Raw genomic sequence first — 72,089 nt, forward strand, 5'->3', positions numbered from 1 at the left:
CTTCTCCAGTCCTTGTCGGTTATGATATTTTTGTATAAAGGCTATCCTCAAGCCGCTTTATATGGCTTCAGCTGACACAGTATTCCTTTTAGACACGATCGAGAGGCCGCGTTGGTACACAAACTAATAGGGCAGCTGTATTCATGGTGTGGTGACAGGCATGTTCAGAGATGATAGTCCCTTTCTACTTTTCCGTTACATTTCCATTTTGACATATGCTATTGCACTGACTCTGTGTAATCAACTGGAACATACACAATATGTCAGTGCTGTGGCTTACGTTAGCGATGGAAGGTCACATTACCGGTTGGTACCAGTTCGTACCATTTACACCACTCCGAAGTGAAGAGATTGCTCTTTTCATTGGACTACAAATATTTTGTCCGATGAGGTTATTCGTTAGTATTCTCAAAGAGGCTGGGTCAATGCCGTCTTTCTCAGAGATGTTAGTACAGATTTTGTTGAAACTTTTCAAAACTGTCAAACTCTACATATCGCAGGAAAAGTAGTAAATCGTCGTTTAGAACTTACAAATTGTCAATTCTGCCATATACAACTGGTGACACGCATAGGAGGAGAAATGAAAGCTCCTCTAAATCGAAATTTGGCCAAAATTTTGTAAAACGGAAGCTCAAAGAATTGCGAGCGTCACATAGTGTTGTAGTTGGGGCATCGTGCTATCTGCTGTATGCAGAGGCATTAGGGTACGTCGTCAGGAGGAAACGGCGGGCTGGGAGCAGTGGCTTAGTTTGTGCAGTTTAACTGCGCAACTCGCCAGGAGACGGCGTCGCTCGCTGCTCGCCGCCTGCCAGACCTAACAGCCCGGCCGCTAATGCTGTAACAACTTGAGCCAACTTGAGCGGGCGGCAAACACAAGCTGTCCCGGCACGGCCGCTGTTTGCCCGTGTCTCTTCCCACTGAGTAACATGTTTGCCTGCACAGATAATCAGACCATTTGATATGAGGCTCTGCACGGGACTGTCGCTGTGTTGGTAAATACTGCGTTAGATGGGGTGGGGGAGATGACATATTGTTGCTGCTTAGTCAAGGAATACTCTAATTATGACACTCAAGAGGCAGTGAATGTGGCAGCCACCTGTGATGGCGTTACAAGGCCAAAGGAAGTATTAGAAATTCATAGCCATCAAGACATTATCATCGTCGTCATCAGTTCCTCATGCCCCCAAAGCAGTGTAGGGCGTGGGGCACCCACCACCAACCTCCAGATGGGTCTCAGTCTAGTCCCTTTCCTGACTAATTTCTTTTCAATGATTAACTTGTAGCTTTTTATATTTTTCTTGTTTCTTCCAATCACTTTTTAGGTAATTTTGTAATTTATAGCTGCTTTTTTCCTCCACTGGGGGTGGTTTCACAGTGGCCACAGTGCCGCTCTTCAGCCATGTAGTAATCGTTACGGAGATGGTAGACTAAGGCGCTGCACTCATGGACTGTGCGGCTGGTCCCGGCGGTCGTTCCAGGTCCTCCCTCGGGCATGGGTGTGTGAGTTTGGCCTTAGGATAATTTAGGTTAAGTAGTGTGTAAGCTTAGGGACTGACGACCTTAGCAGTTAAGTCCCATAAGAGGAGGAGGAGGATATTGGTGTTTAACGTCCCGTCGACAGCGAGGTCAGGAGAGACGGAGCACAAGCTCGGATTAGGGAAGGATGGGGAAGGAAGTCGGCCGTGCCCTTTCAAAGGAACCATCCCGGCACTTGGCTGGAGTGCTTTAGGGAAATCACGGAAAACCTAAATCAGGATGGCCGGACGCGGGATTGATCCCATAAGACTTCACACACATTTGAACAGATGATAGACAAACTCCAGTGGAAGACTCTGCAAGAGAGACGCTCAGTAGCTCGGTACGGGCATTTGTTGAAGTTTCGAGAACATACCTTCACCGAGGAGTCAAGCAGTATGTTGCTCCCTCCTACGTATATCTCGCAAAGAGACCATGAGGAGAAAATCAGAGAGATTAGAGCCCACACAGAGGCGTACCGACAATTTTGCTTTCCACGAATAAATACGAAACTGGAATAGAAGGGAGAACCGATATAGGTACTCAAGGTACCCTCCGCCACACTACGTCGGGTGGCTTACGGAGTATGGATGTAGTGGTAGAAGTTTTAAATTTCAGTATAAAAATTAACAACATAGATTATATGATAATGTATACAACGAAATGATTGTGATGTGATGTGTATTATATTTGTTATGAACGTGAGATGATGAGGCCTCCTGGTAATCGTAGATACAGAGTGGGGTGTTGGTAGTTTTGTGGGTGGTATTATATGAAAATGGATATGGCATGTCCATGTAGTTGGACTGTGGGTGTTAGGAAATGGTAGGAGGTTATATGGGTAATAAATGTGTGTGGACTGCAGCCTTCATCTGGAGTGGGAGGAGACGGGTGGAACAGGTTATGGTTGGGAGGAAGGGTAGATATCAGAGTCTTGGAGGGAAAGACTATGGATATTAACCTTTGCGTTTGAAGGTGAAGATCGGATCACTTACTGTACGCAACGTGGGGAAGAGTAAGGCAAATAACATGTATGGAGTATAAAATAAAACGCAGTGACGGTAATAAGTTTTACGTTGGACAAAATGAGAGAAGCTTTTGATGTTAGTGAAGTCACTCCCTCAGATTTTGGTACTCATTTAAGACAGTGTAAGCATTCTGTTGATAATAGTACTAAAACCATCAACATTCTTCGCAAGACAGCAAAGGTGGCTTATGAACATCCTGGAGGAAGTGGTAAAATACACTCACATGACTAAACACGTTTATAACGTTCAAATGAACAGACAAATTACGAAATAACATGTACATACACAGCTTTAAAAGCGTTTTAACCGATTTTGTACGGATTGGAGTTCCCTCCGTTTTGTTACATGTAATATTGGCTAGTTTGACAAGATTGTTGGTTTACCCTTAAATGCAAGTCTGAGTTGACAACCTCGTTATGTGGTAGACGCAGATTTTTCTGCATTATGTTCGTCTTGCTCAGCATGTTGCCTGTGACAGTTAACATTAGTTTTATCCCTTTATATGTATTCGGCCGTTATATATTCTAATTTGTTATACGATGTATACTGTCAAACACCGACATACCATACATAAGAGAGGGAATGTCACGGGTGTATCGAGATACAATCACAGAGATAAAAGTGACCTGTAATATAGATTCTTTCCCCTTCCCACCAGGGCCATGTTTTCGTTCCGTGACAAATGTGTCCGATGTCACTGGGTGGTGAGACTGTTCGGTGTTTGACAGTTGTAGCTTACACTCACAACGACCTGAGTACACTGAAGTGGAACAGTTTGGAAATTTGTGGCAAGGTGTTATGGGACAAAACTGCTGCGATCATCGGTCCCTAAGCTTACACACTACTTAATCTAACTTAACCAACTTACGCTAAGGTCAAGACACACACCCATGTTCTGTAGAACATGTTGAGTTACAACAGTGGTACGTGGGCGAGCACTACCCTGATGGAAAACACCCAAAGGAAGGCTGTTCATGAACAGAAGCACAGCAGGTTGAATCACCAGTCTGACATGTGGTAGTAGTAGTAGAAGTAGTAGTAGTTTTACAAGGATATAGGACATGTCGATGTATTTACAAGTTTAGACCAATTTAAAATAAGCTAATTCGTATATACATATATTTGTAGACATCTAGTTAGAGACAATCATTAGATTTACTCCTGGTATACAGTACTTCTTTTACAAGTAACTTATGAAATAATGTAATGCCACACTGTTCACTCATATCTAGCAGTCACTGCACACACTATTCACACCTTGTTTCGTATCACTTCACTCACTACACACACAAACACAAACACAAACACACACACATACACACACACACACACACACACACACGGGCCATTTTCTATCCATTTGCTATCCTGAAAAACTGAGTCAGCATCTCTCCATAATGAGTGAGATGTTGAGCTCAGAAAGAGGAAGAGGTGTAAGTACTGTGCTATGCATAGCTTGGGGGTAAGTATTTCCAGAAAGGAAAAAAGAAGGAAAGAAACATAAATTGAAGGTGTTACGTGGAATGTTGGATATTTTATCGTCATTATTATTATTATCATTATTTATTTGTGTAACATTTTTTTGTCAAACCCATACTCTGTTTTATCTAAGTAATACTTCAATGTATAAACATAAATAACTTGTAATTTTTAGCTGCCTTTTTAAATAAGTGTATTTTTGCAAGTTTTTAATTTCTTTTGGTAATTTGTTGTACAGTTTTATTCCTTGGTAGAAACTGTTGTTTTGAGTTTTATGTATATTTTTTCTTGGTAAATGTAAGTTGAGTCTATCTCTTGTTGCATGGCCATGGACAGAGCTATTTGTGTAGTAATTACCGATGTTGTTTTTGATATGTACAACTGACTGGTAAATTTATTCACATGGAGCAGTTAATATTCCCAGTATTTTGAACAGATCGCTACAAAGAACTCGACTAGTATTTTTGGTTATTATTCTTATGGCTCTTTTCTGGAGTTTGAAAAATGTTTTCGTATTTTGTGCGTTTGTTCTCCAAAGCAGAACACCATAGCTAAGAACTGAGTGTACATATGTATAATATGAACTAAAAGACACTGCATGTTACACACTGATGATAGGATTCCAAGGGCATAACATGCTGATGCCATTCTGTTTGCAAGTACATTTGCGTGTTCACACCACTTCAACTGAGAATCAATATTCATTCCTAGAAATTTTGCACTTGTTACATAGTTCACACTGTCATTTTTCCTCTTCAAACTAAAATTCCTGGCATTAGTTTTATGTTCAATGTCAATTTATTGCTTATCAACCAATTATAAATTTCCTTTCGAGTTTCATTTGCTTTCTCGGCAAGGAGTTCTCTTGTTTTCTCAGTGACTATAATATTGCTGTCATCAGCGAAGAGAATTTTTTCACCATGAGTAACACTACTGCGAAAGCCATTGATGTATATCAGGAGTAGTATTGGTCCTAATATTCTACCTTACAGAACTCCTATATTAATGTATTTTGGTTCTGATAAGTGTTTTACTAAATGTTTAGATCTATTTGAAGTATGTATTATCTCTACTATTTGTACTCTAACTGCTAGGTATTATCGAAACAAGTCATTTGCTACCCCTCTTATTCTTAATGCTTCTAATTTATTTAATAGAATCTTTGGGTCGACTGTATCAAACGCATTAGAAAGATCCAAAAATATGCCTGTGATACACTCTTCTTTATCAAGAGCATCAAGTACAACTTTTGTGAATTCTACTATGGCTGACTCCTTATTTTTGCTACTTTGGAAACCACACTATGATTCGCTTAAAAGATTGTATTTATTCAGGTAATTCATTAATCCGTCTTTCACAATTGGTTCTATTATTTTTAAGAATGCTGACAGCTGGGAAATGGGCTGGTAATTTTCTATGTCTTCTGCATTATCATTCTCAAGCAAAGATACAGTTCCTGCCTGTTTTAACTGCTCTGGAAATGTTCCTGATGTGTAGGAGTCATTTGTTAAGGTGCCATGTATAATCCCTACGCATTGTTTCTGTACACACATTGGTACTTCATCTAAGCCTACTGACTTTTTATTTTTTAGTTTTTGAACAGTTTTATTGACTTCATTCTCTGTGGTTGGGAGTAAAATCATTGTACTTAGTGCAACAGTATTTACATGTGTTACATTTGTTCTGGGAATTTTTGCTGTAACCTCTCTGCAATACTTGAAAAATGCTCATTTACATAGTTTTCTGAGTGTTGTGGATCACTTACTTATTACCTCATCCCCCTCCCTTAGCACTATGTTATTCTGCATTTGTTTGCCTCTACCCATTTCCTTATTTATAACATCCCAGACTGCTTTGCTTTTATTCTCTGCATTATACATTATTTTGTCATTAAATGACTTTTTTGCAGCAATCAGCACCTTTCTATAGATATTTTTGTATCTGTGATAGAAATTTATAAATTCTGGATCATTGCAAATCTTTTTAATGTAACTGAGGTGTTTAAGTGTTTGGGAGGACTTCTTAATACCTGCTGTTATACATCAGCTTTTGTGAGATGCTGCTACAGACATGCATACTTTTGGAAATGAATTTCCAAATTTCAATTTAAACAATGTGGACAATTTAGAGAATTTCATATTCACATTGGTTTCCTAATACACTTCATCCCAGCTTTGTTTTTCTAGTTGTTTTGAAAAATCTTTTATTTTGATTTCTGATAGATGTCGTTTGTAGGCTTGTAGTTTAGGGAATGATTCGATGACATTTTACTGTTGTTATTTGACAGAGATGGTCTGATAGTCCGATATCTTTTACAGCTACATCACATTTTTCACTGTCCATATTTGTGGCCACATGGTGAATTACTGATGCAGTCATTGTAGTAACCCTTGTTGTACTATTTACCGATAGGGGCATGCTAAAACTTTGAAGGATGTTTATGAAGGTGCTGCTGGATTCATTTATGATATAAGTGTTGATGTTAATGTCCCCACACCGAATTATATTGACCTTTGTACTTGAGGCTTTATCTAGAACTTCTGTTAATTTATTGAAAAACGTGTCCACTGGGAGATCTATACAAACATAAAATGATTAATTTCTTGGTGATATCAAGCCCTGTTAATTCGACAGCTGATATTTCGAAGTGTTTGTCTTCACTTTATGTACAGAGGTCATGATTTGAACTGTGTTCCTTTTCTTACATAAATGCATGATACTCCACCCCTTGAAGTAGTTCTGCAGTAAGAGTTTCCCTTTCGTACAATGATAATACTAAATGTTAGATTTCTTCGTCTCTACACCAGAGATCAGCAATACAAACTCCTGTGCAGTTCAAAGATTGGAGCTCAACTTCTAATAGTTGTATTTTATTTTTTATTGATTGCATGTTTTGATGGAGAGTTGTTAAGCCTGTGAAATGCCCCATGTTATTCTTTCCAGTGGTATGCTTTTCTTTGTGACATCTGGTATGTCTGATATTAGAAGCGTTAAAATCTGTCTTGTGAGTGATTGTTTCAGTATTTTTTAAACTTCTGGAGATACTCTTTAGGCAGGGGGAACTGTTGTCTGGATTTATACTAAAAAAGACCTACTTTTCCTACCTATGACAACAGGTATTTGGCAATGTGTGGCCCGAGATCCATCCCTATAGTTTCATGAATCAGCTGTACCAGTCCTGTTTAGCTGTAGGCCATGCCTAGTGAAACCCCATCTGTTGATAGTGCCGACGGGCACCAGGGAAACACGAGAAAAGTTGGCTGTCCTCAGAGCCATCCCTAACCCCACATTGATTAACCTCACAGTTCCATCAAGGTGTGGTAAATCAAGACGTCAGAACAGCTTAACAAAGTGTACGTTGGTGCCATGAGTCAGGGAAGCTATCTTGTCCAGGTCACCACCTATGTCATATGCCCCATCCCTATCCAAACTGTTTCCCACCCCACCCACTCTCACTATCTGGTCCTCTTTGGTAAAGTCCTTACATAAAGACCCTAGGTCCTCTATTCCATGACTTAGCCCGGCATTTGGCGTGAAGATGCTGGTGGCCTGGTACGCTGCTCCTAAACTTTCCTGTAACTGAGGGCCTACACATGGCTACTACCTAGCAGCAACACTTTCTTCTTCCTGAGAATTTGTACATTCCTAGACTTCTTGGCCTGGGTTGAGGTGTGCTGCATATTTCCTGCTCCTCGTTGTACCTGAGGCTTTTCTCCACTTAACTCTGGCAGTGGTAGATACCTGTTTTTGGTGTTGATGATAAAACTATCAGATCGCGTTCTCTTTCTTCCATGTCCTCCTACCAGCTGCCAGTTCCCAGCCACCCTCCTACCTCTTACCTCCCTGGATCCTTCCTTGCTTCCTCCAACTGTGCCTGAAGAGCACAGATTTTCTTTTCCTGTTCCCCATTCAGAATGTTACTACTGCATACTCTGCAGTTCCAGGAGAGAGACTCTTCTGTTCTCCCAACATTCTCCCCACTGCATCCCCGACAGTGAAAATAGTTCCTACAAGATTAGCAACAGATCCCTCTACCCACTACCCTATAACAGCTCCCACATTTCTCACTCATGGTCAGTTTCGGAATAATAATGAAGTTTAAAGAATGTTTTAAATTTGCCAAGGACGCGAGATTGGCTGTGTGTAAACAAAAAACGACACAAAGGTCTTATGCGCGGTGGTTGTTGTTTTTGTACTGATTTAGAGAGACAATGACAGAAGAATGAATTTTTGATTACTTTCCTACTTGATTACATTATCAGGCGTGTTTAGTCAGGTTTTTAAACATTTATAACTAGAAAATTTAGGCCTAGATCGCATCTATCTAACTAGTAAACAATACGAAATGTGTTAGTTAAATACGATTTATAAACGTTTAATTACACTTTTATTGCGGTAGTAGACGCTGTTGAAACTACTAGCTGTCTATTTTAAACGAATTTTGCGCTATAAACAAAACTTGAATAGAATTTTTTGCCACGCAAAATTTCGGGCTATGTCGCTATTATCGGGACTTCAGCTAAAGAAGCAACTTTTTCAAGAACAAGCTCTGCTGGGACGCTGATATTGAGTTGTGTGACAAGAACAGACACTACAGCAAGTATACAAAACAAAGAAAATTTGAATTTGACACTATTTCCTCTTAAATAAGTTGTTTTAGCGAACGAAGGAAATATCTGTGATCTCACTCGCGGGCATCTTGGAAACTGGCAGTCAGGGCGCTCCCCCTCTCATACGAAACCGAAACTCAGACCATAAGTCCAGGGCTGGCCGGGGTGGCCGAGCGGTTCTAGGCGCTACAGTCTGGAACCGCGCCACCGCTACGGTCGCAGGTTCGAATCCTGCCTCGGGCATGGATGTGTGTGATGTCCTTGGGTTAGTTAGGTTTAAGTAGTTCTAAGTTCTAGGGGACTGATGACCTCAGAAGTTAAGTGACATAGTGCTCAGAGCCATAGAACCATAAGACCAGGTGTAGGTCCAATGTGCAAAGGACGCAGACGGGTTATTTAAGGCGCTCTCCTAGCCTTCTACTAACCAATACACACAACCGGCGGTGGCACAGACACAGAACGGGGTTTATCAGAAAGCGCAGCAGACTTCCACCCTGTTCTCCAATTAGCCCTCACCACTGCAGTTGCAAATGGAGGTGATGTGGGGTTAGTGGAATGCACACAATGTTCGTTGCGTCACTGTGGTGCCAACGGCAGCCCGAACAGCTACTGCAGACACAGAACGAAGCGCCAGCGCAGCACGCCGATCACAGTGATCTTCCCTCTCGGGTGTGTCACGTGGCCGTCTGGAGCCAGGTCATCCTGGGACCGTATCTTCCTCTGACCACCTCTACCAGCAATCATGTATAGTGGTTACGTTCCTACCAAGTCTTTAGGCATTATCGTGTAACCCTGGTACATAACCGCATTCAAACTGAGTGAGCTGTTAATAATGGGGTATTCGTCGTCTTAAGGGCAGTCTTGACTATCGTCAGCTCACTACTTCCAATCCCATTGGTAACTAATGCTCACGACCGCTGTAACGGTTGTTTAATGGGAATGAGATTTGCATCCTCATAGATGTGCTACTACTGCTACTCTTATTCTACAGGCGCGAAATTTGAACAGAAGTCAAGTTTGAATGCAGGAAGGCACCTAACACTTCCGTTTATCTTGCACAACTCCTGCTTGGTGTTGGGATTTTTTCCGTCAGTATATTTATGAATAACTGTAATATTTGTGAGGATAATTTTAATCAAGCTGTTATGTAAAAGAATCTTGATCTACTTCTTTAATTTAAATTTAGGACAGGAAAAATAAAGGTAAAACGAGAACTTTAAGAGTAAATTTCATGTACGAGCTGCGATCTTAAAAATGAAGCATTACACTGTCACTAAAAGTTGAAAGACATGCCCTGCAGAACTTCCTGTGTTCTTTTTGTTTCTTTTTTTGTGGTGGTGGTGGTGGGGATGTTACGTGTTTAGCAAGGTAGGAAAAATGGTTGAAATGGCTCTGAGCACTACGGGACTTAACATCTATGATCATCAGTCCCCTAGAACTTAGAAGTACTTAAACCTAACTAACCTAAGGACATCACACAACACCCAGTCATCACGAGGCAGAGAAAATCCCTGACCACGCCGGGAATCGAACTCGGGCGCCGGAAGCGAGAACGCTCCCGCACGACCACGAGCTGCGGACTACGTCCCATCTAACACAACTCATTTCAGTATGGCCGGGAAAGTTGTGATTTGAAAGGAGAAGAAGGCGCTCATATTACGGCCCTGAAAGAGACTACAATCAATACTAGGGTCACGATTTTGACAGTGATCGACGCCTCACACAAGTTGTACATATTATCCACGGCAACTACCAGTGTTCACTCTCATTTAAAGTAGTACTAGCACAAGTCTAGACTGTGTGCACTCTGGATACCGCGATTGCTAATTCTGCCACAAAAGCAGAATCGTGTTGATGTGTACTGCTGTTGCGAATATTGTGCTGAAGATGAGGGTAATGTATGGTGGCAAAACGTCATCGGCGTGGATGAAACGTTGTTGTATTGTTAGGACCCGGAAACGGAAAGGAATACCACAAAATTGGTGCAACAAAGCCAACCCTCCCCCCCCCCCCTCTCCCTGAAAATAGTTTTACATTGCAGATGTCTGTGAACGGTTGCCGGCCACGGTGGCCGAGCGGTTTTAGGCGCTTCAGCCCGGAACCGCGTGACTGCTACGGTCGCAGGTTCGAATTCTGCCTCGAGCGTGGATGTTTAAGTAGTTCTAGGGGACTGACGAGCTCAGATGTTAAGTCCCATAGCACCCATAGCCATCTGTGAACGGTTATCTCATTTTTCGATTACCTAGGAATAAGCTATGCTTATATTGTTGCAAGGGCACTACAGTGGCAGGCCCTGAGCCGATAATAGAAGCATAAAATTCAAAACGAGAGGATATAATTCCTACGGCATTTCTGTGGTACCCGGTCCACTTTGCATTCTAGACAAGACGTCGTGAGACTTTTGACTTTGTACACTGCCAAAATGGACTTCAAGGGACATCATTTTGGTCACGAAACCGTGATAAAGAAAATCATGATTTTTAAGTGCATGACAAAGAATGGCCTTAGTCACGTATTCCAGGATCTGTGGGGAATATATGGACGGTAAAGATAGTTTGAATTTGTAAACTTCTAAAACAAAGTTTTTAGAAAATGAGTGCCAGGCCTTATTGAACTTCTCTCATATTAATGGTTTAAAGAGTATCCGTATGCATTTGAAGCTGGCGGGTGCCATGTTCATGTCATTGGAGATTTCGCGCTCACAGATGAGAACAAATTTCACATTTCTGATGAGTATGACGATATTGGTGTGGTGGTTGCAACTATCACCAGTCTACATTTGTCTGGCGAAGACGCCATCGACTTCGGAAGCGTGGAGTGACTGAGTTTTTCTCATATATTTGTCAGGCAATGTACAAAACAGTGTATTATTATTCTCAAGTATGCTACATTAAGGTATTCACGTGTGCACTATTTTTTTATCTAGTGCTTTACACACGCCGTCTATACTAAGCGAGGAAGTTGGTGGCGCATGACGGAAAACAAAAGATTTCCAGCTGGACAGTCTTGCATTGCTTAGCGAACGGCAGGTGTCAGAAGTTGTTTGAAATTCATTACAGATAATATTTATCTAAACCTGTTATAAAATATATAGGAAAGTAGAAAACTGTGGTGCACGGAGTGATGACATGTGTTATCTTGCAGATTACTGGAAGTCAGTTTCTCAAGTGAATTTACTTCCTGCTTTTACAGGCAGATTAAGTATTGCTTACGCGGCGTGCAAGCGTACGCCGCCGTTGTTTAGTAAATTGCGACTGTGATTCTAACGTAAATGTAGAATGACCTTTAAATTTAATTTTGTTGTTTTTACTGTGGATAAAGAGAGCACATTTGTAATTAATGCTGGTAGTAAATTTTACATAATCTAAAGTTAAATTAAATACTGGGAATTATGAAAAAAATAAAACCTGGATTAATTTCACGGAGTTAACAAGATATCAAGGAACGTTTCCTTTATGAATGCCGCGCTGGGTAGCCTCGCGCTCTGAGGCGCCTTGTCGCGGTTCGTGCGACTGCCCCCGTCGGAGGTTCGAGTCCTCCCTGGGTGTGTGTGTGTGTGTGTGTGTGTGTGTGTGTGTTGTCCATACCGTAAGTTAGTTTCAGTTAGATTACGTAGTGTGTAGGCTTAGGGACCGATGGCCTCAGCAGTTTGGTCCCACAAATTTCCAAAATTTCCTTAATGAATATTTTTGAATCAATCACGATACTAAGAATCTGGATATTTAAATTACAGGTGAGGAACATCATCTTATTCTAGAGCTGCAGTAAGACGTTAGACAGAAAATTTGATAATCCATTTGCGTGCCTATCAAAGAGAATATCAAGATAGAAAAATAACTTAAAGTGTTGACTGAAATTTGTTGGAAAACGCTTTATATGTAAAAAGTTCATGTCCATTGTATTATGCGTTTGAAGACTGTAATTTGATAAGATTATATAAATAGATAAAAGAGGTTTGCTGAATTTTACCCTATTGTTGAAACGTCATACTGATAACTTGGTTCATACTGCCAAGATATTATAATCACATCCACCTCCGTAGCTGATCCAGTCTGGCTTTAGAAGTCGAACAGTGCGGACGCGCACTATGTTTCCGCATACTGCACTCAGCCTGCCTTGTTTACTTTGCAGACCTAGGCTCCGCTTGCTTGTGAGCAGGAACATTGCCGTTCGCTTCACCTTTAATAATGAATATTCACGAGCAAAAGCACTGGAAACAGAAGGCCTCCTTCTTAATGAGGCAATGACAGCATCATTGGACATATTGGGACATATAGTTTTACATTCTTAGTAGCGCCGTAAATGACGATGCTGCGTGTAACAGGATCTTGAAACCTGGTCAACATGGCCTCCGGTGTTGTCACGTTGACAGTAACATCCGTGCGCTCACGGTGGCGCATGCGCGCTCGCTTGGGCGTTTGTTCCATACGCGTGTTTGAACTGCCCTTCTAGTTGCCGGCGGAAGAGGTCATAGCGGCCGTCCAGCCTTACGGCGTGATTCAAGGTCACACCACAGAACGCTGGGTGCAGATCAGTACGTACTGGTTTTAAATGTGGTGCGTGAGATCACGACTGATATTCGTTGTCACTGTTTAAACACCTACCCAAGACCTGTTCTGGATATGGCAAGGTGGGTGATCTCCGTTTGGAAAGTCTGCAGCGACGCATTACTTAACCGTCACCCGCTGAGATGACGAGAGAGACTCCACCAACGGTACTGCCTGTCACTTACACGGCGGCCTCACTTCGCTACCCACCGGCTGGCGACCAACAGCCACACTGTCACAAGTCACACGACAGTCTGCGGGTACCGAAGGAACGGAGGCGCCTGCATCCCTCCCTCCTCCTACCTCATCGACGCCTGTCGACACTGTGCCGGATACCTCGATGGAATTCTCATAAAAAATGTTCAAATGTGTGTGAAATCTTATGGGACTTAACTGCTAAGGTCATCATTCCCTAAGCTTACACACTACTTAACCTAAATTATCCTAACGACAAACACACACACCCATGCCCGAGTGAGGACTCGAACCTCCGTCGGGACAAGCCACACAGTCGATGATTGCAGCGCCTTAGACCGCTCGGCTAATCACGCGCGGCGAATTCTCATCACTACTCGTTTCTACGACGTCTTTTGTGCCAGAAAGTCGCGAAACTTTCCCATCTTCCGACAGAGTAAGTCGGGTGTGCAAGCAGCAGTCACTACAGAAGACAAGCGGCGGCGCTGCACAACCGGGATGCCTCGACCCATCCAGGACTAAGTGATCGATCGCCTTGGTGACAACTGGGCAGCCGGCCGGGGTGGTCTCGTGGTTAAGGCACTCACTCCGGAACCGCGCGACTGCTACGGTCGCAGGTTCAAATCCTGCCTCGGGCATGGATGTGTGTGATGTCCTTAGGTTAGTTAGGTTTAAGTAGTTCTAAGTTCTAGGGGACTGATGACCACAGAAGTTAAGTCCCATAGTGCTCAGAGCCATTTGAACCATTTGAACAACTGAGCATCTGAAGATGAAGACGACTACGATGTTACTTTGGCCCATGGATCAGCAGGGACAAGGCCATACCTGGCCAAATCGATGGTCTGTAACAACTCTGCCCCGCTGGCGGCTCCAATGTTCTGCTGCCGCCATTGACAATGTTTGCGGTGGATCACAAAGATACATCCAGGGCGTCGAATACAGCGTCTTGGAGCGAGGACGTCGTGGATTTGCCAGATCCAGCGATGGTGCAATAAATGTTTGGCAGCAGTGGTGGTTTCCAGCGATACCCGGCGAGTGGGGCTGTCGGCTGTCCCCCTTCTCTTGCCTAAGGGCAGGACGTGCTGCGTGGCTACGATCAACATTGACAACATTAGTATCTCAATGAAACTCCTACTTTTGTAGGAAATGATTTGGGTTTCCAACATCGACCTCGCGCTGCTTCAGGAGGTGCACTTGGCTGTCCTGCTGGATGTGGCTATTTATGTCTTGTACGTCTCTCCTGGTGATGACCTTGGATGTGGTTTGTCCGAGTTTGTGAGGGCATATCAGTTGAAGACGTCATGTATCTGCCATTCGCGAGGAGTATGACGCTTATGGCACCTGTACTGTAAATGTGTACGCCCCATCTGGCTCTGGGCATAGAAGGTGGTGAGCTATATTTGACTCTGAGGAGATCATGTCCCCCTTTCTTGACCACTACGAACATTCTCCGCTTGATGGTGAATTGACTTGTTTTTTTTTTTTTACATCGGAAGGACCAAAAACCACTCTTCAACCCCTACCAAGAACTGTGCTTTGTCGTCTGTGACCTTCTCCTCTGTGATTGATTCAAATGGCTCTGAGTACTATGGGACTTAACACCTGAGGTCATCAGTCCCCTAGAACTTAGATATACTTAAATCTAACTAACCTAAGGACAGCACACACATCCATGCCCGAGGCAAGATTCGAACCTGCGACCGTAGCGCTCGCGCTGTTCCAGACTGAAGCGCCTAGAACCGCTCCCGCCACACCGGACGGTCCCCCCCTGTGACACTTGAGAGATTCGATATGGCGATGTCTAAGTCTGAATATATCAGACGGGCCACTCTGTGAGTTGCTTGGATAGGATTAGTGTTTCCCATGGGCTTTTCGGTGCTATCCAAGATGCAGATGGCCCTTGGTATTCTTGAACCACCTCCTCCTACAGTAGGCTATGTCGCGTAATAGTGTACCGTGAAAGTTAAAAACCACACACCTTACCAATTATGATTGTCGGCAAGCTGTAGAGAAGGTTTGGAAAGAATGTGAACACCGGTGTCCGACATATATGACGATGATGGATTGGTGTCTGCAGTGCCTGAAGCCAGCGATGCACCCAGTCTTGATGCAGTTTGGCAGATAGGTGTCAGCGTGGAATTGCCATACAACAAACTTCTACTTCACTGTGCTCCGTGACCTTGATATGTATCCACCCTAACTGGCCGTTCAGATGGACTGCAACAGAATTAGGGCTCACATAGAGGCACCTCCCTGTCGCAGACTGCAGGGAGTGGTCATGAGGACTCACTGGCAAGATACGGCTTGACAGGGAGATCTCTCAGTGCACCACATTGTGACTGCCAGGAACCATCGCCGGCAACAACTGGCCTTGGAGTTCCTCACTCGAGGGTGCATCTGGCGACCAAGTAGGTAAATATCGCGGCTGGCACTGAGGAGCACTTTCGTCTCACCTACCAGGACGAGCAGGCTTTGGAGGCGGTTTTACCACACATCACTCGCTCGATCTCGCGCGTCGATGTGGAAACCTGGATGGAAGACATCACTTGTGATGACTTCAAGGATGCAACAGTGAAGGGTGCTCCAAACATGTCACTTCCGTGGATGGTCTCCCTGTGGAATTTTCCCTGTCTTTCCAGGATTTTGTGGTACCATGGCTGACTGCGATTTTCCTAGGACTGTTGACGACAGCTGCCATGGTTCAAATGCCATTCATCAAAGGCATTATTATCCCAATTCACAAGCTATTGCAGAGGAAAATCAGTTGCCCATTAACACCCCCTAACCGTACTCAGTGCCGATTATGAGGTAATTACTTGTATTTTTGCGACACGATGCTATCAGATCCCTCTCAGCATAATATGCACAGAACAAACGACACCGAATGGACCCATTTATCGAGATGGGCACTGGTAAATGTCGAGATGTGATTGCTGCAGCTGCTACTTTCAATCTTCGTGCAGCACTGGCGGACATCGACTTTGACAGCACTTCTGATTGTGTACAACATGGTTAGCTCTTCGCTGTCATAGAGCGGATGGGCTTTCCGTCCCTCTTCACTGGTACTATACAACACCTCTACGTCAGCGCCTGCTCCCTTGTCCAAGCTAATGGTCGTGTTGCTTGACTGGTACCAATCCACCGTTCCTTACACCAGGGGTACCCTGTATTCATGCTCCTCTACACTATTGCTCTGGAGCTACTTACTGGGAGTATCGCAACGCACTTGTCAGGATTCTTCCTGCGGCAATACACGTTCCTCTGTCCTGCCTATGCAGATGATGTGCTCCTGCTGGCTGGGCCAAGGGAAGAGACCACATGTGTAATTCATATGATCTCCGTGTACGAGGACGTGGCAGGTAGTACTGTCAAGTCTACAGTGATGCTAACTGGCTATGGACTCATACCAGAAGAACTGGCGCTTCTATCCTGCTTCTGTATCTTCTGATACCTTGGCATCTCTTTATAACCACTACCTGTCGCACCACAGTGGTCAACGTCTGGCGTGCCCTCCAAGTCGCCTGCACGACCATTCTCAACATCGCCTCCATTCTTTTGATGCATTACAAAGTGTGGAATATCTTAATGTCAATCTAGCTTCCAAACTGGTGCACAGGTCCTTCCGATGTCGTCGGTAGTTGGCTACAGTCTGCAGGCCGCACTGGGCTACCCCCTGACTGCTGGTAACGTTTTTAAGGTCATACGTGATAGTCACACTCCCCTGGAAAGGCAGGTATCGTGCCTCGGCCTTTTATCTGAACACCTTGAAAATAAAGTGCCGCGTGACCGCTACGGTCACAGGTTCGAATCCTGCCTCGGGCATGGATGTGTTTGATGTCCTTAGGTTAGTTAGGTTTAAGTAGTTCTAAGTTCTAGGGGACTGATGCCCTCAGATGTTAAGTCCCATAGTGCTCAGAGCCATTTGAACCGTTTTTTTTTTTAACATACAGTGGTCGAGCACAGGGAACACCCTAACCCAACATCTCCTGGACATCTACAAGTTGGCCTCAATCTCCCCACTGGCGTCAATAGAACACGTTGCGCCTCTATTCACGCATCTGTCTGTCACTGGTCACTTCTGTGGACCTTAGTTATGTACTAGCTGGAGCTGGCCTGGCATGTCAAATTCCCCCCCCCTTCCCCCCCCCCCCCCCATGCTCCAGCACCCGTGAAGGATTTCTACATTCAATTGCTGCATGGTGTAGGTTGCCATAACGGTGAACTCAGTATCCATTAACGAGACGGAGTGCAGTGTGGTGCAATCTGAATCGGCCCTACCTTCCAACATTAGTCCGAGAGACGTGGTATCGCGTCGTCTGTGGAAAATTCGTCACTAATCAGTGTTAGATGCAAATGGTTTGTTGGACACTCCTTCATGCTCAACCTGTCACTCTGTGGACGACGACACCTATCTTCTGATCTGCTCCGGTGTTCGTGAAGTCTGGACGACGGGGCTTCAAATGGTCGCCTGCTTCACCCCCACTCCTCCGTTCGTGGTCGATCCCTACGCTCTGATTCGCCCAGAAGACATGTGTTTCCCTGCAGCCAACACTCATGCGATAGTCTGGGTCAAAGGACGAAAGGTCACTTGTCTCTATGGAGACAGAGACAAATCGCAGCTCGGTCTTTGGACCCTCCTACAGAACGAGCACGCGGTGACTGAACGATGTCCACCATACCGCGCGTATTTTGCTAATTATCTACATGGGGTTTTGGGCGGCTCCTGGCTCAAATGCAATGTGTTCGGCGCGGTTGGCTCGACTGCTGCTAAAGTAGCCGCGTGGGGTAGCCGAGCGGTCTGAGGCGCCTTGTCACGGTCCGCGCGGATGCCCCCGTCGGAGGTTCGAGTCCTCTCTCGGGCATGGGAGTGTGTGTGTTGTCCTTAGCGTAAGTTAAATTTAGATTATGTAGTGTGTACGCTTAGGGACCGATGACCTCAGCAGTTTGGCCCCATAAGACCTTACCAAAAATTTCCTAATTTTTGCTGCTGAAGTGCATTATTAACACCTCCTCGTGGTACTTCAACAGGCTCAACAGGCTCAGCGCTTGACACTGCATTGTCCTTGTTTTCCACTTCCCTCTCCGATCCCTACCACTGCTGTGTTACACGGTGAAATTTCATGGCTGTAATTTTCTCCTTTTTTGAATGTTTGTGGAAACAGGACATTGATTCCAGAGATCAATGCTTACCCATACAAAATAGATACCTATAGTTACAATCTGATAGCTATCACACGACTGTTTGTTTCTATGTACAAGGACGGAAATGTAAAAAACGGTAACAAATTAAAATCTCATTGTAGCTATCCATAATTTTTAATGTCAGAATTCGGTTTAAATGAATTTAGATTGCAGAATAATAGGGTCGACAACTCCAAAACGAGAAAAAATTAAAATTTAGTAAATGACTGTAATGACCTTGAAATTATGCAAATCTCATAAAGCAAAGACAAAGCAGCAACTGAACAAAATGAACGCACGCCACCTTACATGTAAAAGACATATGTGAAACGAACACAAAATATGTTAGTTTGAAATGTAATTATGTTACTTACCTTAATAAACGCCGGTGACAGCTAATGAGAAGCAACATTTTATGGAAACCGTTATGTAACTCACGATGATGATGTCTGTTTGAACATATGCTCAATCGTACAAATACTGTAAATAAAGTAATAAGTAAAGAATGATAATTATTTACTTATAACTCTGCAACGGAATGTTTTTTCAGTATATGCAGTAAAAACTTCTATTCACTGCAAGAAAAATTTAATACTAATCTTACGTAGCCGTATGCACATAATGTTATTTACAAAATTAACATAAGATTTGACTGCAAGAAAGCCAGTACGCTGTTGTCATAAAATACGAATTTCATATTGAACCACTTTTAATTTGAACTTATTGCACTAGTAGTGCAGTACTGTGTTAGCAACTGTAGTTACTACGGGAGTTCATTACTATAATCACTCGATTGAAAACTAACTGTAAATTTAATTAGATTTCCCTTCTTTTGGTTATTTCTATCTCATGTAACTTTCTCGGAATTTATGTTGAAAGAATAGTTCTCTGTTGATGGTTAGCGACTCAGGTCAATAACGTTTCAATTGACAAGTTTTTTCTTTGACTAGTAATATTTCAAAAAGTTAATAAGACGCTAGCATGCCTGTTACACATCTACAAAGTAATGGCTAGTGGTGTGTTGCTAGTGGTGGGAAGTAGTGCATATTACGACTTTCATTATTGGCAACAGAATTTTATTGATTAGCGAGTCTCACTGCTTACGTCCGGAACTATGCCTAGGTAAGCATACTGTCATACTGCAGACAGTAACACAATTAAAGTTACTGGCTCTCGGCATGGAGGCACAGATTAATACACTGCAATCGAGCAAACTGATTATGTCATATGCAAGAAACTGTCTTACCTGTACTGTTTCTGCTCGAAGTGCAATACTTCAGAAGTAGCAAATAAATCCCAGTTTGGTGTACTGGCACGAGAAATCACGAACGCAAAAGGCTTCCTCCGCGTTGCTAACTTTCTGTCTGACCTACGTTTGGCATCGAAAGGACATAATAACTAGTTTTGCATTTTTCTTGCATACCTTGTAGAAAGATGCTCGAAATTTTACATAAAAGAAACATCGACAAAATTCTCAGGCTAAGTAGGTAACAAATATCCGAGACTGTTGGTGCTACGTATCTCATTATCTGAAGCTTCATCTAATTCACCTTTCGCTGCTGTGGGCCCGTATACACTTCCTGCTACACCATTCCACAGATATTGTGGACATGCGTAAGCACGGTTTTTGAGTTTTCTTACGGTATTGTAGATGTCTATATGCGTCCTGAGCCACCGACGTCTCACTGCTGCGGATTAGTTACTCCTATATCTCGGTGAATAAAAAAGTTTCAAACTTTTATCATAGAATATATGTGCCTCACTGACTGATTTCATTTGCAGAAAACCTCATTTCGATCAATTGAATCGTTTATAAGATATGACGATTGTCTTGACAACATGGTTCGCAAGGGCGTAAATGGGTGCGTCGAGCATGACCGCTCATCGGATATAAAAACCCAAGAACTCGACAGCAAAATGAGATATCCCTCTGCTCTCAGTTTTAAATAAAATTTAGACATCTTATCTACATTTAATTTACTGCCATGTATGAGCTAAAATCAACTGTACACAAAGTTTAGGCAACGCGTTATTAACTCAGCGATTTCTTTGAAATTTCGTGCAACGTTTTACTTAATTAGACGCAGCGCAGTAAGTATGATGAGAAACGGAAAAAATTCAGAACTTCATCGAGTGAAAATATTAGACCGTAAGACGTGCAAAAAAACAAATTTTTTCACTTAGTAGTTTTCGAAAAATCGGAAGATATGTATCTGATATTGTCCAGAACACCGTCTCTCAACATAGACACCAGTATTTGACGGGCAGTTCAGCGACAGCAAAAGAAACCTCAGCACGGAATGCAAAAAGTTCGTGTCTATCAGCGAAAGGGCTAACTGCTCATTTTTCAAGTGGTTCGTTAGAAGCAATTTTAGAAGCTACTCGAATGTACCGTGGATTCACCGGTTTCAGACTGCAAGGTGAAGCACAAAGACATCGCACTCACCTTCATATTCCCGGCCGTCGAATGTTTTCGTGTAACGCCAGCATTTCATTGCAGATGCTACACTCTTTAAGTTCCTGTCCAGTGTGAATCTCACCCGTTGCTCGCCATTGTGTGGTGCTTGCACAGCTAATGAACCCGTTCCGCTTTTGACTTCCTTGTGGATTCCCAGCCTGCTGAAACAGTCGAAAGTGGCCTCCGTTTCATGGCAACAACCGTATCTCATTCTAGTACAGCTGCCTTGAGCAAGATAGTCATCTGTTTTTTGGTGTCGTTTATTCTACAGATCAGTGCATTATTATCAGCGAAGAGTATGCATATGTAATGTCGCATGGCGTCCATTCGGAGTATTCAAATTTTTATTTATGCGTAACAGAATCATATTTGTAGTTAAAAAGCATGCATTACGTTATTAAGTGAAAATAACAAAAAAGAAAATTATCTCGGCTCAACTTAGAGTTCTTCCACATGCATCAGTTTGAGTTTGCGGCGGTATAATATAGGTTTGTGTCAGGGATCTACCCTTCTCTTTTCCTACGAAGGTAAATAATCGTGTGTCTGCCGTGGTGTTGATAGGGTACTTTCTTTCTCAAGACTAGTGTCTTCATGTGGTCGTTCATCACACTATATGCTTTCAGGGACATTAGGAGGTAACCCTAAATGGGAAGACTTACTAGATGAAGGTGATCTCTAAACTGATTGGCTTACGATTTACAAATCGAGATACACTACCTGACAAAAAACAATGAAGCATCCAAAAAGAGAGGAGGAAACGAAATGGAACTTTGCGAGTTGAGAGTGTACAGGATGTTATGTCAGTCATTACCAAACTGAGTCACGTTTACATTTCACTTATCCAAGCTCTCGGCCTAACCGAAAATTCGTGGCAAGGCCTCCGATTTGCTTTTGCAAGACAAAATCACTGTACTGCCCGTAATAATCACACCCATCAGAGAGTATTCAGCAGCCAAACGGATGTCATAGCTTATTAGAAACTCGATACTTCGGAAACACAGTGGAATGAAAAGCTGCACACTTGTGCTCTTATGAGAAACGTCGACGCGAATAGATGACATGTTTCAGCATCCACCTGTCTTTTCTGGACAACCTCGCCTATCCATTCATTTCATTTAAGTGCATTTATTTCATTTCACACGTATTTCTATAGGCAAGATAGACCACGGTCGTCCACCGACTCTGCTACCCTAGTGGTTCCGTTCCCACATATCCCATGAGAGAATCTGTGATAGTGATATTTGCCGTGTTGGCCTTGAGTGTATTACGCAATATATTGCATAATATACAGATTCATTTGCTCATTAGAATTTATTGGTGTTTGGTTGCGGATGGAAAGCATCCATTATTTCTATAAAGAAAAAGGTTGATTTGAGAAACTTAAGGACGACAGTAACAAACGTAATGCTGACGTAACTTCATATGGCGAGGGGCAGGAGCACGTAATGGACCCAGGAACACTGTCCACCATGATCGTTTTGGTTGTCCAGGTATTATGGTGTGGCAATGTATAACGATGCATGGACGTGCTAACGCCAAATCTTTGTACATGGCACACTCACCAGTCAATGTTATTGCGACACTGTACTGCTTCCCCATGTGGGTCTTTTCAGGGATGCATTAGGCCCTGACTTCCTTTGTATGGACGACAGTGCGCAACCGCTTCGAACAGCACAGATTAAGGAAACACTGGAAAGAGAGGATATTTGGCGAGTGGACTGGCCTGCCCGTTCAACCGACTAAAATCCTATCGATCACGTGTGATCGACATTGGAGGGACGTACTGCAGCACGCCTGCATGCACTAACGACCAGCCAGCACTTTTCAACCGTGCTGGTGAAGGAATGGAACACACTACTACAAGAACTTTCTACGGAGCTTGTGGCCAGATGAGAGCACATTATAGAGCATACACTGGCTTCCGTGGTAATCACACATCCTATTAAGGACCATGTGCGGTCTTCGTAATGTCCACAGGATCATCATTAATCGCAGTGACTTCCGTGTAATTATTGTCTTTGAATAAGTGTGTCATTTCTGTTCGTCTCCTTGCGTATTTCTTTATGGTACTATCTCTACATTACTAGTACACTTCTATCTACGTATGGCTAGAGTTTTGTCGACCTATGTGACCTGGTAGTGATACCTCATGTGAGGGTGAGTCAAAAGAAAACCTTAAATATTTTTTTAAATATTATTTATTGTGCAGAAGTGGTACAAAGCTGTATCACTTTCCAACATAATCTCCCCCACGTTCAATGCAAGTCCTTCAGCGCTTACAAAGTGCATAAATTCCTTTACAAAAAAAATTCTTTTGCTAGTCCGCGCAACCACTCAAGCACCGCGTGGCGTACCTTTTCATCAGAACGGAAGTTCTTTCTTCCCATTGCGTCTTTGAGTGGTCCAAACATATGGAAATCACTTGGGCCAAGGTCTGGTGAGTATGGTGGATGAGGAAGACACTCAAAATGCAGGTCTGTGATTGTTGCAACTGTTGTACGGGCAGTGTGGGGCTTTGCATTGTCATGTTGCAAAAGGACACCTGCTGACAGCAATCCATGTCGCTTTGATTTGATTGCAGGCCGCAGATAATTTTTTAGGAGATCTGTGTATGATGCACTAGTGACAGTGGTCCCTCTAGGCATGTAATGCTCCAAAATGACGCCTTTTTCGTCCCAAAAGACAGTCGGCATAACCTTCGCTGCTGATGGTTCCGTTCTAAACGTCTTTGGTTTTGGTGATGAGGAATGGCGCCATTTCTTGCTCGCTCGTTTCCGGTTGGTGGAAGTGAACCCAGGTTTCGTCCTCAGTAACGATTCTTGCAAGGAAGCCATTAACTTCTCGCTTAAAGCGCCGAAGAAGTTCTTCACAAGCATCAACACGTCGTTCTCTCATTTCAGGAGTCAGTTGCCGTGGCACCGATCTTGCAGACACTTTGAGAAACTGGAGCACATCATGCATAATGTGGCGTGCTGACCAATGACTAATCTTTAAACATGCTGCAGTGTCACTATGGCTTCAGCTGCTGCAATGCTCTGTGGAGTTACAACTCGTTGTGCCTGAACTAGACGAGGAGCATCTTCCACTGAAGTCACATCATTTGCGAACTTCATACTCCATTCGTAGTCTTACTGCTGTGACAAACATGCATCACCGTACTGAATCTTCATTCTTCGATGAATTTCAGTTGGTTTCACACCTTCACTACGCAAAAACTGAATAACAGAACGCTGTTCTTTCCTGGTGCAGGTCGCAAGTGGGGCGGGGGGTCTTTATGCTGATACTGGGACGGTTTGTGTGCATCTGCACTATGCTGCCACCTACAGGCCATTCTGCACGCTGTTTGTAGCACGCTTACCAATTTACAGGATAACGGCGCGAAATTTCGATTTGTTATTACAAATTTAAGGTTTTCATTTGACTCCCCCTCGTACATTCATCCGTAAGTTTAGCACCTCAGTGTATTTTCCTGCATTAGACCATTATGGGTAAGCTTAGATTTTGTGACAAACCTGATAACGGATGTTTTTAAACCTCTGTCAACAAATTATAATGTACAAGTGAGTTTGTAAACTAGTACTCCACTCTGGTAGTAGGGTTTGGAAATCATACTGAAATCTTCGGTGATAATGAACGATTTTGTCCAGCCTGGAAGCGTCATTAGGCAGCCTTAATTATTGAGGAAACTATTTGCAATGAGAAAGATATCAGGCTTCATGGTTGGAGTCGCAACATCGTGCATAAGGTAATGTCGTAGCTTTTCCTCCATTTCAAATATCTTCTCTTCCTAAACCTCCTATTAAACTATTCAGTGTGAGGCAAAACAAACACTGTATCATCGTAAGAGGTACAGAAGAAAGCGAATGTGCCAGGGCTTACCCAAGTTTACTACTACCAGCTCCACGTCATCGTAATGCGCCGGTGCTTAACATACAAAGGACTGCACCATTATTTAAGAGTGAAATTATAAATTAAAAAACTTTTCCGAACTTCGTGAATATATGCTTCAGTATATTAATGTTCAGACTGTAAGATCTCAGAATGATCAAATGAATATGTTAGGCACAATATACGATCTTCAGAAAAAAATAAGTCCCACTGAATAATAAGAGCTTTTAAAACTGGTCAGGATATGCAATTATATGTCACAATTAGGAGTTGAAATGAGCGGATGACATCGTTAGCCGGGAGGCCTCTATTCGGGGAAGTTCGGCCGCCAGGTGCAAGTCTTATTTCATTCGACGCCACATTCGGCGACTTGCGCGCCGGTGATGAGGATGAAATGACGATGAGGACAACACAACACCCAGTCCCTGAGCGGAGAAAATCTCTTACGCTGCTGGGAATCGAACCCGGACCCGTTTGCATGGGAGGCGAGCACGTTACCACCCCGCTAAGCAGCCGGACAATTAGGAGTTAATAAGTCTCAAGTTGATCAGACCAATATTTTGGTTAAAATCAGCACTTTTATGAATAACTGAAGCCACTGAATGTTAGACTCAGAAAGCTGAAATACGTATGTAGAGTGAGTTTCATGTAAAAACATTAACTATGTGCTACCACTCAGCTACCTCTATTAGTCTTCAAGTTATTTAAGTTATTTACTAAAAACCAAGTTCGGATCGAAAACGTTCTTATTCATGATACATTAAGTATTATTTGTATTTGTAATAGAATGTTGTAATTACAGCACTTGATTGTTGTTGTTGTTGTTGTTGTTGTGGTCTTCAGTCCTGAGACTGGTTTGATGCAGCTCTCCATGCTACTCTATCCTGTGCAAGCTTCTTCATCTCCCAGTACCTACTGCAACCTACATCCTTCTGAATCTGTTTAGTGTATTCATCTCTTGGTCTCCCTCTACGATTTTGACCCTCCACGCTGCCCTCCAATACTAAATTGGTGATCCCTCGATGTCTCAGAACATGTCCTATCAACCGATCCCTTCTTCTAGTCAAGTTGTGCCACAAGCTCCTCTTCTCCCCAATTCTACTCAATACCTCCTCATTAGTTACGTCATCAGCCCATCTAATCTTCAGCGTTCTTCTGTAGCACCACATCTCGAAAGCTTCTATTCTCTTCTTGTCTAAGCTATTAAGCGTCCACGTTTCACTTCCATACATGGCTACACTCCATACAAATACTTTGAGAAACGACTTCCTGACACTTAAATCAATACTCGATCTTAACAAATTTCTCTTCTTAAGAAACGCTTTCCTTGCCATTGCCAGTCTACATTTTATATCCTCTCTACTTCGACCGTCATCAGTTATTTTGCTCTCCAAATAGCAAACCTCCTTTACTACTTTAAGTGTCTCATTTCCTAATCTAATTCCCTCAGCATCACCCGACTTAATTCGACTAGATTCCATTATCCTCGTTTTGCTTTTGTCGATGTTCATCTTATACCCTCCTTTCAAGACACTGTCCATTCCGTTCAACTGCTCTTCCAAGTCCTTTGCTGTCTCCGACAGAATTACAATGTCATCGGCGAAGCTCGAAGTTTTTATTTCTTCTCCATGGATTTTAATACCTACTCCGAACTTTTCTTTTGTTTCCTTTATTGCTTGCTCAATATACAGATTGAATAACATTGGGGAGAGGGTACAACCCTGTCTCACTCCCTTCCCAACCACTGCTTCCCTTTCATACCCCTCGACTCTTATAACTGCCATATGGTTTCTGTACAAATTGTAAATAGCCTTTCGCTCCCTGTAATTTACCCCTGCCACCTTTAGAATTTGAAAGAGAGTATTCCAGTCAACATTGTCAAAAGCTTTCTCTAAGTCTACAAATGGTAGAAACGTAGGTTCGCCTTTCCTTAATCTTTCTTCTAAGATAAGTCGTAGGGTCAGTATTGCCTCATGAGTTCCAACATTTCTACGAAATCCAAACTGATCTTACCCGAGGTCGGCTTCTATCAGTTTTTCCATTCGTCTGTAAAGAATTCGCGTTAGTATTTTGCAGCTGTGACTTATTAAACTGATAGTTCGGTAATTTTCACATCTGTCAGCACCTGCTTTCTTTGGGATTGTGATTATTGTATTCCTCTTGAAGTCTGAGGGTATTTCGTTTGTCTCATACATCTTGCTCGCCAGATGGTAGAGTTTTGTCAGGACTGGCTCTCCCAAGGTTGTCAGTAGTTCTAATGGAATGTTGTCTACTCCGGGGGCCTTGTTTCGACTCAGGTCTTTCAGTGCTCTGTCATACTCTTCACGCAATTTCATATCTCCCATTTCATCTTCATCTACATGCTCTTCCATTTCCATAATATTGTCCTCAAGTTCATCGCCCTTGTATAGGGCCTCTATATACTCCTTCCACCTTTAGCACTTGATTACATTCATGAAATAATACAGCTGTACCAATTTTGATGACTGTATTGTAAATAACAATGGTTACAAGGAATCTTAAAGTGCAGTCAGAGGTCATGTTTTACTGTCGTGTCCGTTCTAAAAATTCTAGCTGGCAAAGTTTAAATACAATTGTGCTAAAACTTTTCCAGTAACTAAAGCACACTTTACTCTATTTACATAAAAATTAAGAAGATTGTAAATTTTTAAACGACAGGTTAATACGTGTCCGAGAAAGGGGCCATTTAGCTGCTGCTGTCTGTGCCTAGGGCGGCTGACAGATGTTCCGTTTGGCCGTCCGCTGCGCCTCTATGTAAATACAGCCAGAGAGGCAGTGGGAGGACACACTTCGCACCAAGATGTCAAACTGTCCGCGTCCGTCAAACAGCCGCGTGCGTTGCGCTTCGGATGACGTCAGAACTGGGCAGACTAGGAGGCGTTTTCGGCAAAAACAGGAAGTGAACTCGCGAGTGGCGTACACGGTTCCGGATCACTTAGATTTCACGAAAGTAACTGTTTTCGTGCCGCCCATGATGTTTACAAATCCGCGTGGCAAATGACGAGATGTTTTTCCACCTTTAAGGCGAGAGTTTAATTTTTAGTGATTAGAAGTCAGGGTGATAGACCATTTTACTTGGAACTTCCCGTAGCCGTCACCTCCGAACTGTTAATAGTGCTGTTTGCGATAGATATAGTTACAGTACTAAGACTTATATTTTGTGTGTGCGAACTTCTACAGAAGATATCAATCAGTTAAAACTAAGAACTTTGATTTATAGTCATAGTTCCTGATCCTGCAGAGTAAACTGCAAGTAGGAACATTTTCCTTCAGTGAGCGTAAAGGGTAATGTGGAGCTGCAGACTGGAAATTGTGATCTATATGTTCCCCAGCGCTTTCTGGCTGACCTCAAAAATAGTTTTCAGCCTCTTGTTGACGGCGAAGGTAGGTGGAAAGCACGTACAAACAATTTAAGAGTCTTTTCATAATAACGTAATGAAGTAACGACCATTTGATTATTACCCACAGCCCCACAAATGACTCAGAAGTAATGGTAATTGTAGTCTCATTGGCGACAGACGTACGTGACACGGTAGAAGGTGAACGCTAAAAAAGAGAAGAAAGAGATTCCACTAACATCTTTTGCTTGGGACGATCACTGGCATCAGTCGAGCCGTGGCATGGCTAATATACCTGAGTGCTCTGAGCGGACTCTGCAGTGATGACACACTTGTGGGTGCGACAGCTCCATTTCCGTCGACAGTGTTTGTTTATCAGGGAGCTGATGAGTGGGAGATTAACTAGTCCAGGATATCAGGACACCTCCGTTTTCCACGTTTGAATAGTGTCAAAGAAAGAGAGAGAGGGGGGGGGGAGATCGCTGGTATATAATGGAAGGGAATCTAAGTCTACCCAGATCAGAAATCACCATTTATATCTTTAAACGAGTGCTTCTTACAGGTATACTAAACATAACGGAAAAAAGGGAGTGAAATCAGATCTGAAAACGGCTTCAAAATGATGAAAGTAACGTAGACTGGGAACTAACGTCCCTCTGGGGACGAGACCGTTACAGACGGAGTACGCACTCGGATTCCTTAGAAAACCAGTCCGATGTTCGTCTTAAGGATTTGTGGAACTCATGGCAAAAATAAATCAGATTTGCCAGTCAAAGAAGCGTACCGCCACCCTATAGAATACGAGTCTAGTATCTTTAACACTGTGATACCGCGCTTGGAGCAATGATGAAAGAGTATTCTGCAAGCAGTATTGATTGTAGGACAGCGAAACATTTATCTACAAATCGACAGTGACTGAAAAGACGCTCTGCCTTTACGCAAAACTCTGCACTCCTTTGCTGTGAATGCAGTAACTGAATGGTACTTTTCATTCATTCCAGACAACCACAATAGCAGAAAGGAGCTATGGCTCACTCATAGTAGCCATTGCACGCTTGCTACTTAATAATTGTTTGGTAGGGCGTAATAAAACAGAAATGTCGCAACACAGTGACAAACATCCAATGAAATTTTTAAGAGTGTGTTTAAAACGGTACTTACATTTCACTCAGTTTCATTCATGGCACTTGATGTCCTACACCTCATACAATGATATCTAAAATAACTATGATAGTCTTTGCTCTTGTCACTATGTCTGAAAATAATATTTCAGACGCTCTCGGCTAGTTCAAGTTCTCCAGAAATGGCGACTGCTAAGTCGGAAGGCAGGATTGGGCTGACAACAGGCACTGAATGCTGCTGCCTGATTGCTGTTTTGTGACTTAATCGATGGTGTGATGTGCTTTGGTGCCTGTCAAGCAGTACAATTGGAAACAATGAAGTAAGATGACGCTCTGGAAGAAGTGGTGCGGAAGCAGTGAAGAGGTCCAGGTTTTTGAGCGACATCTGGATGCTGCATCACAGACCAGAGAGACGCCAGGTGATTGGTTATTCTGGCTAGTGGCGGCTTCTCACAGTATTTTTTGTTTGCCTCTTGCTTGGTACACAACACATTTGCTAGAAAATTACACTGTGGCGTATTATGATATGTTAGTTCCTCGTGGAAGGCCGGCCGCTGTGGTCGAGCGGTTCTAGGCTTCTCAGTCTGGAAGCGCGCTGCTGCTACGGTCGCAGGTTCGAATCTTGCCTCGGGCATGGATGTGTGTGATTTCCTTAGTTTAGTTAGGTATAAGTAGTTCTAAGTGTAAGGGAGTGATGACCTCTGATGTTCAGTCCCATAGTGCTTGGAGCCATTTGAACCATTTGAACCTCGTGGAAGGAACGTGTAAGTGGGAGATTGTGCAAAAAAAGTGTGTGAATTCCTAAGAGACCCAACTGGTGATGTCATCGGTCCCTAGACTTACACACTACTTAAACTAACTTACACTAACTTAATCTAAGAACAACACACACACTCATGCCCGAGGAAAGACTCGAACCTCCGACGGGAGGGGCCCCGCAATCAGTGACATGGCGCCTCTAACCGCACGGCCACTCCGCGCGGCCGGTGGCCGGAGATTATGCTGTTCGATAATGTTCTTACTTAATCGAAGCATACCACCATTGGCTGATCACTATATTACTTATTTTATTGTTAATTGTCTCCCCAGTTTTGAGCGAACTGGAAGCGCCAAACTCCTGGTACTCTTGAGTCGTCCCATAACTCTTGTAAGGAAGAAATGTAATAAAATGGCGTTAAGGAAAGCGGTTCACAAATTTAGAAAGATGATGGTGACCTGCTCTGGTGGCTGATGTTTTATTCTCTGTTTAATATCGTAGTCTGCTAAGCTTTGTTATATCATTAACTGCTACTATCGAGTTCGTGTTGTAAGGGGACATGCTGTGGCGGGACTGCTGAATTTAATGATGATGTGCATAGGCTGGGTACATGATGAATCTCAGGTTCGCAAGCTAAGATCCCTCCCAGGTTGGAGATTTTGCACATGGATTGGATACTTGTGGTATCCTCATCGTTTCATCTCAACTTCATTGACGCAGAAGTCGCCGAATTGGGGACTAACAGAACGTCTTGTACCAGAATGGTGAACAACAACTAGATGGGGTCCCCTGGGCAAAAATGCCATAGGATCATTTAACTTCATTAGAGGTACGTGTAAAGCTTGATGATTGTAGATCAAGCAGGGTTTGTAGTAGCATCGAGAGGCGTTGGGATATGTGCTGGGGAACGATATGTACCACTCAGTGTTCACCATTTACACATATCAAAGAAAGTTTTCCATAACCTCGATTCCGAAAGTTCCGAAACCTACCCAGAAAACTGGAATAGAGATCTACGTAAACATAATTTTCGGCCTTGTTATTACTCATGAAAACCACACATCGCATGTTGTACCACCATACAGTGAGACCTCCAGAGGTGGTGGTCCATATTGCTGTAAACACCCGTACGTCTAATACCCAGCAGCACGTCCTCTTGGATTGACGCATGCCTGTATTCGTCGTCGCATACTATCCATAAGTTCATCAAGGCACTGGTGGTGCAGACTGTCCCACTCCTCGACGGTGATTCGGTGTGGATCCCTCAGAGTGGTTGGTGGGTCACGTCGTCCATAAACAACCCTTTTCAATCCATCCCAGGCACATTCGATAGGGTTCATGTCTGGAGAATATGCTGGCCACTCTAGGCAAGCAATGTCGTTATCCTGAGGGAAGTTATTCAAAAGATGTGCACGATGGTGGCGCGAATTTCCATCCATGAAGACGAGTGCCTCGCCAATGGGCTGCCGATATGGTTGCACGATCGATCGGAGGATGGTATTCACGTATGGTACAGCCATTAAGGCTCCTTCCATGACCACCAGCGGCGTACGTCGGCCCCAGATAATGACATCCCAAAACAGCAGGAAACCTCCATTCGCTGCACTCGCTGGACAGTGTGTCTAAGGCATTCAGCCTGATAGGGTTGCCTCCAAATAACGTCTCCGACGATTGTCCAATTGGAGGCATATGCGACACTCATCGGTGAAGAGAACGTGATGCCAATCCTGAGCAGTCAATTCGGTATGTTTTTGGGCCAATGTGTACTGCGCTGCATGGTGTCGTGGTTGCGAAGATGGACCTCGCCATGGACGTCGTGAGTGAAGTTGCGCATCATGCAGCCTATTGCGCACAGTTTGAGTCGTTACACGACATCCTGTGGCTGCACGAAAAGCATTATTCAACATCATCCACTACAGTAGTAGCTCTTGGGAGACCTGAGCGAGGCATGTCATCGACAGTACCTGTCTCTCTGTAACTCCTCCATGTCTGAACAACATCGCTTTGCTTCACTCCGAGACGCCTAGACACTTACTTTGCTGAGAGCCCTTCCTGGCACAAAGTAACAATGCGGACGCAATCGAACTGCGGTATTGACCGTCTAGGCATGTTTGAACTACAGACAACACGAGCCGTGTACCGCCTTCCTGGTGGAACGACTGGAACTGATCGGCGTCGAACCCCCTCCGTCTAATAGGCGCTTCTCATGGATGGTTGTTTAGGTATTTGGGGGGGTTAGTGACATCTCTGAACAGTCAAAGGGGCTGTGTGTGTGTGATACAATATCCACAGTCAACGTCTATCTTCAGGAGTTCTGGGAACTGGGGTGATGCAAAACTATTTTTGATGTGTGTATGATGGGCAGACAAAGGAAACGACACAGAAGAATAAAGTAAGTAAAATATTTATTATTTCAAAAGTAATCGCCTTAACTGTCAACATATTTATCACAAGGTTAGAAAAGATGATCAATTCCGTAATGGAAAAATGTTTGCAGCTGTCTACAGAACCATGATTGTGTCCCCACTTGTGCACTTCTTCGTCCGAAAAAAATCGACGCCCACGCATCGCGTTCTTCAGTGCTCCAAAAATGTGTAAGTCACCTGGGGAGGCATAGATGCTACATGATATGTAAGGGCTTCCCAGCGGAACTTCTGCAACGTGGTCGAAACAAGACGCACGCCACCTCCGCGGAAAGTTACGATGACCTTCTTCTTTGACCGCAATGGTGCGTTGTCCATTGACTTTCTTGGCACCAAAATTATCGCACAGCAATACGTGGATCATTTGTGAAAACGGAAGCGTACCATCAAGTTTAAACGCCCAGGAATGTTTATGGACGGCTTCAGTCTGTTGCAGGATAATGCCGACCCACACGTTGCCAAGGTCATTCAGATTACTCTGGAGACGTTTCACTGGGAAGCACTTGCACATGCTTCATACGATCACAATCTTTCTCTGTACGATTTCCATATTTTTGGAGCTCTGAAGAACGATGTCCATCGATTTCTTTCAGACTAAGAGGTGTACGCCTGGATAGAATAATGGTTCCATAGGCAAGCACAAACATTTTTCTGAATACAATTACAATCTTGTCTCACAGTTGGATAATTGTATTAACATTTGTGGCGATTGAGTCTGAAATAACAAACAGTTTACTTACTTTTTTCCCATCTGTCTGGTTTGCATTTGACTGCCACTTATATATCACGAGACTGCCAAAATGATGAACAGTCCTAGTTGTTTTTTAAAAGGCATCCACATGCGTCAAAAATTTGATTTTTAATGTTTCATAAAATTATCGAATTTAAAAATTTAAACTGCTATCACAACTTACGCGTTAGAAGGTATAATGTCTTAAAGGTTTAACACAATAAGTCAGGTATTATAAATAGAAACTATGTATAGGTGGCCTGAGGCAGCGTAACTCACAGCGCGCGAATTACCCAGACTATATTACCCCAGTATTTCAGAATGAGAGAGCACTTACAAATTTGTAACAACCTTTATGCATAATTTTATACCTTTCAGATACTTTTTCTGTGCGACACTGCCCACAAAGTAATGAAAGGAAAAAACAGTTTATCGGTGACTATATTTTGGCTATTAGTGTAGTGAAACTTACGTATTGGGCGTGAAGTTTTAATTTATTACTTCTTTACTACTAATTATATTCGGAACACTTCCTGCAGATTATCTTCGTAAGGCGCATAGTGAAGGAGATATAGTGTCATAAATAATGGGATGCGTGAAAAGCTATGCCTTCATGCACCTGTGATCAATTATTTAAGAAATCGAGGAGATGGGGGTGGGTGTTGGTTCCTGGTTTACTCAGATCAGGTATGTGTTTGGGTAATGATAAATTGGGGAAATGAGAGTGCACTCAGTGATCTCCTCTGGCATACCTGTCTTGCCATAGGTATCGACAGAGCTCTCAGGTTTCCTCTTCGTTAACGTACTGGTATATACTTCGACTATAATGTCATAGAACAGTCAAGCTTTCTTATTCTTCTCCCCCTTTTCCCTGTAATCTTTCCTTCGACTATTCTTGTAGGTAGCTTCTTCGCAGTATGTGTTCTAGGTGAGATGTTTTCCTCATAGTCATCATTTCCACTAGTATTACCCTGTTCTTACAGTTACTATTTCATTACTCGTACTAGCAATTCATTTAATACTAAGTACTTTTCCCATAACTATATTTCAAAATTAACCAAGGATTTTCCCTTTTTCTTTTCGATTCCCATGGTCCACTGCCGCATAATACCGTACTCCAGATAAATCTTGTTTTCGGACCTCTTTCATAATTGTATCGAGTTTGTTTCTTGTCTCCAAAAAATATTTCATATTTTCTACAGCTCTTGTTCCCATAGACATTCTGCTTTTTATTTCCTCAGCACCGCTTCCGATTTCTTTCACCAAACATCCTGTTTTTTTCTTTGTCGTTATTCCATTGCTCCCGCCACACATGGTTGGAAGGTGAGATGTCAGCGGTAAAATATTCCAATTTTCAGATAAAAGCATCAAAAATATCAACAAAGACAAAACAAATCTGAGTAAGCCATGAAATTTTGGAAGTGTTTCAAACTCAATAAGAGATGACTTTTATTAGCATTTAAATGAAACATAAAAACTTTTGTTTTTCTCTGAGATTTAAATTAAAGTCGAAGGACTAAAACATGAAAGTACTCTCGCTGAAAACCTGAAGGTCCTGCACTAGGAAAGACGAATTTCGGAAGTGGATCAAGTTTTCTACGCCGTCGAGGAGTGTATGTAAAAAGTGGAGGGATTTTTTTGGGAAGGAACTACGGAGATGAAGGTGTTGGATAGTGGGAAGACAGTATGTGAAGGTTAAGTCTGGTGGGTGAGTGTGGAAGAATCAAGAGAAAAAAGGGATGGTGAGAGACGGAGGGGGAATAGAGAGGGGGATCTGTGATGTGGAGTGGGGTTGGAGGGGAAGATATAGAGTTAGTGGGAGGGATAAATATCGGGACGGGTTTAATTGTCCGGGAGTGAGTTTGACTGGGACAGAATATAGTGTTTGTGTAGGTGTAAGGCTGTTGAGCCCCGTTAAAAAGGTGCGGCAGTATACCAGGATTGCTGATCAGAGGGGAAACGAAAGGGTTATCGAAACCTATTTTGCGGATAGCGGAGGATAGACACAGGTGTTTCAGAGTGAGTGAGGAGGGGTAGGAATTTCATGATATGGTCGAGGATCCAAATAGGGAAAGGGACACAGTAAGCAAGGCAGAATGCATGACATTCAAGGAGTTGGAGGTAATGAGAAGAACTTGATGGAGCGAATATCCATAATACACTTGCAGAGGAAAAGTCAGATCAAGGTTTTACAGTTGTTGGCGATAGTGGAGGGAAACAGTTCCCAGGTTTGGCCGGTTAGTTGTTTTACTAGTTTCATTCTATTACGGGCTTTCTGTTGACTGGTTAGTTAGTATGAAAAGCGTCAAGGCTTTTCATGTTTATAATTAAAGGAGATAATTGCTTTTAAAATCAGTCATTAGTTTATTGCAATATATGGAGTGTGATGGAGGTGAATTATTGTGTCATTAAGCATCGGTAAAGGGCTATGATTCTTCTCTTTGCAAACTTCGTACACTTTGTATATGAAAGGAATTCTTCTGATGCTTTCCTAGCTGGGAAGCCCGGCAACCAGGTGGACACAGGTAGTGCGCCCACGGGCGAGCGGCGGTCGCGCGCCCATGTCGGCACGCTTCACAGATGTCAGGCCCCCAGAGGATTAGCGACAGGCGAAGGCGCTGCATACATCAACACGCTGCCAAGGGAAGCCGTGGACATTCGCACGTGTGCCCGAGGTAGCGGAAACTATAAACTTAGAGCGAAAAACAGATAGGTAACATGGAAAGAGCCGCGAGTTGAATAGCAACAACACGACTTGAGTGTCCAAGAATCTCAAGTGGCTCGGGGAATTTTGGCCGTTTCCCGCGAGCAGGACACCTGGGAACGTAGCAGCAATACTCAAAGGGAGAAGTCTTGGTTTATTTGTATACTCTGTCTCACACAGAGTATGGCTCTCTTTTCCTCGCGGAATGCGACGGCAAGGAGGGAGGAAATTTTGAATGGGACTTCTTCATTGGCAAGAAGCTAACGTTGACTTTGAAAAATAGTACGAGCTACGTAATTTGCGGAAGGGCGGAGACAAGACGCTGGAGGGGAGCGGTTCTCTCTCTCCAGGTGCGAGGAGCGCACTAGTATTTTGGGATTCCGAATATTGCTTCTGAGGAGGCAGGAGTTCACTCTTGAGTGCTTCCAATAGGTCGCAAGAATTCTCTTATCGCTTGTCAAGAGACTTTGCATTCGTCGCAAACAGCGTAGAGAGCAAAGTTTGTTAGATGCAAGAAGGCGAGCTTCACTCACTGTGCGCGTTATCAAGAGCTTAACTGAGGATCACATTTTGATTTACTGCATGTCCGATGACGGTAGTACTGTTAGGACAGTTTTGAGCTTTGTTTAATGCAGTTTCACGTAGGTTTGCACTTGCAGATGGACGCATACCGTCGTCCAGTAATGATAACTTCCAGTAACAGGTTTTGGTCACTATTTTCAGCGTAGGGCATGTTAGATGCTATCAACTACGTAGCCGGCAGAGTCTTGATGCAGCCGCACGCAATCAGCCGACTCCACCGCCACGCCGACCACGCTATGAACATGGTAATACAGAAAACCCCCGCTTTCCTAGCTGCTCATAAAGACGCAAGACACAGTATTCACCGTTTGCCCGCTAAGAGAGTCATATGTTCAGCTTTTTTGTTGTGTTTTTTATTCCGTCCTCATTTATTACACCCAGTCAACCCGTCTCGTGTAATTTATTTATATGTTAAATTAGAATGAAGTCATACAATGCTCATGTTAAAAGGCAAATACCAGGGCAGGCACCTTATGTAATTCACTTGTTGTGAGCTCTTTGTGTCAATTCAATTCTATTGGTCGTTTTTTTATACTTTCTACAGTATCTGGCGACCCAATTTTTTTTCTTTTTGTTTATCATCATTTGAATAATTTGTGAGTGAATGTTTAATGAATTTGATAAAATTTCAGTAATTATTGCGTATACAGTTTAATGCAGTTTCATTGAATAAACCACTTATATGTTGAACAACACTCCTTGCATTTCATTTATACAATCTAAATAAAATTCACGTCTCTTTCTCCCTTCCACACGTGGTATCTTGCAAGTAAGGTTACCACGTAAGTTTCCGGCCGAGCGTTACTCCAACGTATTTTCGTGTATTAGTTAGCTGGCTGCAAATGTTTAAACGTTGGGATAAAAATCATGGTGACAGGATGGTTCTTCTTATAATACAAAATTCCCAAGTACCTAAAATATTTTACTTAGAGGCTTCACTGAAATGACATGGAGTATGTGTCAACTTGAGGGAGTGGCTTTTATACGTCACCTTGTCTGAGAGATTAACCAATTATCACGAAAGCATCTGATTTGCAACGAAATGGCTTCCTGCAGTTCTTATTTTGAACCTGCTTGGACACACTGTACGGTCGACTTTCTGCAGGAAACGATCTGATATTACCCAAAAACCTATGGTTACCAAAGTAAATCGTTTCCTTAGTACGTAGCACTATAAAAATAATACAATGAAAAAATTAGACAACACTTCTTTAACAAAGACAGCCATTTTTAACGTTTGTAACAGATTAGGCATCAGTGCGACTTAGTGTACAGCATATCACATTTCCATTCTCCTCATAGAAGTCATAAAAAATCCGTTATTATTGAAATAATCTGAGCGGAACAGTTAAGAAATTTGTCAGTCATATACTTGGGAATGTGTTGCAGGAAGAGCAAACTGAATCGCAGCCATCGATATAACCGCGAGAATGAAAGAAACATATGACTTATCTTCTCGTTCTACCTCGTGTTTGAAAAGACGTTGAAGAAAACGTTTCGAAAGGAATTTAGTGATGTTCATAGCATAACTCACAGAAAATATGAAGACGCAGGAAATATGCTATGGTACTACATAGGTCCAGGAATAAAGGAACGAAACATTGTCTGCATTATGAGATATAAAATCTCTGAAAGTTAAAGAAAGCCGATTCTATGGAACGGTCACAGAATTTAAGTATCTGAAAATGACTTACAATGTATACTGAGATCGAAACGTGGATCCAAACGGAGCAACCTGATTATCAAGTTCCATCGAAATAGATTATTAAAATGTGCTGACGGAAAAAAATGGCAGCAGCAAGAATGAGTTGTGAAAGATAAACGCAAGTTGGCAGGCGTGTTTTCGCATCTGAAAGGTGATGGCTGCTCAAATTTCGCGTATGTCGCATAAGACTGGCGCTAGTAGCGCCACTATGAGGATGCAAATCAGCGTTAGTTACTATTGAGACTTGACGTGGTGAGTTGATGATAGTCAAGAATGTCTTTAAGGCGACAAAGTCGCCATCATCACCATCTCACTGAGTTTGAACGAGGTCGCGTAGTTAGACTAAGAGAGACTGGATGCTCCTTCTGCGATATTGGAGAAAGAGTTGGAAGGAATACAGCCCTGTACATTATTACTGGCAGCTGTAGTCGTGAGGACGTAAGGTCGCAAGAAGACAGGGCTCTGGACAGCCACGTGGTACTAACAGGAGGGAAGACATATGCTTCCGCAGCAGCAATTTGAGCAGCACTTGGCACGACAACGACACAACGGACTGTTACAAATATGTTACTTCAAGGTTAGCTCCGCCTACCCGGTTGGCCGTGCGGTCTAACGCACGGCTTTCCGGGCGGGAAGGTGCGCCTGGTCCCCGGCGCGAATCCGCCCGGCGGATTTGTGTCGAGTTCCGGTGAACCGGCTAGTCTGTGGATGGTTTTTAGGCGGTTTTCCATCTGCCTCAGCGAATGCGGGCTGGTTCTCTTTTTTCCGCCTCAGTTACACTATGTCGGCGATTGCTGCGCAAACAAGTTCTCAACGTACACGTACACCACCATTACTCTACCACGCAAACATAGGGGTTACATTCGTCTGGTGTGAGACGTTCCCTGGGAGGAGGGGGGGGGGGGGTTTCCACCGGGGGCCGAACCGCATAATAACCCTGGGTTCGGTGTGGGGCGGCGAAAGGGTGGACTGCGGTAGTCGTCGTGGGGTTGTGGACCACTGCGGCTGCGACAGGGACGAACCCTCTCCGTCGTTTCTAGGTCCCCGGTTAACATACAAATACAATACAAGGTCAGCTCCAAGCCAGATGCCCTGCTGTGTGCATCCCACTGACCCCAAACCACCGCCATTTGAAGCTTCGGTGGTGTCAAGCGAGAGCTCACGGCAGGACAGGATGGAGGTCTGTTGTTATTTCTGATGAAAGCTGATTCAGCTTCGGTGTCCGTGAGGGCCGTGTTTTGAAGGAGCCCAGTCGTGGGCCTGCACCCAACCTGTCTGCGTGCTACACACACTGGACCTACAGCGGGAGTTATGGTGTGGAGTGTGCTTCGTATGACAGCAGGAACACTTTTACGGTAATGCCACGCAACCTACTTGCAAATTTGTAGGTCAGTATGGTCACTCTCCCTGATGTGCTGCCACTGATGAACTGCATTCCAGGGGCAAAGACGAGCTAGATGTGAGCGTACCTGTAGTCACACTGATAATAACCGGTTCGCAACAGGTCGTGCCAACATATTTGGGCTTAGAAGCCATCTTATCTGTGCTGTGGTAGCTGCAAGATCTGCCAGTGCTGCCCTTACGATACGACTGTCCTGTCGGGCGCCCGTGCAGCGTGGACTTACAGAACCTCGTCTACAGGTGTGACAATGTTTATGTGACCACTGATCGTTGCACAACGGACGCAGGACGTGCGACTTGAGTGTCAATTCTCCGAAAGGATCATACCGCCACTAGGAAGACAACAACTCGACCCCTTTGCCATGGTTGCCTACTTGCTTCATACGTTTACACGGAGCCCTCTGGGTGTAAGCATTCTCTACTATAGGGTAGATACAAATGGCGCACTGCTACCTATGTCACTACGCTATCTGTTGGAGAACCATTATCAGTACATCTACTTTCCCCCGGCAGGTATACGCCGTTATCGGATCAATACCGACGTCGTCTTTCCAGGTGTACTGTTTCTTCCGATAATGTATTTGCCTTATTGTCTGTACAGTTTATCTTCCAGTTTTCACCACGGTACAAACCTCCGTTCCTGACAAATACTTTCGGAAATACTTCTTAACACTTCGGGCAGCTTTACTGTATGGTTAAACGAAGGTGGCGTCCTCTTGCGTAAAATATTCCGGAGGTAAAATAGCCCTCCATTCGGATCTCCGGGCGGGGACTACTGAAGAGGATGTCGTTATCAGGAGAAAAAAAACTGGCGTTTTACGGATCAGAGCGTGGAATACCAGATTCCTTAATCGGGCAGGTAGGTTAGAATATTAAAAAAGGGAAAAGGATAGGTTAAAGTTAGATATAGTGGGAATTAGTGAAGTTCGGTGACAGGAGGAACAAGACTTTTGGTCAGGTGAATACGGGGTTATAACTACAAAATCAAATAGGGGTAATGCAAGTGTAGGTTTAATAATGAATAAAAAAATAGGAGTGCGGGTAAGCTACTACAAACAGCATAGTGAACGCCTTATTGTGGACAAGATAGACACGAAGCCTGTGGTGTCACCGCCAGACACCACACTTGCTAGGTGGTAGCCTTTAAATCGGCCGCGGTCCGTTAGTATACGTCGGACCCGCGTGTCGCCACTATCAGCGATTGCAGACCGAGCGCCGCCACACGGCAGGTCTAGAGAGACTTCCTAGCACTCGCCCAGTTGTACAACCGACTTTGCTAGCGATGGCTCACTGACAAAATACGTCCTCATTTGCCGAAACGATAGTTAGCATAGCTTTCAGCTACGTCATTTGCTACGACCTAGCAAGGCGCCATTATCAGTTGCTATTAATATTGTGAATCATGTAACGGCAAGACCGACGTTCACCATTAATGGATTAAAGTTAAGTATTCCACCAGCTACGTCCGTTTTTCTAAAGTCTAACTTCCCTGTCCTGTTCCAGACCTCACGCCATCCTGCGTGAGCTAAAACGCGTGCCTTTCGGCTTCCTCTAGTATTCCTGGGTTGGCTCTGCCAATCCACAACAAAGCCCACGCCTACTACAATAATACAAGTTTATATGCCAACTAGCTCTGCAGATGACGAAAAAAACTGAAGAAATGTATGATGAGATAAAAGAAATTATTTAGATAGTGAAGGGAGACGAAAATTTGATAGTCATGGGTGACTGGAATTCGATAGCAGGAAAAGGAAGAGAAGGAAACGTAGTAGGTGAAAATGGATGGTGGGGGGGTGGGGGTAAAAAAAGAAAGAGGAAGCCGCCTGGTAGAATTTTGCACCGAGCATAACTTAATCATAGCTAACACTTGGTTCAAGAATCATGAAAGAAGGTTGTATACATGGAAGAACCCTGGAGATACTAAAAGGTATCAGATAGATTATATAATGGTAAGACAGAGATTTAGGAACCAGGTTTTAAATTGTAAGTCATTTCCAGGGGCAGATGTGGACTCTAACTACAATCTATTGGTTATGAACTGTAGATTAAAACTGAAGAAACTGCAAAAAAGTGGGAATTTAAGGAGATGGGACCTGGATAAACTGACTAAACCAGAGGTTGCACAGAGTTTCAGGGAGAGCATAAAGGAACAACTGACAAGAACGGGGGAAAGAAATACAGTAGAAGAAGAATGGGTAGCTTTGAGGGATGAAGTAGTGAAGGCAGCAGAGGATCAAATAGGTAAAAAGACGAGGGCTAGTATAAATCCTTGGGTGACAGAAGAAATATTGAATTTATTTGATGAAAGGAGAAAATATAAAAATGCAGTAAATGAAGCAGGCAAAAAGGAATACAAACGTCTCAAAAATGAGATCGACAGGAAGTGCAAAATGGGTAAGCAGGGATGGCTAGAGAATAAATGTAAGGATGTAGAGGCTTATTTCACTAGGGGTATGATAGATACAGCCTACAGGAAAATTAAAGAGACCTTTGGAGAAAAGTGAACCACTTGTATGAATATCAAGAGCTTAGCTGGAAACCCAGTTCTAAGCAAAGAAGGGAAAGCAGAAAGGTGGAAGGAGTATATAGAGGATCTATACAAGGGCGGTGTACTTGAGGACAATATTATGGAAATGGAAGAGGATGTAGATGAAGATGAAATGGGAGATACGATACTGCGTGAAGAGTTTGACAGAGCACTGAAAGACCTAAGTCGAAACAAGACCACAGGAGTAGACAACATTCCATTAGAACTACTGACAGCCTTGGGAGAGCCAGTCCTGACAAAACTCTATCATCTGGTGAGTAAAATGTATGAGACAGGCGAAATACCCTCATACTTCAAGAAGAATATAATAATTCCAATCCCAAAGAAAGCAGGTGTTGACAGATGTGAAAATCACCGAACCATCAGTTTAATAAGTCACGGCTGCAAAATACTAACGCGAATTCTTTACAGACGAATGGAAAAACTGGTAGAAGCCGACCTCGGAGAAGATCAGTTTGTATTGCGTAGAAATATTGGAACACGTGAGGCAATAGTGACGTTACGAATTATCTTAGAAACTAGATTAAGAAAAGGCAAATCTACATTTCTAGCATTTGTAGGTTTAGAGAAAGCGTTTGACAATGTTGACTGGAATACTCTCTTTCACATTTTGAAGGTGGCAGGGGTAAAATACAGGGAGCGAAAGGCTATTTACAATTTCTACAGAAACCAAATGGTAGTTATAATAGTCGAAGGGCATGAAACGGAAACAGTGGTTGGGAAGGGAGTGAGAGAGGGTTGTAGTCTCTCCCCGATGTTATTCTATCTGTATATTGAGCAAGCAGTAAAGGAGCCAAACAAAAATTCGGTGTACGTATTAAAATCCATGGTGAACAAATAAAAACTGTAAGGAAGAGCAGTTGAACGGAATGGACAGTGTCTTGAAAGGAGGATATAAGATGAACATCAACAAAAGGAAAACGAGGCTAATGGAATGTAGTCGAATTAAGTCGGGTGATGCTGAGAGAATTACGTTAGGAAATGAGACACTTGGAGTAGTAAAGGAGGTTTGCTATTTGGGGAGCAAAATAACTGATTATGGTCGAAGTAGAGAGGATGTAAAATGTAGACTGGCAATGGCATGGAAAGCGTTTCTGAAGAAGAGAAATTTGTTAAGATCGAGTATAGATTTATGTGTCAGGAAGTCATTGTTGTAAGTTTTGTATGGAGTGTAGCCATGTATGGAAGTGAAACATGGACGATAAATAGTTTGGACAAGAAGAGAATAGAAGCTTTTCAAATGTGGTGCTACAGAAGAATGCTAAAGATTAGATGGGTAGATCACGTAACTAATGAGGAGGTGCTGAATAGAATTGGGGAGAAGAAGAGTTTGTGGCACAACTTGACTAGAAGAAGGGATCGGTTGGTAGGACATGTTCTGAGGCATCAAGGGATCACCAATTTAGCATTGGAGGGCAGCGTGGAGGGCAAAAATCGTAGAGGGAGACCAAGAGATGAATACACTAAGCAGATTCAGAAGGATGTAGGCTGCAGCAGGTACTGGGAGATGAAGCAGCTTGAACAGGATAGAGTAGCATGGAGAACTGCATCAAACCAGTCTCAGGACTGAAGAGCACAACAACAACAACAAATTTATATTAGATAATAAAGTATCTCTCCCTTTCAGAAAAGCTATTCTTGTCATTGCGAGCAGCATTTTATATTATCATTACTTTTGCCATTATTATGCAAGACTTGTGTATTACTATCGATGTCTCTTGTAATGTAATCTAAACTAATTACCTTATCATCACCTGATTCAACTCGACTGCATTTCATTACTGTCTTTTTTCATTCGCTAACGTTCATCTCATAAGCTCTCTTCAAGGCCCAATCGATGTCGTTCAGCTGATGGGTTCTTACAAGGACACATTACTGTCTGCCAGCTACACACAAATCATTTTCAAACACATGGAAGACAACATGAACTAAATGTTCTGCGCCTCAGGAGAATAAAGAATTCTTAAAATTTATCTGCTCCAAGCAGGTGGCAGAGTGCTCTTACATGACCGGTAGTAAGCGTCTTAGCATGGGCGACTTCATAAAGGCGCCCCGAAGCTATTCCTGTGTTGAAGGCATGGTCTGCAGCAATAGGAGGTAAGAGCACCTATTGCGTACTTTGGTGCGTCAAGTGACATCGCTGAAACGCTAGCAGCGTTTCGACGTGGCGTTTATATGCCTGGTGGCAACTTTGATGGAGAGCAGATCCGAGACAAGTCACTTGCTAAAACTGCTGAGTTTCTGCCTCCAACTGTAATGTGTACCTGGCGATATCAGTCGTTAGCGGCTTTCATGTCTGATAATTATGATAACAACAGCAATAATCGATAATGACTTCAATCAACTGATGAATAATTCAAGTACTTAGTGATTAGGTTCATTCTCCAAGACGAGACGTATCATCCCCTCTTCTCGGTCCTTCTTCAGGAGAATTCTGCTTTCCCCAGGAGGTTGAACACCTGTTGTGTACATAGTTCCGCGTAGTCAGCGCGTACACAACTTTCCTACTAGGGCGCGCCCCGCTAAGCACAACAGCGCAGGCGCAGCGCTCGTCCGTCTCCGCACTACGACATGGCGCCGCCATTGAGACGGACCAGATTCTGCTTCTGCCGATCCGCGTATTAATATGTAACACAGCCAATGAGATAGCTGCTAACGTAGAACATTTTCTCCTCGCTGATCACACTCGCGCAGTGATACATGAACGCGCGAGGTATTATAACGAGTGTACAGACCTCCGATTGGTCGGTCTGCATTTGTCTGCAGCAGTCTGTACCAGTCTATAGTCAAGTTTCAGTCTGCGCCTAGTAAGATTACCATATTCCTGTACATAGCCATGAAGATAAATGTATAGACACTTTTGTCAAGTATCAGAGATATGTGAGAATAAGATTAACGTACCAATACTACAGGAACTTTAGATTTTCAATTGTAAATAGCATCCAGACCCAAGTTAAGTTATTTTTATGCTTGTTATTATTTTAATAAATGTGTGTGAAAATTAATCAAGTTCTGTTTAAAGTTGGTCACCGTCAATCTGCTACTCTAAGAGTGCAAGTGGCATTTCTATCGTCTGACCTAACGGCAGAAGATAAACACGCCACGATAAGACCACGAGACATATTGCTGACACGCGCCTACTTCGTTAGAGCGACAAGTCAAATAATCGGATGTTGTGGTACTGAAGGTCTTACAGTACGCACACCACATCACCGTCGAACATAAGTGTTGCATCCTATAATAAATGGAGACTTAAGCATGCTTTTCTGAATCCGTGGAATAACTGGGCAAAAACGACTGTTATTAATGGGGCCTCGGCGCAGCTGACGTTTACCATAGTACTAATGCTATTGTAGAGCGAAGGTGACTTCCTGATTGTTATTTACATTGCTTGTACACTTTAGCTGCGTAGCCACTTTCTTGATGGAGGAAAGGCATGAAGCTCGACGCTATGAGCAGCAGTCTTCATCAAAATGATACTCGTTTTTAGATCTCGCGAGTGCCTAACCGACCTTCCTTACATACATTTTGCTATTTCCCTAATACTCTTACGTTACTGAAATATATAACTTTCCACATTATTTCTGACGTTCCGCTACCACAGATTTTATGCTTTCTGTTTGATTATGTGTTGTGTTCATGCTGTTTAACGAGTTGTTTCATTGGCTTCTAAGTTCACCTGTATATACTTTGTCACAATCACTCGTAACTTCACAGACTCGAGCCTTGTAAAGGCGATCAATGACGTTCGCTGTAGGTTGGAGAAACTCTTGTATTATGTTCTTACTGATGAAAAGTACTTATTATACGATTCTTCCAACAGATTTGGTTACGCGGTTCGTTATTCGATGAAAAAACGGTAACCTTACGGACTGAGATGGAAGTTCTTTGTTCTAATTGTTTGCAATATTAATATAGCTTCCTTTGAACACCCTATCAGTGGAAAAGTTATCATAATCTTCCCGTCAATGTTTTTTCATTACTTAGGCAAGTGACACTTTTTGCGCCATACAGGTATCTTGTCTAAAATTGTTTTGCAATTCTTATTTATCATCTGATGACTTCACAAGACGGTAAATGACAGCATCATCTGCAAACAATCTAAGAGGGCTGTTCAGATTGTTTCCTACATTGAAAGTCCTGGCAGATTAAAACTTTGTGACCGATACTCAAATTTTCCAACGAAAGACAAAGGTCTCGAGTTCGGTCTCGGTCCGGGACACAGTTTTAATACGCCAGGAAGTTTCATATCAGCGCACGCTCCGCTGCTGAGTGAAAATTTCATTCTGTCTTCTACATTGTTTATGTAGAACAGGAACAGCAGAGGGCCTGTAACAGTTTCTTGTGGAATTGCAGATATCAGTTATGTTTTAATTCATGAGTCGTTTTCTCCGAGATGATTCATAATGTTCGCGCGCAGTACATGTACCAAACTGCTACTGCGGATTGGCTTTAATGATATGGGTCTGTAATTCAGCGGAATAATCCTATTTCCTTTCTTGGACTACTGGTGTTACTCGTGCAACTTTTCAGACTATGGGTACAGATCTTTCTACGAGCGATGGGTTGAATATGATTGCTAAGTACAGAGCTACAGTACTTCTTCGCTGTACCGAAGATAAGTACTTGACAATTGTTCTTGATTAGAATTTTGGAATATGTACTTCATTTTCATTTGTGAAGGAATTTCGGATAACAGTGTTATGTAACTGTGATTTCGTGGCATCATCAATATCACCGTTGTCATCGTGCAGTAAAGGCAAAATGGTTCAACTGGCTCTGAGCATTATGGGACTTAACAGCTATGGTCATCAGTTCCCTAGAACTTAGAACTACTTAAACCTAACTATTCCAAGGACGTCACACAACACCCAGTCATCACGAGGCAGAGATAATCTCTGACCCCGCCGGGAATCGAACACGGGAACCCGGGCGTGGGAAGCGAGAACGATACCGCAAGACCACGAGCTGCGGACCAGTGAAGGCAATGATCGCGCCTTGCCACTGGTGTACTTTAGGACCAGAATCTCTTTGCGTTATCCATCAGATTTCAAGACAGTGTTTCGTTGTGAAAACTATTGAAAGCACCTCGCATTAAAGTTAGTGCTAAATTTCGAGCTTCAGCAGAACTTTGCCAAGCTTAGAAATTTTGCATTCTTTTAAATTTTGCATGGTTTTTTCGTTACATATTACTTAGCCCTTCTTGCTATATACTGATAAATGCTTTTTTCGTGATATATATTTGTGAGTCATTCCTGATGCATTAGAATGCACCAGTGCTTACATTACATGCAATTTCATGCATTAGATGGCAGTGCAAAGTATAGACAGTTCCTAGTACAAGTTTCTGACATCTTGACCGCACCAGACCGAGGACCTGGAGTTCAGAGGACCTCTAAGTACCTGATAAAGATAACTACAGAAAAGAATGAGAGAAAACCATTACGCATATTTCTTTATGAGTAATGACATGATTTTATGTCTGTATGCGAACCATGTTCTTAGTGTAATCTTCGTAGCTGCAATGAGACCCAAATATATTTCCTGTCGTTTCTGAACGTGGAATGTTTAAGTAAAACGAAAGCCGCTAACCAGCTGGACGAGTACTGACAACACTTAATTGTTGGCCGGGTAGACAAGAGGTACCCGACTTTACGCCCTCTGTTAGTGTGCCAGAGCCCATTGAGGCCAACCGTTTTCAGGTCTGCCGCGTGACTGCTTCCTCTCACTTGCTCAGTCAGCCGGCAGTACAGCGACCACTGTTTAGCATGGCGGGTGGTTGTTTTTGTTTTATCGAAAGTGAATATTTTATTCTAATTATCGTCTCCACAAGTTGTAACATTTACAGTATAGGTAGAAAATAAAACATTAATTAAAATGTCCCATGATTCAAATGGTTCAAATGGCTCTGAGCACTATGGGACTCAACATCTTAGGTCATAAGTCCCCTAGAACTTAGAACTACTTAAACCTAAATAACCTAAGGACATCACACACACGGATGCCCGAGGCAGGATTCGAACCTGCGACCGTAGCAGTCCCGCGGTTCCGGACTGCAGCGCCAGAACCGCACGGCCACCGCGGCCGGCTAAATGTCCTTGATGTCAGTTTATTTTGTACATACATTATTAACATAGTAACCTAGCGGGGGTTGTGAATCAATGTGGAAACAATAGTTCTACCGTTACCAAAAGAAAAATAAACCTTGGAGTTGCAGGCTACAGTGATTATGAGTTTTATTAATAGCGCGTCCAGTGAGAAGTAATAAAAAACCAATCTTTCTTCTAATTTCCGAAATGAGAGCAGCAAATTGTGCCCGCTTTTTTCGGACCCATACATTAAAATTCACAATTTAAAATTTTACAATCGATCTTACAGCTGCAACTAATTTATCAAAAAATCTGTAAAAATAAATAACGATTCACATACGATTTAATATTAGGACCACTGATTAAAATAGTTTGATTTGATTTTCTATTAATTCCTTACGATTTATGAGTAAATTGCAGAAATTTTATTGTAGCTGCTATCGAAGCGTGGTCCACTACTTTTCTTGACGCCGCTGGCGTTTGTATTTTCTTTTCGGAAGATTGCAACAGCTTCTCGTCAGAATCCATTTCGAAACAGACACAGGTCTTGCTACAGAGGTTCAGCTACACGGTTCAGTCGTGTGTGCTGTGCTTCAGCCTCACGGGTTAACGAGGCTACAGCCACACAAATGAGACATGAAATGGGAGAAGCACTAATGGTGGCTGAGGTACCATCCGAAACACGCAGAGGTGGCATATGAAGTACATGTATATATAGGGAGCGGATAGTGAGATGTTGTATTTTCACACCGCCACATCTCGTCACATAAAACAATGAGTTGAGTAATGAAAGAGGCCAAGAGACATTTATTTGCCAATGCATAATATTTAACTACGCATTGTAATAGTGTATTTTGACGATTGACAAGGAGAAATGAATCCAGAGCCACTGACACGCCTAAGACACTACAGAATAATTCAGCGCGCATGAAAAACATCGATATTGAAGGCAGACTCTGAAGACATTTGAATATAAAAAAAAAAAAAACAAGCGCACACCCCAAACGTCCATTGCCGGTCGATATCACTATTTTATCTACTGTATAATACGGGCGCACCATTACCTAGGCGTCGTTATAAATTGTTTAAATCTACAGAGATATACTGTCATTTTGTTTCACGTGGGACTAGTATGTGTAAAAAACGCAGAGTGGTTGATGAATGTGCATTTGTACGTGATTTCTAAACTTTTCAAACCACTCAGGCTCTGTCATTGTTATTGACGTAAGTGTTAACATGTTATATGTATATTAAATCCAAGCTCGTAATTATAGTGTCAATTACTCTAAATTTGTGTTTGCTTTGGTAGATGGACAACCTTAATCATTTATTTTCTATGTGCCAAGTTTTTTTCACAGAGCCAATCGTGTCCGACGTTTCATTGTGTGGAGAAAACAGTCGAGGCCTACGTTAAAATACTACTTATGTCCCCCCCTCCCCCTTGTAATATTCTTCAAACTCAGTTTCATACTGGCCCTTAGGTACATCTTCAGTGCGAGTGATGTCCGGGAATTGTGTGTTAGCAAACTTCTCAAACCGCTCATCGCTTGCACGAAGCCTCAATGTTCGACAATGGTACGCGTCACTTTCTAAACGGGAAAGGGAGCCACGCAAGTATACATTGCTTCCCCTTCTCAATCTGATGCCTAATAATAATAATAATAATAATAATAATAATAATAATATTTCCTTATATCAGATGTGGCACACGAACAGGGACTTCAGCCAAAATCATAGCTAATCCTTTTGTTTTTACTTTCATGTGGGACCTGAGATGGAAATTTTCTGGAAAAGACGGACGAGGAAAATATTCTGGTGACTACCAACAGAACGGCAAAATACAATTGGAGGCCGTAATTGCAGTTCCGACTCGCTGTTCCAGGACAACGCAAAGTGAGTAGAATCCTTTGTGTTTGCGAAAACCCCGCTTCCGTAGTGCATTTTCTGACATTAGGGTGCTGTGCTCATTTAAAATCCAGCTTTCTCTCCAAACCTACTTCATTTTGTAAATTTATTCAGATTAGTTCTCTTAAAAACGTTTCTATGCAATTTTTAAAGTACATTTTGTTAAAGTGCAACATTTTTATTGTTTTACTATAATTGTCTGTGTATGTTCTCTTGCTGTCATTCTTCTCATTCAAATCCAAGATGGTGGAAATACAGCGTTGGTGACGGACAGCAGCGTTGTCTTCAATTGTTTACATTTAGTGAAATCCATATTGTCTCTTTCGTGTTATGCTAGTCAATTTTCATTGCCGCCAGTGACGATTGACTGTTTTAGTAACTCAGCGATAGACACCCCGTGTGAGCAGTACTGTAGTGTATCTGAAAATATTACCATTGATTCTATCGCGAAATCTTTGGTTGCAAACGTGGCAGAAGACAAGCGAGTGGATAATTCCGCAGATGAACTTTCCGAAATAAACGCAGGTACACACAAGCTCCGCTCGTGTGTAATTTCTAATTGCCCGGAGTCCCGGCAAGGCGTGTTAAATGTTGAGGACGAGGCGTGTGAGCTGAGATTCGGACAAACATCGGAGATGAGTCAGTTGAATGAACTTGTCATGTGTACTGAAATGTGGCACAGAGATAAACGCGAACGGGAAGAGGAAAAACAGAGAGAAAAACGCGAACGTGATGAGAAAGAGAGGCAACGCGAAAAGAAGGAGATGGAGCGGGACGAGAAACAAGCCTTGTTATTCTCCAGTTTAAAATCGGACATGGAAACTAAATTTGATTCTATGGCAAGTAACTTAAAGGCAGATGTACAAACTAAACTTGACTCAATGAATAATAATTTGAAGGCAGAATTAGAAGCGTATCTTGGTAAACCCGGATCACAAATGATTACAGTAACGGCAGAAATGGACTAAGTAAAGTGTAATATGAAAACAAAATTTGGTACAGTGGAAAGCAAGATAGATTCGGTAAAGGACTAACTAAAAGAAGGTCTCAAACATGAAGTAGATACGGTTAAAACCGACTTACGTCAGAATAGAAGTGTGGAAACATCACAAATTGCATACATTACCGAGCTCAGTACGCTGTCGGAAGCCAGTTCGCATTAAAAACAGCTTCCAGTCGTCCCTGAATCGATAAATACAGGTCGTGGATGGTTTCCAACAGAATATTATATCAAGCTTCCAGCAGAATAGTGGCAATGTTCAAGTAACGAAGATGGAGGTAGACAGCGATCGCGCACCCATCTCTCCAAAGTAGACCACAGCGGCTCTATAGTATTGAGATCTGGTGACGGTGGTGGCCAGGGGAGATGCGAAAATTCATCCCTGTGTGAGCAGGGATACCGTCGTCTTGGAAGACAGCACCACAATAACAATCACTGTACCATGCGACAGATGCGATCAGTCATAATAGTCACATAATCCTCGTCATTAATGCTGCCTTGCGGAATAACCATGGAGCCCATGGAATACTCATATATGGCTGCCCATATCGTCACCAAATCACTACCATGTTTCACTGCTGGGAGGTAAACACTGTGAATCCTTCCATTGCTCAATATTCTAGGTTTGATGGTTTCTGCACCACATTTTCTGGTTGCACCCATTGACATTACTGATGGTTAATTTTGAAATTCCATCTCGCCGTGCATTTCCCTGCTCTTGGAGCACCCTTCATGTAGTTTTGGTGCTGGCAAGGTTCGCGACTGTGGCATTCAGTTCTGCAGTGACTTTCCCAGCTGTTGTCCTCTATTTTTCATCACAGTCTTATTCAGCTACTGTCACGATTACTCAATACAAAGTTTCGTTTGGACTGTGTGTTAGCGGATCATGTTTTTTCCCTTTCCAATTTATATGTTATAAATCTCCGATACATCTTAGGACACCAAACACTCTGGCCACCTTGCTTGCGAAGCACTCAATGTTGTGTATGACTTCATACAGAACGGTAAGGAGAAGTGCAGCAACTGTCGTCATAGGAAAGCTGGACAGGAGCATAAATGATGAGCAAACAAGTTAACACAGCAGAAGCTTTACTTCACTTGTATTTCTGCAAGCGTACAAGACTCATTACAAATATGCAGCAAGAAATAAGTACAGCTATTACAGTAGAAATAAGAATGAGCCTCTCTGAACAAAAGCGTGAACGATGGTGTTGGAGCTGCGACTGTGTGGCATCTGCATAGCTTCACATAGTGGAATCACTGCAAGTATTAGTGGAGTCGTGTGGCTGCCACCAGCCCTCCTATGTTGCAGCGACAGAGGCCGCTCATACTCCAGAGCCAAAGGAGGCGTGGCTCAGTGGACGGACTCCATTGTTCCATTGTCAACACTGATGCCCGTGGGGTGCTATCGATATATGACACCACACCCAGCCTAACAGCCGGCCGCGGTGGCCGAGCGGTTCTAGTCGCTTCAGTCCGGAACCGCGCGACTGCTACGGTCGCAGGTTCAAATCCTGCCTCGGGCATGGCTGTGTGTGATGTCCTTAGGCTAGTTAGGTTTAGGTAGTTCTAAGTTCTAGGGGACTGATGACCTCAGCAGTTAAGTCCCATAGTGCACAGAGCCATTTGAACCATTTAACACTCGCAACATAATGAGGCCACTGCACCAGAGCCGTTGGTAGTCAGATGCAACATCGCATCATGTATGCTTGGCTAACACCTGTGTTTATGTAAAAGCAGGCATTTCTTGCTGTGTTGCTGTATTTTTGTTCAGTCCTTGTAATTTTTCTAATACAAGTTCTTTGAGATAGTGTGTAGCCGCTGATAGTGGCTGAACCCTTCGGTTACGAAAGTCCTTTGGGTGTCTTCTCATAGGATGACTGGTGACGTTGCCAAATGCTGCAGGAGAACTCAAAAATAGAGAGTCGCCTGCAAGGAGAGCGACGCCATAGCACCGCTTCTGGGAAGACCCCAAATGAAGTGACACGCCAGGCTGCGCTACAGGCCATGACAAAATGGCCTGACTTGGCCGCGCCATGTACAGGCAGCGAGCTGCGGCCCCTTTGAGATCCACCCGTCCGTCTCTCATTTAATTATGCGACAACCTGGCGCCACGTCGGCTGACGCCGCTGTTCGTTTCGCCGCTGCGCAGCTATGCGTCCCCCCCATCCCCCCCCAACACTCCTCCCACCCCCACAGTGACGCTCACGTAATTTCCAAACTTGACGAGCCCCCAGGGCGGTTGTTTGCAGCGCCGCCTTCGAGGTGCTGCAATTACTCACCCACTCAGTGTCGTCAACGTGTGTTTACCGACGAAACTGTGCAGACACAGATATCTGCATGGGCTCTGCTTTCTGTTAAATTTTTAAAGTAATAGGCAAACAATACGACACTAAGACAGCACAACTGGGTCTTAGACAACGCTAAATTTCTAAGATCGGATCTCGCTACACACTAGTTCCCTGGTTAATGTTACTGACTTTCTGTTTTTAAGCTTGCATCACATCCAAGATATCGAGATGGTTAACGAGACTGAAACAGTTCGTGTATTGCTATCCAAACTCTTACCCTAAATAGGTACAGAGCTCATTTCCACATTTATAGAATCGCCGATCTTCTAAAACATTGTGGTAGTTAACATTTGTTGGGTGTAACAGATAACTCCTTCATTGTGCAGCAGTAATAAAACAATTATGAGTAGTTTTCGTGGAAGTCACGTTTGGAAGCAGTCTGTTTTTTTTTTAGTAAAGAACTGAGGGCTGAGCCATTGTCAACGCAAGACATCTTTCTTTATTACGTGTCCATATATTACAAATGGGTTTGAGGAACCTGATTGTTATCGTGTGAAAGCTAGGAACATCAGGAAAGACTTTTGTGATTTATCCCGGACCAGTGGCCATTTGTATAGGCATTCGAACATCTGTCTCACATGAAACTTCCGGGCAGATGAAAACTGTGTGCCGGACTGAGACTCGAACTCGGGACCTTTGCCTTTCGCGGATGAGTGCTCCACCAACTGAGCTACCCAAGCAAAGGTCCCGAGTTCGTGTCTCGGTTCGGCACACAGTTTTAATCTGCCAGGAAGTTTCATATCAGTGCACACTCCGCTGCAGAGTGAAAATCTCATCTGTCTTACAGTAGCTATGTTACTGTAGATTATGCAAGATTTGATCAGCAACCGGAGCTGACGAGCAGTCAAATCGTACGAATCGATTAATTCCTTTTGCAAAAGATGTTAACTGGGCTGAGACTAATGCTCAACTAATGGCACCATTTGTATGCATGCCGTTCGGATTTTACTTGCAAATACGGGCAAAAAACACGTTTTTCTGGGAGATTTTTGAAGCGTGCTGGTTCAGTAATTTAAACTTGTTCGAATCGGTTAAAAGTTTGCACTGCGGTGGATAAATCGATAAACTCAAGACGAATGTGTTTCTACGCAGTAATCTTAATCTGTTGTAGAGATACAATACTTCAAAGTGAAGCTAAATGCAGCACATGAATATCATTCTTACGTGAGTTGAATGTGCATAAAAGGTTGAAAGTTATTAAAATGGAAAATGCATTCTGATTACAAAATTGAAAACTTGCTTTCAAAAATCTAGCTTCATTCGGATTTTACTTACAGAAAACACCTTTTTCCTGAGTTTTTTACGCGTACCACTTGCATGTTCCAAACTTATGTGAATCGAGACAAATATATATAATTAATGGCCGTCCTGTTATTTTATGAAAACTTCATCCGTTGACACGATATAAGCAACATAGTTCGAAAGACAATAAAAGAACCTATAGCGCATCAGTCGTTGCCCAAATCAACATAAATCTGCGTTGGTTGCCAAGATATGGCGGTCTGATGTCAAAATTATGGTAGACTAAAATTTGGGAGCTGAAAAGCATACATGTACTAGCTAAAAAAGTCTTACTCGGGAGCGAAAATTTCTGGGGGAGGGTTTGTTCCTGGGTGGATGACATCATAAATGATGTTACTTTACTTGACACGATGTACTGTGTTACGTGACATGGGTACTAATATTAACAAGTAAAAATGGTAATGAGCGTTTGGCGTCATTGGCCGGGAGGCCCCTTGCGGGGTAGGTCCGGTCGCCTTGGTGCAGGTCTTATTACATTCCGCCTTGGTGCAGGTCTTATTACATTCGACGCCACATTGGGCGACCTGCGCGTCGGATGGGGATGAAATGATGATAAAGACAACACAACACCAAGTCTCTGAGCGGAGAAAATCCCCGACTCAGCCGGGAATCGAACTCGGGCCCGTAGGACGACAATCCAACACGCTGACCACTGTTTTTTTATCGTTGGGTTTGGTCGTTGAGGACGTCACATGACATCCGTTGAAGTTCGTTTACTGATCCTTCCACTCAGTTTCTTTATAACAGAGGCCAACGAGCTCTCCGACCGAACACGCTGGGCTACTCCACTCAGCTATCGGGGCGGACATACTAACAAGTAAACAAGTGCGAATATATCTAGACGTTTTGATTTAAATGTCTTTGAAGCTGCCAAGTAAGTCTAAAAGGTAGTTTCCTTCTTTTACACCCCTAACTCTGCCTAGGACGTATTCGTCATTTTTGCCCTTTAACATCCCACTTACTAGTCCAGTCGCCGATTTTTGTTGAGTGAATTTTTTCCCGTCGTAGTTACTCAGGTTATTGAAGGCACTGTTTACAGTACGCTTCAATATAAGCCGAACCGAGCGAGTTATCGAGTTCACTCTTCGACCCACATAAACAGCCACAGGCACTCGGCACACATTTTTTTGACTGGGTGGGTATTGTTCCAGAAGCAAATTAAAAGAAGTCACAACTGAAAATCCCGCGTCAGGTTGCTACAGGAGCCGAAACAAAATAGCGCTTCACAACATTATCACTGGTGTGTGCAAAAATGTTCAAATGTGTATGAATTCCTAAGGGACAAAACTGCTTAGGTCATCGGTCCCTAGATTTACACACTATTTAAGTAACTTAAACTAACTTACGCTAATAACAACACACACACACATGCCCGAGACAGGACTCGAACCTCCGGCTACTGGAATGTGCCATTTTGTTTTCACTGCTCAAGAGGGTTGCTATGCTTCTGTGACGTGTGTAGCGGGACTGCAGATATGTACCTGCAAATAAACAAGGAAATTACACAGGGTTTTGTTTTACTTTGAGGCACTAAATATCTCGAAAACAACACATCATACGAAAAGATTGTTCTAGGTGAAAAGTTAATATTACTAAAAGAGACATCTGACTGTTCTCCAACTGGCCACGTCCTCTAACCACAACTCTTGTGTAGACAGAGTCAACTTCGTATTTTCAAATGGTAAGCCCCCGGCCACCCCCCTCCCATTTCTATTGGCTACTGAGATTCAACATCAGAAAATACGTACTTTTATAAATAAGAACGGACACATTTGATTCTACGTTGCATTTACGATGTAAATGTAAACCTTTGTTTTCTAATGGTTGATACTGCTGTCGATCGTTCCTTCAGCGTTGCGTTCTTAGCTGGCGTTCGTAATAATAGGTTTAGAACTACGTATCTCATTGTCGGGTGTTTTCCGCGATTTCTCTTACGGGCCAGAACTAAAAGAATGCGCTTGCTTTGATGCGGAAAATGTCACTGAGTGACATCGCAAAGCTAACGCCAGAAGTGCGGCACGCAGTCAGTACTCCTGTTCGCGGACGCCAAAATCCCACAGTTTTTAGGTCAACAGAGAAGGTGCAGAGGGCGAACCGTCCCATCTCCTCAGTTACCATTAGGTTCTGAAGCACACAGTTGAAAATGACAGTAATAACGTGAACGGCCTATAACCGAAATTACCGCTTCGCCGCCTTAAGACGGTGGCCGTAAGGTAAAACTTTTCCCGAACTGGGTTGTTTGGCCCCCATTAATGGCTGCATTACTGGCCCGTCATCAGAGTAACGAGCAGGAGATACTCAGATTGAAGCTCCAGCCTTCTATTCGAGACAGCGCAACGGGGGTGAAGGTTGGCAGGCAAGGATCGTTCTGTGACATACTTCAACTACATTAAACAATGGAAAATCCAGATGGAGTGTAACGACATTATGAAAAGGAAAGTTGCCTCTCACCACACAGTGGAGATGCTGAGTCGCAGATAGGCACAACAAAAAGACTGTCACAAATAAATAAATCTTTCGGCTAGTAAGGCCTTCGTCAATAATAGACGACAAACACACGCACACACACACACACACACACACACACACACACACGCGCGCGCGCGCGCGCGCTCTCAAACGCATCTCACACACACGACTGCAGTCTCAGCCAACAGTGGTTTCAGTTGCCTGAGACTGCAGCCTGTGTGTGAGTTGCATGCACGCCCGCGCGCGAGCGTGTGTGTGTGTGTGTGTGTGTGTGTGTGTGTTCTATTTTTGACGAAGGCGTTACTGGCCGAAAGCTATATTTATTTGTGACAGTCTTTTTGTTGTGCCTGTCTGCGCCTCAACTTCTTCAACTAAAATTTTTGAGAACTCACAAACTGAAAGGTCTGGACTATAGTTGGAGCTTGATCCTACCGGGGTATGGCTTTGCTATAATGACGAGTGTGTCATATTACACGTGGCCTTAGAGACAATGTTACACTGAACAACTACAAACTTTTACATTGAGCAAGGAGCAATTTTGAAACGGAATCGAAGTTCACAGAGAAGATATAAAAAGAGTTTAAGGTCGATGGCACTGTAATGCTATCCGTGACGGCAAAAGAAAATCAGTTGAGCAGAAGGAGTAGTATTGTACAACAAGTTAATAATAACATGAACATAAACAACAGTGAAACAGTGTAATTAAGTGATCAGGCAATGCTCAACAAAACAGATTAGGAAATGTGGCATTAAAAGTAGTAGACGACTTATGGTGTTTTGGCAGCAAAAGAACTGATGTATCCACAGGTCATGTGGTCTGTAATTGAAAGAGTGTCATGATGATCTCTCCATTGGCAAAATATTTTGGAATAGTCCCCCATTCTGATCTGCGGGACTCCCACGGGGAATGTGACCATTCGAAAAAGATTCAATAACCAACGGAAGGATTCCGTTCTACTATTCGAGCCGTGAAACGTCAGAAGCTTGAAAGTGGTAGAGGAGCTAGAAAATCTGAAAAAAAAGAATGTAGAGGCTCAATCTACATATAGTCGGGGTCAGTAAAGAGAAATGGAAAGAAGACAAGGATTTCTGGTCAGGTGAGTGTAGGGTAATATCAACAGCAGCAGAAAATGATATAGCAGGAGTAGGAATCGTTATGAATAGCAAGTTGTCGCAGATAATGTGTTACTGTAAACAGTCCAGTGACAGGTTTCTTCCTATCAGAATTGATATCAAACCACCACCGACAACGGTAATTCAGGTATACATGGCCGACGTCGCAAGCTGAAGATGAAGAGAGAGAGAAAGTATAAGAGAATATTGGAGGGGTAATGCAGCACGTAAAAAGAGATAAAAAATGAAGTTACCGTATGACATTGTTGGCCGGGAGCTCCCTTTCCCGTTCGGCCGCCAAGTGCAAGTCTTATTTCAGTCGGCGCCACATTGGGCGAGTTGCGGCCAATGACGAGGATGAAAAGATGATGAGGACACCAGGACACCCAGTCCACGAGAGGAGAAAATCTCCAACCCGGCTGGGAATCGAACCCAGGCGGACAGTAGATAAAAATTTAATAGTCGTGTAGGACTGGAGTGCAGTTGTAGGAGAAGCAGTAGAAGAAACGGTAACAGGAGAGTACCGGCTTGGGAGAAGGAATGAGACAGGAGAAAGACTAAATGAAATCTTTTATAAATTTCAGACAGTAATAGCGACTACTCTGTTCAAGAATCATAAGAAGAGGTAGGATGCTTGGAAAAGACTGGGTGTCAGGGGAAGATTTCAGTTAGATTACATCATGGTTAGACAGAGATTTAGAAATAAGGTACTGGATTGTAAGGCGTACCCAGGAGCAGATATAGACTCAGATCACAATGTAGTAGTTGTGAAGAGTAGGCTGAAGTTCAAGGGACTGGTCAGAAAGAATCAATACGCAAAGAAGTGGGACACTGAAGTATAAAGGAATGACGAGATACGCTTGAAGCTCTAAGGCTACAGACACAGCAGTAAGGAACAGGTCAGTAGGCAGTACACCTTGAAGAGAAATGGACATCTCTAAAAAGGGCAATAACAGAAGTTGGAAAGAAAAACATAGGTACAAAGAACGTAACTCCAAAGAAGCAATGGGGAACAGAAGCAATACTGAGGCTTTTTGCGGATGATGCTGTAGTATATCGAGAGGTTGTAACAATGGAAAATTGTACTGAAATGCAGGAGGATGTGCAACGAATTGACGCATGGTGCAGGGAATGGCAATTGAATCTAAATGTAGACAAATGTAGTGTTCTGCGAATACATAGAAAGGAAAATCCTTTATCATTTAGCTACAATGTAGCAGGTTAGCAACTGGAAGCAGTTAATTCCATAAATTATCTGGGAGTAGGCATTAGGAGTGATTTAAAATGGAATGATCGTATAAAGTTGATCGTCGGTAAAGCAGATGCCAGACTGAGATTCAATGGAAGAATCCTAAGGAAATGCAATCCGAAAACAAAGGACGTAGGTTACAAATGGTTCAAATGGCTCTGAGCACTATGGGACTTAACTTCTAAGGTCATCAGTCCCTTAGAACTTAGAACTACTTAAACCCAACTAACCTAAGGACACTACACACATCCATGCCCGAGGCAGGATTCGAACCTGCGATCGTAGCGGTCACGCGGTTCCAGACTGTAGCGCCTAGAACCGCTCGGCCACCCCGGCCGGCGAAGTAGGTTACAGTATACTTGTTCACCCACTGCTTGAATACTGCTGACCAGTGTGGGATCCGTACCAGATAGGGTTGATAGAAGAGATAGAGAAGATCCAGCGGAGAGCAGCGCGCTTCGTTGCAGGATCATTTAGTAATCGCGAAAGCGTTACGGAGATGATAGATAAACTCCAGTGGAAGAATCTACAGGAGAGACGGTCAGTAGCTCGGTAAGGGCTTTTGTTGAAGTTTCGAGAACATACCTTCACCGAGGAGTCAAGCAGTTTATTGCGCCCTCCTACGTATATCTCGCGAAGAGACCATGAGGATAAAGTCAGAGAGATTAGAGCCCACACAGAGGCATACCGACAATCTTTCTTTCCACGAACAATACGAGACTGGAATAGAAGGGAGAATCGATAGAGGTACAAGAATGTAAAGGGAAGTTAAGGAATATAGAAATTCAAGTCACTGAAGAATGAAGTAATAGGAAGTGCGGTGAAGCTAAGGCGAAATGGCTGCATAAAAAATAGCAAGAAATCGGAACAGAAATGATTGTTGGAGGACTGACTCAACATACAGGAAGGTCACATAAAACTTCGGTGAAATTAAAAGCAAGGGTGGTAACACTAAGAGGGCAACGGGAATTCCACTCTTAAACGCCGAGGAAAGAGTGGATAGGTGGAAAGAGCACATTGAAGGCTTCTATGAGGGAATGGATTTATCTGATGTGATAGAGGAAGAAGCAAGAGTCGATTTAGAAGAGACAGAGGATATTAGAATCAGAATTTAAGAGAGCTTTGGAAGACTTAAGACCAAATAAGGCAGAAAGGATAGATAACATTCCATCAGAATTTCTAAAATTGTTGGGTGAAGTGTCAGCAAAACGACAATTCACATTGGTGTGTAGAATGTATTAGTCTGAAGGCATAGTATCTGACTTTCGGAAACATATCAGCCCCACAATACCGAAGACTGCAAGATCTGGCAAGAGTGAAAATGATCGCACGATCAGCTTAAGAGCTCATGCATCCAAGTCGATGACAAGAATAATATAAAGAAGAATAGAAAAGAAAATTGAGGACGCGTTAGATGACGATTAAACTGACTTTAGGAAAGGTAAAGGTATCAGAGAGGCAATTCTGTCGTCGCTGTTGATAATGTACCCAAGACTAAAGCAAAATCAAGACACATTTATAGTATTTGTGGACATGGAACAAGCGTTCGACAATGTGAAATTGTGCAAGATGTTTGAAATTCTGAAAAAAAACCAGGAGTAAGTTATAGGGAGAAACGGGTAATACAAAAAATGTACAAGAGCCAAGAGAGAATAATAAGTATGGACTACCAAGAACGAAGTGCTCGTATTAAAAAGGGTGTAATACAGGGATGTAGTCTTTCGCCCCTACTGTTCAAGCAACGATGGAAATAAAGGAAAGGTTCAAGGTGAAGGGATATCAATGATACGATTTGCTGACTACATCGCTATCGTGGGTGAATTACATGATCTGCTGAATGGAATGAACAGTCTAATGAGTGCAGAATATAGATTGAGAGTAAATAGAAGAAAGACGAAAGTAATGAGAAGTAGCAGAAATGAGAAAGGCGAGAATCTTGACATCAGGATTGATGGTCAAGACGCAGCTGATTTAAGAAATGCAACTACTTATGCAGCAAAATAACCAATGACGGACGGAACAAGGAGGACATCAAAAGCAGACTAGCACTGGCAAAAAGGAAGGAATAGGATGATAGGACATCTGTGAAGACATGAGGGCAGCTGTTGAGGGCAAAAACTGTACAAGAGGATAGAGATTCAAATGCATCCAGCAAATAATTGTGCACATAGGTTGCAAGTGCTACTCTGAGATGAAGAGGTTGACGCAGTACAGAAATTCGTGGTGGGCCGCATCAGACCAGTCAGAAGACAGATGACTCAGAAACAAAAACTAAAGAGGATAAAAAATGCCAATGGTAAGAAGGACTTTTCTGAAAGACAAAACTTGATACCATCTGCTATCAATTTATGTGTTAAGAAGTTTTTTCGGAAAGTCTTTCTGTAGGGTGTATCATCACATGGAAGTGAGAAGTGGACGTTTCAATAGAGGCTTCTGAAGTATACTTCAATAGAAAAATGCTAAATATTAGGTAGGCACATAAAGTAACTAATGAAGCTGCACTGACTGGAACTGCGACGACAAATTTATAGTGTAACTTAGGATAGGTTGTTTCCTCATATACTGATGCGTTGTGAAATAATGAGATTGGTTCAAATGGTTCAAATGGCTCTGAGCACTATGGGACTCAACATCTTAGGTCATAAGTCCCCTAGAACTACTTAAACCTAACTAACGTAAGGACATCACACACACCCATGCCCGAGGCAGGATTCGAACCTGCGACCGTAGCAGTCCCGCGGTTCCGGACTGCAGCGCCAGAACCGCACGGCCACGGCGGCCGGCAATGAGATTGGTAATGGAGGGAAATGTGAGGGGGGTGGGGATAAAACTGTAAAGGGAGGCCAGGGCTTGATTACATAAACCGCTTCAATTAATGCACGTCGCAGTAGTTATGCAAAGATGAAGATAACAGCACAGGATGAATTAGTTTGAAGAGTTGCATCCAATGAATCTTCGGATTGAAGAGAACAGCAAAACTAAATTCTGTTGTGCGATCTAAAACAATAGAGTAAGGTGAGGTCTAAAAAATCAAATTCATTTGGGACTTATATAAAGTTCTTAAAATTGAGACATTACAAGTTAATAATGGTGAAATGTTGTTATGCTAAATTAACAGGTCATTATATGTCAAAGAGGTAATTAATTGTCCATCTCCGGCATTGCTGTTGTTTGGAGTCATCTGTCTTCTGACTGATTCGATACGTCTCGTCGCGAATTTCTCTTTTGTGTCGACCTCCTCATCTCAGAACAACACTTGGACGCTATGCCCTTAATTATTTCTTCGATGTACTCCAGTCTCCGTCTTCTCCTACAGTTCCTGCTCTCCACAGCTAAATCTAGCATATACAGCACCATGGAAGTGATTTCCGATGTCTCAACACGTGTGCTGGTATCTTGTCCCCTCTACTTGTCAGTGTATTCCATATCTAGCTCTCTTGTTTACCAGTCTCCCCATAAATCATAAAGAAATCAGATTCTGAAGTATCTATCTGACTGCGAGTTTTAAAATGTTCTCTGACAACTCCTAATAACTGTTCTGCAATGCTCCTGTGCACAACGGACAGCTTACGTCGTCTTGCAGCTGCAACAGCGTAATCGGCAACATGCTAAAAATATTTCAGAAGCACTACTGCGATCCATGCAGAGTGCAATGCATGGTTACAGTAACTGCGACAACGACTGCAATTTTTTTTGTATATAAGAGGGAGTTAATGATCAGGATGGATTTGGTCGGCTAGTCTTAAACGTTGTAAAAAAAATGAAACAAACCAGTAAAGGCTTTTATTTACTATATTTGGTAAACAGATTATTGATACTCTGACAAATTTCACACAGACTTTAATTAATGCCACAATGTTTATGCTCAATAAACACGTCTCTGGCCACAAGAAAGATACGAATATTACTCTCGATGTATATATACATATCTGACAAAATCCCTCCAGTCCTCAAGCAAGCAGCAACAACAACGTGCAAACAAAAAGGCAAATTACGAAAAACCCTCAATTAATACCATAGTGTCCTCCAGCGCTACTAACATGATCACTGCAGGCTGCGACCTGTTACGTAGCGCGGCTTCTCTCCACCGCAGGCTGCGTTCGACCACTTACGACTCCTCTCAACAATTGGTCCCTCGCTACTACTCGCTGTAATAATTTCTCAGACTCAGGTAAGCACACGACACCAGAATCATTGGTCAACGTTGCAAAGAAGTATTAAGTCCAACTTTTACATGTTTCACTACCATTCCATGATGTGCTCGAAAAGTACATCTTCAGGAACTTCTTCCTCATATTAAGAATTATGTTTAATACCAGCACACTCCTCTTTTCCTACGTAGATCTGCTTTTTATGTTCTCGTTGTCATGATTTACTTTGCTTCCAAGTTAGGAGAAGTTCTTCATTGCGCCTACTTCGTAATCCCCAATTTTGATTTTATGTTTATCAGCAATTCATTTCTGTTACTTCTCATTATTTCCGTCTTTCTTTGGTCTACTATCTCTCCATATTCTGTACTCATTAGACTGTTCATTCCATTCAACACATCCTATCATTTTTCTACAATTTCACTGAAGATAGCAATGTCATCATCAAATACTATTACTGGTATCCTTATACTGTGAGTTCTAATCCCTCTCTTAAACGTTTCTTTTATTTGTGTCATTCCTTCTTCGATTTACAGGTTGAACAGTAGAGGCGAAAAACTACATTTCCGTCTTCCACTTTTTTTAAAATCCGAGCACTTCGTTCTGTCTTCCACTATTATTGTTTCCTGTTAGGTCTTGTACTTGTGGTATATCATCCATTTTTCCCTATGGTTTACTCCATGAAACTGTCTGATTTTTCTTTAACTTTTGCTTTCATTATCAGTCACTGACTCTCTGGTGATTTTGCCTTTCCGAAAGCCAAGCGTATCGTCAGCGAATAAATGGTCATATTTTTCCATCCTTCTGTATATTATTCTTGTCAGAGACTTTGGACGCTTGAGCCGCTAAGCTGATGGTGTGATAGTTTTTGCTCTTATCTGCCCTTGGCATCGTCATGATTTTGTGGATAATGTGTTCCACATAGTCTTACGGTATTGGCGGCGGGAGTGGCCGTGCGGTTCTAGGCGTCACCGCTACGGTCGCAGGTTCGAATCCTGCCTCGGGCATGGATGTGTGTGATGTCTTTAAGTTAGTTAGGTTTAATTAGTTCTAAGTTCTAGGCGACTGATGACCTCAGAAGTTAAGTCGCATAGTGCTCAGAGCCTTCTTACGGTATTCTCCGGATTCTTAGATTCTACTGCCCAGCTTGAATGTTAGCAGCTAGATCCCCTGTCTTCTCCCTCTAGCACGTCATCAGGCAAGTCCTCCCCCTCATACAAGCCTTCAGTGTATTCTATTCAGAAAGCTATTCTTTCCTCTGCATTTGGCAGTGGAATTCCCATTGCACTACGTTGACACCCTTGCTTTTCCTTCCGCCGAAGGTTTTTGACTTTTTTGTACACTGAATTAGCCTTGCCAATGACAATTTGTCACATTTTTTTCTGCGCGGCGGGGGGGGGGGGGGGGAGAGGGGCAACATAACGGATGTATAAGGGGCGACCAAAACATTTCCGTTTGCGGACGTTGCTGTAGCGTGTATGGAACCCAGCACGACTTCGATGCGGATATTTAAGCACCGACAAGCAAGCAAGGGGTTAGTGTGGGCTTAGAAAGAGAACTTTTTGATCGTCCCTAATATGTTGCCTATGCGAATAGCAGTTGTGCAACGTATTTGGAACACTTATTTTTTAAAATTATATCATTGTCATTAAAGTAAGCAGAGATCTGTTCAGATATAACAAATTTGCGCAACTCAATTTTTATGGGCTCAGGGTCTTTTGGAAAGTCATAGCAAACCTTACTAACGTACCTTACTTCAGAACATGACCACAGCGAAGAGAGTGTACTACTGGTTTCGATTATGTTCGCATTAACAGTTGGGATATTTTCCGCCTGATTTTGCGTTAAGTTCTACACTGAAGAGCCTGCCTAATACCGTCTATGGCCCCTCCGAGCACGCACAAGTGCCGCAACACGACGTGGCATGGCCTTGACTATTGTCTGAAGTAGTGCTGGAGGAAAGTGATACAATGAATCCTACAGGGCTGTCCATAAATCCGTAAGAGTACGAGGGGGTGAAGATCTCTTCTAACCATCACTGTGCGGCTTGTCCCGGCGGAGGTTCGAGTCCTCCCTCGGGCATGGGTGTGTGTGTTTGTCCTTAGGATAATTTAGGTTAAGTAGTGTGTAAGCTTAGGGACTGATGACCTTAGCAGTTGAGTCCCATAAGATTTCACACAGATTTAAAAAAAAAAAGATTAAACAGCACTTTGCAAGGCATCCCAGATGTGCTCAGTAATGTTCATGTCTGGCCAGCGGAAGTGTCACTCTGTAGCATTTCTAGACGTGTGGGGTGTCGCATTGTCCTGCTAGAATTTCACGACTACGTGGGAATTCACAATTGACATGAACTGATGCAGGCGATCAGATAGGATGCTTACGTGTCACGTGTCACGTGTCAGACGCGTATCTAGACGTACCACGGGTCCCATACCACTCCAACCGCGCGCGCCCCACACCACTACAGAGCCTCCACCAGCTTGAACAGTCCCCTGATGACATGGCATGGTTAATGGATTCATGAGGTTGTCTCCATACCATACACGTTCATCCGCTCGATACAATTTGAAACGAAACTCTCCGACCAGGCAACATGTTTCCAGTCATCAGCAGTCCATTGCCGGTGTTGACGGGCCCAGGCGAGGCGTAAAGCTTTGTGTCGTGCAGTCATCAAGGGTATACGAGTGGGTCTTCGGCTTCGGAAGCCCACATCGATGTTGTTTTGATGAATGGTTGGCACACGGACACTTGTTGGTGGCCACGCATTGAAATCTGCAGAAATTCGCGAAAGGGTTGCACTTCTGTCACGTTGAACGATTCTCTTCAGTCGTCGTTGGTCCCATTCTTGCAGGATTTTTTCTGGCCGCAGCGATATCGGGGCTTTGATGTTTTACCGGTTTCCTGATATTCACGATACACTCGAGAAATTGTCGTACGGGAAACTCACCACTTCATCGCTACCTAGGATGCTGTGTTCCATCGCTCATGCGCCGACTATAATACCACGTTGAAACTCACATAAATCCCGATTACCTGCCATTGTAGCAGCAGTAACCGATCTAACAATTGCGCCAGACACTTGTTGTCTGCCGTGCGGGATTACCCGAGCGGTCTGAGGCGCTACAGTCATGGACTGTGTGTTTGTCCTTTGGATAATTTAGTAGTGTGTAAGATTAGGGACTGATGGCCTTAGCAGTTAAGTCCCATAAGATCTGACACGCATTTGAACTTTTTTTTGAACTTGTTGTCTTATATATGCGCTGCCGACAGCAGCGCCGTATTCTTCCTGTTTACATATCTCTGTATTTTAATACACGTACCGTACTAGTTTCTTTGTCGCTTCAGTGTACTTCGACCACACAGGAATCTTCATACTACTGGAGCGTGTCCCAAAGTCTTAATGTCCAAAATTTTACACTTAGGAGACGAAAATAAATACGTAGATTTTAATTCGCGTGAACAGCATATACCTTGTACCAACGACTCAAGCTGACATCAACGGTTCCAAGCGCCGATCGAGAGTATCAAAGCAAGCACTACAAGATAATCTGTTGGCAATACTGACTTCGGAGATGGAACTGTTTCTTCACCGGAATCCTCCACACCGTTTTCTTTAAAGTGAGCATTCCAAGGGCAAGTTGGCAAGTGCATATTGGCGAATCTTCTTTTTCATAACTCTATCTACTTTTAAGACAGTACCTTGACAATGCTATGCCTTGAATACTGGTCAGTTCCTGAAGACATAAACGATACAGTTTATCTACACTACTAAATGCCTAAAAAGTTCACTCGGTCACCCGTATTAGTTACAAGTTGCTGTATCTGACAGCTTCCAGAACAAACAAACTTATTTTCACTATTCCATATGATTATGGACTTAATTTAAAAGTTTGGAATGCTGTTATAATTACACATTACGAGGTACAACCGTACGTTAAAAGTAAAAAAAAAGCAACTATTAATGTTGGAAATGAGCGTATGGCGTCAATGGTCGGGAAGTTAGGCCGCCAAGTGCAAGTCTTATTGAGTGCGACGCCACAATGGGCGACTTGCACGTCGTCAATGAGGATGAAATGATGATAAGGAGAGCACAACACCCAGTCCCTGCGGAGCGAAAATCCCCCACCCCAGCCGGGAATCGAACCCGGGCCCCAGTGCGTGGCATTCCAATGCTCTGACCATTCAGCTATTGGGGCGGACTCTGTTAATGTTAGAGGCTGTATATTTGTCTTTTGACAGTGAAAAGTCACGGCGTGCAAATTACGCCGATTATATTCACCCAGTATTTAAGAATGGTATTACTTGACCACTTGAGCAAACTTCATTAATTCAAACTCCCCACACAAAATAATGAACGTAAACAAAGTCTATCGTCAACGATATTTATCGCTATTCGTGCAGTAATATTTCAGAATCAAGCGTGATTTAATTTCTTGTTAACTTCTAACTCTATCCACAACACAATTTGCAGACAGTGTCTACGTATACGACAGCATGTACCTGCAAAATAATATCTTTGTACGACCACAGTTCAGCGACGTGACCCCATAAATATTGAGACGCCTGAGAAATATGAGAGACTGATTTTTTAAAGAATCGATGGTTTTGGGCGAGGTGGTGTTATTAGTCAGTTTCTATCTACCGTGACAGATTTAGTGCACTATTAGGATATGTATTGAGAGTCTTTTGGTTATCCACTTCAGCATTCTGCAACATGCGTTGAATGCATGTCTGCAGGTTCTTGTAATAAGAAATGTTCCCCGTTCGATAACCGTTCATAAACTGTCAGCGGTGATGCATTCCACCGTGCTCACGTTTAGACGACAGGGTATTGTTTCTCATGGTAATGCCTCCAGTGTCGTTACAGAAGGCAGTTGTTTATTGTGATTACAGCTATCACACAGAAGATGATGTATAGAAGACGAACCATAAACTAAATTTTTTGGGCGGAACACTTACACTGCCCGACGAATCTACTGACGAATCTACCTACACTACGCTTCTTTCTCTTCTGGATAGTTGCTGCGTGGTATGGGATCTTTGCCAGATAATACTCGCAGAAGACATAGAAAAAGATCAAAGAAGGGCAGTTCGTTTTGTATTTCCATGAAATCGTAGAGAACGTGTCACGGACATGTTAATCAATTTGAGTTGACAACCATTACAACATAGGTGTTTTGCGTTGCGGGATGCTTGTTCTTTTCACGAAGTTGTAGTCACCAACTTTCTCCCCGAATGCAAAAATATTTTATTGTCTTCTGCACATATAGGGTTAAATGACCATCGTGTTAAAATATGAGAAATCCGAATTGGTAGTGAAAGATTTAGGATTTCATTTTTCCCACTTAATATTCGAGATTGGTACGGAAGAGAAACAGGCCAAATTGTTCTGATACACATAATCGAAGTAATCACTTAGATTTAGATGCAGACATGATTCACACACTTCTTCGTTCAACCTTGTTCAATCAACACTTCATTTCACTTGTAATATTAATTTCCAACCATTACTCTCATAACCCCAACTACTCGTTTTTAGCATTTTTAGGATGCTTCACAGCTTATGTAATTTTGACGCACAAGATCTGAGGCACTCCTATCTGTTGAACAGCTCTCGAATGTTACTGAATAAATTTTTATTGTTTTCAACAAAAACCGAAGTTGCTTCACTATTATGTCTAAGTTGCAATAATTACTTGTGGGTTAAACTTACGCTTCTTTGCTTGCCGAATTTCTTGTTTCTACATCCTGACTAATTTCTGAGATTTCACAGACCTTACCTAAAGATCTTACAAAATTGAACCAAATTAAACACTTGAATTTCTAATCAAACAAACAGAAATGGAAAATATAATAATTAGTGCCTCAATATCTACATTCTTCTGTGCAAAGGACAGTGAAGTTATCACGGTATAACTGTATATGGATGAGTGGCTGCACTTATCACGGGATAATTACACATTTTTATTTTTATAATTATATATCTTATGATTTTGGTTGGGGTGGCTTTAAATATTGTGGCCTAGCATGAGACTTTTAATTAACTTACATCCTGATAACACTCATATTGACATCGGCTGCCCCGAAGTACCTAGGATATAGTATTTTTTAAACACAACGCGTGACTCACAGCCTTCTAATAAATAATTTGACTGAGCGCTGCTATTTAGAGAAGAAAATATACGAATTCTTTCGAAAACTAATTATGTACCAAATGTCAAAAAGATTAACTGAGATATTGTGGAGCTTATTGAATGTAATGATTTTCAATATTTCTTGTTCATTATTTGCAAGGCAAAACTGGAGCCGCTACTATTCGGTCGAGTAGCTCCTCAATTGGCATCACGAGGCTGCCGTTAGGCGGCTAAAATGAAACATACTGAACTCATTCAGTGCTGTGAATTTTGGTGAATGAAATGTATCACTACTCGTTTTCACTTTGAAATTAATGAAAGATCAAAATTGAGAAGTCTCTCTCATTTACATTTAAAAGCATGAGTCGTCAGCGTAATGGCCCACCAAGTGCTGCTAGGGAAGAAGAGCTCCCCGCAACTCGAACTTCTGAAAAAATTTGGTTAATGATAGTTAATGGTTGCGATCACGAGAGGTGACAACTGTCAATAATACACACTTTCTAATAACAATTTCTATTATATTTTTCAAAAGTAAAGATAAAACTTACGTTAATTATCAGACAGCAATATAATGGCGGCCTACCGCTATACGAAACAAAATACAGCAGAGAGAGAGTTCCATCAAAGCATTGTCTCTGATCTTCATGGCCTACGTTACACAGAGATTACACAAAAAGAGGTTCGTTGTTAATTACATCGATATTTTATAATAATAGTTTACATTCCTTACTATTTGTTATACATCGCTCAGACGTACTTAAGCACTTCGTCTTCAGGCTACGAGTAGCCTACCGGGACCATCCGACCGCCGTGTCATCCTCAGTGGAGGATGCGGGTAGGAGGGGCGTGGGGTCAGCACACCGCTCTCCCGGTCGTTATGATGGTATTCTTGACCGAAGCCGCTACTATTCGGTCGAGTAGCTCCTCAATTGGCGTCGCGACGCTGAGTGCGACCAAAAAAATGGCAACAGTGCATGGAGGCTGGACAGACCTACTTAGTCTTTAGATAATTTATGGTTCACACGTCGCATAAAAAAACTTCTTTTTCCTTTCTCCAAATGTCCATTAAAGTGACGTACCGCCACAAAGAGTATGGCAGAGGGTACTTCCCATAGCACCAATTATTACGACTTCGTCCCATTCCATTGGCGCATGGAGTGCGGGAAGAGCGCTTTTTCCAAAATCTGAATGCATCCGTAAAGAATACGACTCGCACGGCGAGCACGCAGTCGATGACAGGTAGAATAGGCTTTGCAGGTAAGTGAAACGGAAAACTGCAGAGCGAAACTGGACTTTTTCGGCGTATTATTCACCGTTATACAGGAACAAATCAACCAGCAGGTGTGCGAGAGGCAGTTTTGTCTGGCGCCGCATTGTGAGATGGGTGCCGCGAGTACTGGATACACACACGCATCACGTCACATGTGTCCCGTGTTGTCGTGCTCGCCTGTCCGTTTCTGGTATTTCTTGTTGGCCTGGCGGTGCCATTAGCGACAATTCACGCTACACCGAATGGAGGCATTACGTTGCCGGTCTGTGGGCTGCAATCAATATCTCGTTTACTCCCATCGCCAGCTTTGTTCAGTCGTTCGGGAGCCTTTGTCCGCCGACGGAATACGTTTGTGCGAACCACCTGCATGAGGTCACGATGTACGCCGGTTACGATTATTGCCGAGTGAGAGAATGGGTGAGAGGGGGAGGGAGAGTGAGAGGGAGAGAAATAGAAAGGCGAGCAAGAGCTGTGTTAAACAAGAGCACCCTGGGTAATCACTCGTAGGCGATGCAGTCGATTGTGGTTTCCCAAACGTATGTCGGAGTACCGCTATTCATTCCTTCTGGTATTTTGAGTCATTAACTGCGTACGCAAAACAGAAGAGGCAGGAGCCTTTCGATTAAACAAAACTGAACCAGTTTTACGAAAGATAATAACTACGTTGTGAACGAAATTTCGAACAGCAAGGAGATGAGGGCAAGGTTGGCAGTAGTACTGTAGTGTAGTATTGGGTTGTCTATGAAACACTAGTATCTCAGGTTCGATCTACGGTCCTCATGTACAGAAATACCTTCGGTAGAACACTTGCAAACAGAAACTTCCCGT

The sequence above is a fragment of the Schistocerca piceifrons genome, chromosome 7 (assembly GCF_021461385.2).
Source record: "Schistocerca piceifrons isolate TAMUIC-IGC-003096 chromosome 7, iqSchPice1.1, whole genome shotgun sequence".
NCBI classification, from domain to species: Eukaryota; Metazoa; Arthropoda; class Insecta; order Orthoptera; family Acrididae; genus Schistocerca; species Schistocerca piceifrons.